Consider the following 72,089-nt stretch of genomic DNA (forward strand, 5'->3'; position numbering starts at 1 on the left):
AAAATAAAAAGAAAGTTAAGTGTATACTGTATTTAGAGGGAGATGTCAGGAGCAGTGAGACAGTCTATATAGAACTATGCAGATTTAGACCTGTGGATAGAACAATCAACATAAGATTCAGTTGTCCTCAATCATTTCCACGTAAGTGAAGAGTTTGCTAAATAATTATGATATTAATGATTATGAGTAAGTGAACGTACTCCTCCAAAATTAAATACACTACCATTTATTGACTATTATATACCAGGTTCAGAGCTGTATTTGTGGTAAACAAAGCTGGATAAAACGTATCTGTCCCTGGAGACTCTTGGTTTAGATAGGATGAAAGGTAGACTAAATAAATCATAGTACAATGAGATGGGGACAAAAATAAAGGTGAGGGCCAGTTGTGAAAGTGGCACCAAAGAGGCTGTGATGGGCTCTGCTTGGAGGAGTCAGGGCAGAGGGGCATAAATGGGGTCTTGAACACTGAGGGGGAGTTACGGAAACTTTAAACAAAGGTGAAGGGAAATGGAAACTGCTTCCAAGCAGTAGGATTCATTTTAAAGTGTAATGAAGTCTTTCTAAAATTGGTACTATCCTGCAAAAATCATTGTGTTTAAGGTTTATTAGGGCTGCACTCATTTGCAGCTTGCAGGAAGCCCAATTAATAGTGCTTTCAAAAGGTAAATATTTCTTTGTTTCAGGCAACAAGAATTGTGATAGTAGGCCAGCTCAGTCTGGGATGACGGTTTAGTGGTGCATTTGTAAAGTAGGCTCTTTTCATATTTGCCCTCCACACAGAGTAGAGTCCAGCTTTAGCCCTCACATTTGTGCTTCGTGGTCAAAGATTGCTGCTGAGGCTTCAGGCTCATGACCTCATCACAATCAGGAAGATGGAAGAAGAAATGAAAGGGAGAAGAGGTGTCACACTGCAGTCTGTTCTTTTTAAAAAGCTTTCTTGAAAGTTTCTTCAAGAGATTTTAACTAATGTCACTGGCCAGAAATAACTTGGCCATCCCACTTCAGTACAAGGGAGTCTGAAAACCAAGAATGTTAGCTTTCCAGCCCATCACTGAGGAAGGAAAGAGAGAGAGAAAGTGGGGCAGAGGTGTGGGCTGTGGCTTGTTTGTGAATAGCTAGTTCACTAAGTATAGCACAAAGGTCTTGTGAGAGTTCTAGGCCAAAATCATGTAGTTTTAGCACTAAATGTTTAGGTCATATATAGTTAAGGTTCTCCAGAGGGACAGAGCTAATAGGATATATGTATATGTGAAAGGGAGTTTATTAAGGAGAGTTGGCTCACATGATCACAAGGTGAAGTCCCACAATAGGCCTTCTGCAAGCTCAGGAAGAAAGAAGCCAGTAGTGGCTCCTTCTGAGTCCAAAAGCCTCAAAAGCAGGGAAGCCAACAGTGCAGCCTTCAGTCTGTGGCCAAAGGCACGAGAGCCCCCAGCAAACTGCTGATGTAAGTCTGAGAGTCCAGAGGCCAAAGAACTTGTAGTCTGATGTCCAAGGGCAGGAGGAATGGGAGGAAGCATCCAGCATGGGAGAAAGGTGAAAGCCAGAACTCAGCAAGCCAGCTCATCCCACCTTCTTCTGCCTGCTTTGTTTTTAGCCTCGCTGGCAAACAGCTGGATGGTGCCCACCCATATTGAGGGTGGAGTTTCCTCTCCCAGTCCACTGAATCAAATGTTAATCTCCTCTGGCAACACCCACACAGACATACCCAGAAACAAGACTTTACTAGCTGTCTATGCATCCTTCAGTCCAATCAAGTTGACTCCTAATATTAATCATCACAGGTCTAAACATCCAAAGGAAGTAAAAACATCTTCTGAGTTCTTCATATGGTAGATTAAATAACTCACCTGCTCAGGACCACACAGATAGCTAGTGAAACAGTTGAAACTTGAATTCAGGTCATCTGTTTTCCAGTCTTGGTTGTTTTCTCCTTGTATTAGTCTGTTCTCACACTGCTAGAAAGAACTACCTGAGACTGGGTAATTTGTGAAGAAAAGAGGTTTAATTGATGCATAGTTCCACAGGCTTAACAGGAGGCATGATTGGAAGATCTTAGGAAACTTACAGTCATGGTGGAAGGCAAGGAAGAAGCAAGTACCTTCTTCTAATGTAAGCCACACACAGGGAAGCCACATAGGGAAGTGACACACACATTTAAACCATCAGATCTCATGAGAACACACTCACTGTCAGGAGAACAGCATAGGAGAAACTGCCCCTGTGATCCAGTAACCTCCCACCAGGTCCCTCCCCCAACATTGGGGATTACAATTCAACATGAGATTTGAGTGGGGACACAGAGTAAAATCATATCACTCCTGTACACTAAACAGACGTGCTGAACTTAGATTATGGTTTACATTGATCTCAGATCAATTTATTAGTTATAAAATATTAAAAGTTTCTGTAATTATTATAACCTGCATAGAAAAACAATAGCTGTAAGAAATAAAAAAAAAATTCTGGAAGAACCTGAGAAGACACCTGAGCAAATATTGGTAAAATAGCTCAATGCACTGTAGGTTAGCTGGTGCCTTATTTATCCCTGGAAGGGAGACAAAAAAAATACCAGGCAAGAATAAAGCGTCCCATCTTTTGAGGCACAAAGACTGAAAACAAAGTTGGTTCTTTTAAGTAGAATTCAAATAGCCTAGAAAGTGATTGTCAACTCTTTCTCCTAACCCTTCTTCAGATCTTTAAAAACAAAATAATACTCCTCCACAAGAAAGCGGAGCCTGTTTCTGAGGAAGCACTCCTGTTTATCACAGAAAGTCTAAGTGTTTGTCAAATGATAGTTTGCAGAAAGGAAGACAAGAGGTAGGAAAAAAAAATCAGCCAGGCGTGGTGGCTCATACCTGTAATCCCAGCACTTTGGGAGGCTGAGGCAGGTGGATCATGAGGTCAGGAGTTCAAGACCAGCCTGACCAACAGGGTGAAACCTCATGTCTACTAAAAATACAAAAATTAGCCAGGCATGGTGGCACACACTTGTAATTCCAGCTACTCGGGAGGCTGAGGCAGGAGAATTGCTTGAACCCAGGAGGCGGAGGTTGCAGTGAGGTGAGATCACACCACTGCACTCAAGCCTGGGCGACAGAACGAGACTTGGTCTCAAAAAAAAGAAAAATCCACAAAGACATTTTTCTTCCCTTTGCTGTAACAAAACCTGTTGCTAAATTATTGCCTCTTATAATAATAAGGGAAGGCCATTGAACATTCACACTACAATTTAAACTATGGAGAACACACAGGTTATTTTATTAAATGCATGCAAATATTGATTTGGAAAGAAAATTATATGAAAATGTTGCAATGATTCAGTAAAGAAGTATGCCAAATATAACCTTCCACTTCTAAGCATTTTGAGAGAGAAACATAGTAGAAACAGATACACAATTCCTGTATACATTTCTGTACATTCTATCCATCATCACACATTCATGCAAATGGTTAACCAGATAGTCGCTAAAGTCTGTCATCTTCATGAGTCAAGTGTGTTGGTGGCTTATTCTTAAATTTAATGTCTTTGTACCCCAGTAGCATTTTATACTTTCAAGTAATATTTTAAAATTTGTTTAAGTTACTGTAATGCTCACTCTGAATTCTACCATTTTGAATCTCTGCTCTTGCACTGATCTCTGCATACCACCGATGCAGAACTTTATTATAATTCCATAGTAAAATAGTTATATTTTGTTTACTTGTGCTTAGCATATTGTAAGCACCCAGAGATTGATAGATTGAATCAATTTATATGTCTTTTCAGCATTCCAATGGTGTGCCTTGCAGTGAAACACAGTGATTCATTTCACTGAAATACTATATGGAACTCTAGGTAGACTTTGAGTGTGGCTGTATTCCTCTCATCTCATTGAGGTGAAGCCACTAAATAAATTTGAAGTGTAAATAAATTGCATATATTATATGTATTATATGCACGACAGCAAGCATGAATCACTGCATTGATCACAGTCATGGGATTTTTACACCTATTGTCAGTTCTTATGCTTTAAGTCTCTGGTTTCTGGTACAGTCCTTATTGCGTTGAATGAGATGAAATGCTTGTTTTGAGTCTCTTCATCAGGTTGGAAGGGGACGGAGTTGAGGATGTGATAGAACAGAGGCTGCTAAGTGACAGGGTCCGCACTACCTGCAAAAAAGACTGGGGTGTCTATGGCTTTTGGAAAATGAAAATTTCCAAACATACACATATAGAAACATAATAATAAAATCCCAGATCCCCTTCTCCAGCTGTGACTAATATCCACTCATGGCCTATGTTTTTGTATTGATATTTCTCCTCACCTCATGTTTGGATGCAAATCTGTATTTACATTCATAGCTTTTCAGAAAGTAATTCTAAAAGATAAAGACCCTTCATGAACATAATCATAGTACCAATATAAAATCTGTCAAAATCAACAGTTCCTTTCTGTAACTAAATGATTATCCAATCTGTGTCTCAATTTTCCTGATTTCTCAAATTTTTTTTGGTGGTTTGTTAAAATCAGGATATGTGTAGTATTGCAATCCATGGCTGTACCTCTTAAGAGTCATCTAATCTAGTTTCTTCTCTTCTGTTTTTTTCCTGCAACGCATTTGTTGAAGAAGATGGTCTGTCTGTTCTGTCCTGCAGTCCATATTTTGCGGAGTGCACCTGTGGCGTTGTTCCCCTCTCCTCCATATTTACTATAATCTACTAGTGAGATCCGATGCTTTGGTCAATTTCAGGTTTGATTTTTGCTTGGCAAGACCATTGTGCAGGTGCCGCTGTGTTCTTCCATCAGGGGGCACAGAAGATCTGGTGGTCTGTCTTTTTATGATGGTGCCATGACTCTTTTTGACAAGTGCCCATGGCACATCATGGGGATGCAGGGTCTGATGGACAATTAGTAGCTATTAGTAAGTTATAATATGCCTGAATATCACAGGTTGTGTGTGAGTTTCAGTCTTGCAAATAATTGGTATGCATTTTTTAAAAAGCTTAGACTATTAATCAGTGTCACATCTTTATTATTTTTTCTGTGTGATTTTGAAGGTGTCCCCACCAGGCCTGCTTAGCAGAAAGCACAGTTTCTCTGTGTCAAAGCCTCTTCCACGTTGCTGTGCAGAAGCCATCTCTATCTTGCAGCCTCTAAGCCAGCCCAGACTCCCCTCTGCTGTCCATGGTCCTTGGCTGGGACTGTATCAGGCCTTTTGAACTTCTAAATGGAAAGTCAGGGCTCTGTTTCTTACTGTTTCAGGAGGTTTCTTGTCACTCAGACAAAGAGAGGCACTTTCCTGGCAAACCAGCTCTGCACGCACAGCTCTGCACCCTGGAGAGAATCAGCCCTTCAGGCTAGAAGTCTTGAACTCTTTTCTCCCAATAGGGGGCCTCAGCTCTTTGTGTTTACACACAGATAAGAGGCTCCTCAAGTGCTCAAAGTTGCCAAATGAATGTGTGTTCCAAGGTGACTTTCTGTACTTCTAGCCTGAGAAGCTGTTGCCAGCTTTCTTTTCTTTTCTTTCTTTCTTTCTTTTTTTTTTTTATTAACAAAAACCTTTTTAATGAAGAAAAATACTTTACACTGAGTCCCATTTTAACTACCTGACTACACACACACACACACACACACACACCCTGAAATGAAGTATCACTAAATGAAACTTATTCTATTTTCTTTTCCTTTCTTTCTTTTTTTATTTTTTAAGATGCTCTTATTTTGTTGCCCAGGCTGAAGTGCAGTAGCATGAGCAGAGCTCACTGCAGCCTCGACCAGTCCTGGGTGCGAGCAATCCTCTTGCCTCAGCCTTCCTCCTGAGTAGCTGGGACCACAGGCACAAGCCACTATGCCTGGCTAATTTTTTAATTTTTTTGTGGAGACAGAGTCCCACTATATTGCCCAGACTGGTCTTAAATTCCTGGGCTCAAGCATTCCTCCTGCCCTGGGCTCCCAAAGTATTGGGATTACAGGCATGAGCCACAGCACCCAGCCAAAACTTATTCTCAATATGCCAGAAGCTTGCTGCTATTTGCTTTTCCTTCCTATTTGCTTGCGTCTTATACTATATCATTAACAAAAAAGGTGGTTAGGCCACTAAGTTGATTTTACTACTGAATGATAACTTGTAAACTACAAATTGAATAATACAGCTATAGGAAAACTTTCTGGGCTAATATAGATCCAGGCACATAGCAGGTGCTCAATAAATATTCATTGATATACATGCTCCCTTCTTTTACAGGTCTTTGTGAGATAAGACACATATACATTAAAAATAAAGATACTGTATGAGAATGAATTATATAAAGAAGTTACATGCATGAGATCTTAAGGCAGTAGTATAAGATTAAAAAAGTGAAAAAGGTGGCCGGGCGCGGTGGCTCACGCCTGGAATCCCAGCACTTTGGGAGGCCGAGGCGGGCAGATCACCAGGTCAAGAGATCGAGACCATCCTGTTCAACATGGTGAAACCTTGTCTCTACTAAAAAAATACAAAAATTAGCTGGGCATGGTGGCACATACCTGTAGTCCCAGCTACTCAGGAGGCTGAGGCAGGAGAATTGCTTGAACCCAGGAGGTAGAGGTTGCAGTGAGCCAAGATCATGCCACTGCATTCCAGCCTGGCGCCTGGTGACAGAGCAAGACTCTGTCTCAAAAAAAAAAAAAAAAAAAAAAAGTGAAAAAGTGCTGTAGATGGTAATTTTGTGAGTTAAACTAATAAGTGTTTGTCCTTTACAATCGAAATCTAAGCCATTTATTTTTCATGATTAAAAATCTGGTATTTGGTATCAATTCTTATTTAATTTTTAGTTGTGAAACATTTATGCCATAACTAGACAAATCAGCTAACTACGGTAAAGGGAGAGAAAGGAGTCCACTTATAAAGTATACTTTTGTTTAGGCTCCAAGTCCAAAGGGTAATAATTCACTGAAAAATTTATTGAAGAATATGTTCTGATGTGTTCTGTTTTAATTTTAAAATTTAACAAATAAGGAGACATTTAGATTTCTCAAGTGCCTTACTGTATAACACGGCCTAGTCCAGCAAATAAACTTTTATTTGCAAATATCTCAAATCTGAGTAGATATTTTTTTCTTAAAACAGCTTAGGGATGTAGAAAATTTATTCTGCTAACAGATCTGTAAAGATTTAGCAATAAAGAGTTAAGACAGTAGTTTCTAAACTTTGTGGTACGTAGGCATTGCCTGGGAAACTTTTACAAATTCTATAAAATTCACAAATGCCTGACTTTTACCTCTGGTGATTCTGATTAAACTATATGAGGTGCAACCTGGTGAAGGAAATTTTATTAGCTCCCCAGGTAATCTCTATGTGTGATAAAATATGGGAACTGTGTTAAGGGAACTGCCTCTACCCCTGGAAGTCTTGAATATCTTACTGTGATGGTCTGTCCTTGCCTTGGCTAAGACGTACAGATGAAAATGTTTCAGTTAAAAATACCTCCCTTTTAAAAAAAGGAATGCTTATATACTGTTGGTGGGAGTATAAATTAGTTCAGCCATTGTGGAAGACAGTGTGGTGATTCGTCAAAGACCTAAAGACAGAAATTCCATTCAACTCAGCAATCCCATTACTAGGTATATACCCAAAGGGATGTAAATCATTCTGTTGTAAAGACACATGCATGTGTATGTTCATTGCAGCACTATTCAAAATAGCAAAGACACGGAGTCAACCTAAATGCCTGTCGATGACAGACTGGATATAGAAAACGTGGCACATATAGACCATGGAATACTATGCAGCCATAAAAAGAATGGGATTATGTGCTTTGCACAGACATGGATGGAGCTGGAGGCTATTAGCACACTAACACAGGAACAGAAAACCAAATACCACATACTGTCACTTATAAGTGGGAGCTTAATGATGTGAACACATGGATACATCGATGGAAACAGCACACATTGGGGCCTTTCAGAGGGTAGAGGGTGGGAGGTGGGAGAGGATCAGGAAAATAACTAATGGGTACTAGGTTTAATACCTCGGTGAGGAGATAATCTGTACAACGAACTCCCATGACACACATTTACCTATGTAAAACACCTGCATGTGTACCCCTGATTGAAAATAAAAGTTAAAAAAATCTTGATGTTTTTATGTACAATTTCAAGATAATTTAAAAGATATGAACAACAATAATAACAGTAGTAGCAGTAACAAAACAATAATCAAACCTTTTTTCACATTAAAAAACCTCCCTTTTAGGACAGATGTGATATTTGAAAGAGGAGTGGCATTTTGATTTTTAGAATATCGAGCTAATCTAAAAATTCCTAGCTATTAACCTAGGAAAGTAAGTGTTTACTATGTAAGTATGAGAAGGCTATTTACTGAAAAACCATAATAAACTCCCAGATCAGCAGAATTTTATGTTTGCTTCAGGGCGATCTTATGTTTCTGTGGAACTGGGATGAATTATAGAGAGATATGAACACTGTGTGAAGCAGAGGTAGTTTTGGAGGTGCTTCTGAAAAGTGTGTGTCAAAGTCTCATAAATGTGCAAATAATTGGTCTTTTATTGAATCAGATGGGTTGGTTCATTTAATAGAGATGGGAAAAACTACTGAGGAAGGGCACTCCAAAGTCGAATTGAGACTGACATTTTGAAAAAGAGCAGTAAGTGTTGAATACAGCCTGGGGATTCATCACTCTCTAAGTTCTATTAATATGCTCATTTAACCAATTACAAGGTGGCAGAGTTTAATGAATGCACAGAGAGTCACTTTTTTGGCAATGGAAATGAAGTGCTAAATCAGTTGTTCTCAGACTGGCTGAACATTAGAATTACCTGTGGAGCCTTGAAAAGTCCCTGGGCCTCATATCAGTTACATCAGAGTTCCCGGGTTGGGGACCAGGCCTCAGCACTGGGGATTCCAATGTGCACCTGTGGGTGACAGCCACTGTATCAAGTAAAGAAAACAGCAGATGCTACCCGCAGGCCTCTCTTCCTGGCATTAGAGGAGTAAATGACATTACTGGGTTGAGGCGAGAGTGCATAATTACAGTGGAGTTCTGGAATTTAGAAGACCTTCTAAACGTTAGAACATGAGGTATCCTAAAGCATTGTCCTTTTTTAGAGAATTTTTGGGAGAGGGCTTTATTATTACAAATGTTTTATACAGTGTCTCGGAGGTGATCCATAAGATTAGGGGCTCTAAGAGAGTGAAACCTAACGTACCTGTAAGTTTCTCTCTATAGCCATGGTATGGTCAGGAATGCACTAAATTTCCACTTGTGTGCCAACTCCATCTGATGGGTGGCAACTTCCTGGGGGATGGTGCAAGAGAGGTTCTGAGGCCACGTCCGGCTGCAGCAGAATGAGTTCTGGGGTTGTCGTGACATCTGCTGTGGAGGTGGAGGTGAATTGTGGAAGTAGTGATGCCACATTTTTCCTACCTTTGATATCCAGAAAAGAGCTGGAGTTCTAAGTTAGAAAGGGATAAATGAGAATTCCAGTTTTGCCTCTGTCGTGATTCAAAAATATGTCGTAAATTCTCTGATGTACTTCCCCTAAAAAAATGGAGTCTACTTCTTCCATTGAAAGTGGGCTGGACTTGGTGATTTGTGCCCAAACAACAGAATGTGATGGAGATGACACTATGTGGCTTTCGAGGCTAAATACTAAAATGAATAAACTTTAACTCTCTGAATTTTAGATTGCTCACTCTGAGGGAAGCCAGCTGCCACGACATGAAGTTACTCAAGCAGCCTGTGGTGTGGCCCACATGGGGCGTGGCTGAGACCTCCTATCAACAGCGAGTGCCGGCACGCCAGCCATGTGAGTGAGCCACCTTGGAAGCACATCCTCCATCCCCAGTCAAGCTTTGCAATGACTGTGGTCCCAGTCGACATCCTGACCGCAACCTCATGATAAATCCTAAGCTAGAACCACCCATCCAAGGCATTTTCAAACTCCTGATCCACAGAGACTGTGTGAGGCAATACATGTTTATTATTGATTTAAGCTACAAAGTTTTGGAGTAATTTGTAATACAGCAATACATAACGAATACAACTATTTAGTAGCTTTGTTCTCTAAGTTTTGGGTTCCTCTTCTATAAAATGGAGATAAGTATCTCATAATGTATTTTGAGGAGAAAATGAGTTAATAGTAAGGCCTATCATTGACTGAGTACATGTGAGTATCATTACACAATCTTGTACTGTGCTAGCTTGTGCATTAACTGAGGGTGCTATAGACAAAAGCCTTTGGAATGCAGGCTGACCTACACAAGGAACCCCAAAGCATTGGGAAAGGATGATGTTCTCAGTGATGGTTGTGGTCTTCTTGCCTTGTATAGTCTGTTTCTACCAATGTGGTCTTTCTTAATATCATAGGTGGAGAGAAGTCAGACCTAGGCATTAAATTTAAATGTTATCTTCCACATGTATAGAAATTCCTTCATTGTGAGAATTCAGAGGGGTGGTGAGGGCAGGCTGATCCCCATCATTATAAGGACTGGGAACCATCATGGGACGACTCGGGATTTGGGAAGGAGTGTTGTCTATAGCCTTGGTTTATTTTTTATTTGGGAAGACCAGGATTCAAATACCAACCTTTCCCTTTGCCTATGTTATTTTGGTCAAATTACTGTCCTCTCTGAGCTTCTAGTATTTTGTGTATGAAATGTGACTAGTAATGTCTACTTTGTAAGGTTGTTGTGAGTTGTATTGAATCTAAGTATGAAAGAGTATCTAGTATAGTCTTGGTATTTAATAAATCATCAATAGATGTGATTAATTTTTCTTTCTGAGCCTCGAGTTGAGTTCATTTCACACAGCAATCCTATGAGGTAGGTGCTATTATTATCCTTATTTTATAAATGAGGAAACTGAGGCCAGAGGCATTAACCCAAGGCTACGCAGTTGATTTATGGGGAGAAGAGAATGTGAACTCAGGCTGTCTTGCTCCTAAATCAAATATCTTTCCTTCTCACTATTCCTTCTAAGGAAAAGTTATGCATATGTATATGCCTTAAGTCTCTTTATTGGAAGAGGTGAGATCTAAATATATAGGCAAATAGTGTACACACACACACACACACACACACACACACACACACGTATTTTGAGTCAAGGTCTTGCTCTCTTGCCCAGGCTGGAATGCAGTGGCACAATCATGGCTCACTGCAGCCTCGACTTCCTGGGCCCAAGCGATCCACCCCACTCAGCCTCCCAAATGGGACCACAGGTGTGTGCCACCACGCCTGGCTCATTTTTCCATTTTTGTAGAGATAGGGTCTCCCTATGTTGCCCATGCTGGTCTCAAACTCTTCGGCTCAAGCAGTCCTCCCACCTCAACTTCCCAAACTGTTGGATTACAATAGTTATTATTTTTTGTTGTGAGCCACTGTGCCCAGCCAAAAAGTATTATTTCTAATATTTGTAGTTTCTGGGTAGTTGGTCCCTGACCATGCTTTGGATTTACTCATGCTTGACTCTTTTCTTCATTCTGTCCACTCAAAACTTCTAAGGGAATCTGCTTTGAAATTAGACCAGTGCATGAAGGCTTGGGAACTATTTCACAGCAGTTAGAGCGAACTAGGTGTAAGAAGAAATGCATCCATCAGTCACATTCCATGAATGCTCTCCAGACCTTGAACTTGTACCTGTGACAAGGCACTAGGCAGGAGTTCAGTGAGCTAACAGCTTGGCCACATGCTTTGGCTTTTGTGAAATACTCTTCTCTTAGACATTTCCCTGTGGGGCTAAGTGGACAATTGGAGGTCACAGGGCCTTTTGTTCAGATTTCCAGTTTTTTCTCTGAGGGGTGGGTCGTGGGTCTATATTTCTTGTGCGGGTGCAGAAATGGCTTCCTGGTTAGGGGAAAGCTGTGTTGTTAAAACTGGTCTTGTTGGTTGTTAACAAAGAGGCAGAGGTGTCATCCTGGGCTGCTGCTGGCCTCTCAGGTGGACCTCCTCCCACTAAGGTGCGGTCAAGGTGTATAAATCTGGAAACTTCAATCTCTGGACACACTAAAAAAGATTTGTGTACACTTGTTCTCACTCATAAGTGGGAGTTGAACAATGAGAACACATGGACACACAGAGGGGAACATCACACACCAGGGCCTGTTGATGGGTTGTGGGAAAAGGGAGGGAGAGCATTAGGACAAATTCCTAATGCATATGGGGCTTAAAACCTAGATGACAGGTTGATAGGTGCAGCAAACAACTACACCACATGCATACCTATGTAACAAACCTGTACTTTCTGCACATGTATCCCAGAACTTAAAAAAAAAAAAATGCCGGGCATGGTGGCTCACACCTGTAATCCCAGCACTTCGGGAGGCTGAGGCAGGTGGATCTCCTGAGGTCAGGAGTTCAAGGCCAGCCTGGTTAACATGGTGAAACCCTTTCTCTACTAATCATCCAAAAAATTAGCCAGGTGTGGTGGTGAGTACCTGTAATCCCAGATACTCAGGAGCCTGAGGCAGGAGAATCACTTGAACCTGGGTGACAGAGCTTGCAGTGAGCCGAGATTGAATCACTGTACTCCAGCCTGGGCAACAAGAGTGAAACTCCATCTCAAAAACAAAAAAAAGCTTTGCGTATTTATATACTTCAACAAATATTTACTGAGAGCCTACCACGTGCCAGGCATAGTGCTAAGCACTGTGTAGAAACCAGCACTGCAAATTAATAATTTAGAGAGTGGAAAATGTGATATCAGCAGATTTAGAGTGTGTCAGTGCTGGACTCCTTTACACTAGCTGGAACTCCTCACCCCTCACTTTCCTCCTCCTCTTCTCCATTGTCTTTCCTCTGTTTTCTCTTAAAGGGATCAATGCAGATGCAGTATGGATTTGGAAGGGGTACCCTACTCCAGATAATGTGGGTAGGGTGGGCAATCAGTGTCTACCATGTGGTAAATGCCCAGTGACATAAAGAAGATTCAGTTGCAAAGTCCTTGGATTTTCTACAACAAAACCAATGCCTACAGAAATAAGGAGTTGACTGTGTTTCAACTGCGTCCCCCCTTCTCTGGACAAAGTGACTGTTTTTTTTTTTTTTTCCTCTCTCTCTTTTTCTCATTTTCATTCTCTTAAACAATGTTTAACACTTTCTTTCAGATCTTTTCAAATACACCCTTTAATTCAAATCTAAACCAGTCCCAGCACCTCTCATGTTGGGTCACAAGTCCCAGCAAGGAAAGGGGGTCAAGGAAAGGGATATGTGACCCTGAGCAAGAGGACGCCCTGCCACTCCCCAGGTTACAGGAACAGACACTATTGATCCTGTTGCTGTTGTCGAAGAGGCCTGCTTCCTCCAGGGAGTGCCTGGTGATCACCATGGCTGGGCTCTCGCTCAGATGCACCGCCTCTGGGAATTGGCTGATTCATTCCGGTATCTCTGTCTTCTGCCTTTCAGCAGCATCACAAGCTAGCCTGAGTCTAGCAAGTGAGGACAAAATGAAATCAGGGTAACCTAGGGACCTCTATGTCAACTTCTAAAGATATTGCTCTTAAACATTTTGGCTGTGTCCCCACCCAAATCTCACCTTGAATTGTAATAATCCCCAAGTATCAAGGGCAGAGCCAAGTGGAGATAATTGAATCAAAGGGGCGGTTTCCCCCATAGTGTTCTTGTGGTTGTGAATATGTCTCAAGAGATCTGATGGTTTTATACGTGGGAGTTCCCCTGCACAAGCTCTTTTGCCTGCCGTCATATGAGACGTGACTTCTCATTCACCTTCAGCCATGATTGTGAAGCCCCCCCAGCCATGTGGAACTGTGTGTCAATTAAACCTCTATCCTTTATAATTTGCCCAGTCTCAGGTATGTCTTTATTAGCAGCATGAGAACAGACTAATACATGCTCATTACGATTACAGGATGAGATGGAAAAGTCAACACCACCGTTTTATTGTCCAAAGGGGCTACTTTTCTAATCTGCAAGCAGAAAAATAATGATATTTTTGAACAAATAAAGAGAGAAAATAAAGGCCGGGCGTGGTGGCTCACGCCTGTAATCCCAGCACTTTGGGAGGCTGAGGCGGGTGGATCACAAGGTCAAGAGATCGAGACCATCCTGGTCAACATGGTGAAACCTTGTCTCTACTAAAACCACAAAAAATTAGCTGGGCATGGTGGCGCGTGCCTGTAATCCCAGCTACTCAGGAGGCTGAGGCAGGAGAATTGCCTGAACCCAGGAGGCGGAGGTTGCGGTGAGCCGAGATCGCCCCATTGCACTCCAGCCTGGGTAACAAGAGCGAAACTCCATCTCAAAAAAAAAAAAAAAAAAAAAAAAAAAGAGAGAGAGAAAATAAGAGGCACTGGCATTCTACAGTCTGTCTGTTCTTTGGCCATCCGGCAAAAAAGGGGTATCTTAAATTAATCAGCAGAGCAGGGGGTCCTGGAAACAGCATGGGCATGGTAAACTGCCAGGCTGAGTCTGTACCCAGCTCTGTGGTTTGCCATCTGTGTGTCTGTAGCAGGCCACCCAGCCTCTCCAAGCTTTTCCTCCTCATCTGCAATAGAATGAGGGTGACATCTTTCCTTCCTGGGCTACTGCAAGAAGGCAGGAGAGGAACGTGAACATGCTCAGCTTTGTGTCTGATACACGGTTGTTGTTCAAGTGCCAGTTTCTGTTCCCTAAACCCAGTCGGAACCCATATTTCTTCTTTCCAGACACCATGCCAGCATAGATTTAGAAAACAAAATCACTGGCTTGACTTTCTGAAAATATTTACTTTTTCCAGACTCAGCCAGGCTAACCAAGGGAGGATGTTTAGCTAAGCGGGGGGAATTCAACATGAATTCTCCAATCCTGCTCAGCAGGCTCTGGAACTGCTCTTCTCTGATCACTTCTGGGGTAAGTCAAAACACAGCAGCCCACGTTGCTTCCCACAACCCGCCGAGGGTGCCTGGCTATTTCTGGAATGAAGGACAAGGAAAGCAAGACATGTTCTGTTTCTGCAGGTGGGTGGGGGGCCAGAGCATCCTTCCTCTTAAGGCTCTGCTGTGCACTGTGGTGTCCCTGGCCAATGCCCGAACCCCCTGGGGTGGGCCCCTGGTGTCACTGGGACTTTCTAGGCTGCAGTGGGAGGCAGTGGCATGGCTAGCAATCACTTCTCTCATTCTCATTTTGTGGGTTTCAGGATCATCATGATGGGAGCAGTAATAATAATCCTTTATATTTTACATGACATTTTCATTTCCAGAATATGTTAGTCTGCATGGTCTTGTGATCATCTTGCCAAATCCTCACAATTTCTGCTGGTTGGAAAGTGTTAGTTCCATTTTTCAAATAAGCAAACAGGGTCTCAGCAGTGGGAGGTTTGCCTTAAGTGAGGTTTCACTGCAGGTGATTGCCAGTGCTCCCGTCATGTTTGCATATGAACACGGTGCGTAAGCAAGGAGCTGGGCCCCTGACAGAGCCTGGTGGACCCGCGTTCCCACCTAGCCCTGCTGCTCCTTGGTGTGTGCCCTGGACTGGGTGGTTAGTTTCTGTTTACTTGCAAGACTCAGTATTTAGAACACACCTACCCAGGCTGTGTCCTCCAGTATCAGGGTGTTTTTTGTTGTTTTGAGATGGAGTCTTGCTGTCTCCCAGGCTGGAGTGTAATGGCGCGATCTCAGTTCACTGCAACCTCCACCTCCCAGGTTCAAGTGATCCTCCCATCTCAGCCTCCCAAGTAGCTGGGATTATGAGTGTGTGCCACTATGCCCAGCTAAGTTTTGTATTTTTATTAGAGATGGGGTTTTACCAAGTTGGCCAGGGTGGTCTCAAACTCCTGACCTCAAGTGATCCACCCACCTCAGCCTCCCAAAGTGCTGGGATTATAGGCATGACCCCCTTGCCTAGGCTGCAGTATCATCTTTACCAGAAATAAAGCAATATTATACCCTTTATAGGAAGTAATTTTATTTTTCAATTGTTTCATAACTCAGGACAGGAAAGGTGTGTTTTTATGGGTTTCCTCCCACCTCAGCAGGACCCAGGGACAGGGATGAGAAGATCTGAACAGAGGAAGTGGAAGCTCTGCATTGTTAGCTGAGGTCTCAGTGAGCAGCAGCAGCCTGGAGGCTGTTCTCAGAACAAGGCCCTGCAGGGCATTAAACCACAGCCCAAACAGAGCAGACCCCAGAGTCCAGCCAGGACACTGCATCTTATGTTAGCTCAACAGGGAGGAGTGGTCATTCCTTATTCAACAAAAGCCATTTACGTTATCAATTCATATGGGTGCTTCCTTAAAACAAATACATGCACCTACCAGCAAACTGGAACAAAAGGGGTATAATATCTGCCCTTGTGGAACTTCTAGTTTTTGCGTGTTTGCTGAGGGATAAAGACGTTGCTATAGGCTGTGTGTGTCTTCCCGCCCCATTTGTATGTTAAAACCTAACCCTCAGTGTGATGGTATTTGAAGGTGAGGTCTTTGGGAGGTGATCAGATATGAGGGAGAGCTCTCATGAAGTGGTTGAGTCCTGTCTAAAGAGGCCCTAGGGAGCTCCTTAGCCTCATAGGCCTGGTGAGGACAGTGTCTATGAACCTCCAAGTGAGCCCTCATCAGACACCGGATTTGCCAGAACCTCGATCTCGAACTTCTCAGCTTCCAGATCTGTGTGAAATAAATTTCAGTTTATAAGTCACCCAGCTTATGGTATTTTGTTATAGAAGCACAGGCAGACTAAGACATCCTACAAACATTTTTTATTTTTTATGAGACCGGGTCTCACGTTGTCACCCAGTCTGGAGTGCAGCCTGACACAGTCATAGCTCACTGCAGCCTCAACCTTCCAAGTTCAAGCAATCCTCCCATCCCGGCCTGCTGAGTAGCAGAGTTATAGGTACACAGCACCATGCCCAGGTAATTTTTTTGATTTTTAGTAGGGACAAGGTCTTTCTCATAGCCAAGCCTGGCTATGTTGCCCAGGCTGATCTCAAACTCCTAGGCTCAAGGGATCCTCGTGCCTCAGCCTCCCAAAGTGTAAGAGCCACCCTGCCCGGCCTATTTCATTCTATGTCTTCTTCTTTGCAATGTTAGTACCAGGCTATGCTTTAAATCTTTGTAGCTTTCAAATATGGTGATGTTTCTTTTTTTTTTTTCTCCCAACTTCTAACAAGCAGCACAAGTGGAGGTTCACTTTAGAAGCCAGTTAAAGTTGCTTGGGGTCAGTTCCTGCTGCAGTTCGGACTTCAGGCCTGGCATTCGAACCCCTGGGCCCTCTCCCCTCTGAGGCTGCTTTCCCCTGCTCCTCTCTGTACCTGACGTGGATCTCCAAGCCAGCGGTCGTCAAGCTTTTTGGATGGCAACGCCTTACTGATCAGATATTTGGACACCTCTGATAGGTGCATATTTATTTATTTGCAAATTAAATACAGGTACTCTTGCACTGACACCTTATTTACATTAGAAAACATACAAAGAAGAGAAATACATGAGGTAAAAAATAAAGACAAGCACATGATGCCTCATTTATGATTCTAAAACCCCTAAATCTCTGAAAACAGAAAATTTGATTGCAAATCATTTGGTGGCTGTCAGGCCAAGAGGAGAAGGAGTTCCTGAAGCCTCTTTGCTGCCCTTTCATAAACTCTGTAGTAAGGAAGCAGTGAGTGTGCATGGGTTTAGGTAGTTAATTACTCACAGTAGTTAATTACTATTCTTACTGATTCCCATTGCACACTCCACCCACTGAAATTCTGTAGTGGGTATGTGGAGTGGGACCAGATGATGCTGTGCTCACAGTGGACCTATGTCACAGCCGAGGAACTGTGAGCTTAAGTCCTGGCCTTATCAGAAAACTGCCAGCGAATGTGCCTAACCCTTGCCTTTGGGGAAGACATTATCCTTACCACCTTAGGACATCCGTAAGATGTCAGTTACAGTTATGGAATAGCTTTGGGGAGGAAGACATTGTCTGTTTTTGTTCTACACACTCCAGCTCCCAAGACATATTTGCTAGCCAACCATTTGTGAAGAGAGCTTCTCAGTGCTCTTTGGTTGAGGACAAGACTGTGCAGAAATGCCAAAAAATCTGGGAAGAATTGTTTCCCAACAGCGGAACACCCAGCCCACACAGACAAAAGACTATTTAGAGCCTTTATGCTCTTTGAGGATCCATCACAAGTTTTGCTGCAGTTCCTAAAGAAGAGCTTCTAAGACCCTTGGAATCTCTAGAGTGATGAGTGCCTTTGGTAAGCTAATGAGATAACTGGTGGCTGTGGTCTGTATCTAGCTTCAGTGGGAGGCTGCCCACCAGAGGGACCAAGGCATGATTGGTGGGATGGTACTTACAGCCTTACTCCTGACCTCCAGGGAAGGAAAAGGGGCTAGAGATGGACTTAATCACCAATGGCCAATAATTTGATTGATCCTGCCTATGTAATGACTTTTCACAAAATCCTATAGGATGGGGTTTGGAGAGCTTCTGGGTTGGTGAATGCATCTATGTACTGGCAGGTGGTGCACCCCAATTCCATCAGGACAGAAGATCCTCTACTTGGGGCTGTACTGGACCTCACCCTATGTATTAATATTATTATTGATTATGTTGATATTAATAATTATGATAATAATTATATGATAATTGATTATATTAACATAATTATTCTTCTGACTGTTCATTTGTATATTTTATAGTATCTTTTGTAATAAACTGGTAAATGTAAGTACAGTGTTTACCTGAGTTATGTGAGTCATTATAACAAATTTGGAGGCTGAGGAGGTATTGTGGGATCTCCTGATTTGTAGCTGGTTAGTCAGAAGTACTGGAGGCCCAGGACTTGTAATTGGCACCTGAAGCAGGGGTAGTCTTGTGAGACCGAGCCCCTAACTTATGGGGTCTGATACTAACTCAGGTAGATAATGCCTCAGGTAGATAACTCAGGTAGATAATTGAAGCGTAGGACACTTCTGGCTGGTGTTGGAAAATTGGTTGATGTGGGTAGAAAACCCTACACATTTGGTGTCAAAAGTGTTCTGTGGGTAAAAACGGTTTCCACTTCCTGGTTCCTTCTGGGCATGGTGTGTAAAAAATGCGTGGTGTGTGCACCATTTTGCCTTTCTAGCATCAGGGAAACAAAGTTGATAAGCCAAAGAACATCTAGCTTCATTGATTTCAGGCCCTGTGTAAGAAGAAATTTTACTATTTTCTTTCTGTGCCTGAATAGGTCTTCTTGCATGCACTCATTCTGGAGGCCGTTGCTCTGCAGAAGTATGGCTCCAAGCATGGCGTGCACACCAGCTGCTGGTCTGTGATGGGGTAAGCATGGGCCAAAATGAAAATCAGTTCTGTTGCTAGGTCAGTTCACTTATTTCTTTTCTTTTTTTTTTCGAGACTGAGTCTCGCACTGTCACCAGGCTGCAGTGCAGTGGCGTGATCTCGGCTCACTACAACCTCCACCTCCCAGGTTCAAGTAATTCCCCTGCCTCAGCCTCCCAAGTAGCTGGGATTACAGGCATGCACCACCCAGCTAATTGTATTTTAGTAGAGACTGGGTTTCACCATGCTGGCCAAGATGGTCTTGATCGCCTGAGCTCGTGATCCACCTGCCTCAGCCTCCCATAGTGCTGGGATTACAGGCGTGAGCCACCGCGCCTGGCCCAGTTCACTTGTTTCTTAGCCAGATTATACTAAAAGGAGGATCAGCAGGTTGCTTTTCATTTTGGTGCATGCTCCTTATCATGGATGGGCGCAGTGAGAAGCACTGCTCTAAAGCTTGAGCCCCTCAAGGCCAGGAGCCTTGTCCTCATCATCTTTACCTCCTCATTGTAACCCAGGGCTTGGAACATTACAAATGCTGGACACTCTCTTCTCTACACTTGCTGTGTGGCTTCCTGCCTAGTGATGGACTGTCCCTTGCTTTTCACTCTGCCTGCCTTTGGAACTCCACCCCTTACCCTTTGGTCCCCAAATCCTTCCTTTATGTCAAGTTTAAATGTCCCCTCCTCTGAGAGTCTCCCTGTGTCTCTTGTGCAGAAGAAATTGCTCCAAAGCTCTAAGACAGAATGTTCATGGTTCCTTTCTTACAGTGGCATTGCTTACCTCTCAGCTCACAACTCCTCTCCCCTGCCAGCTGTACATTTCTTGCAGACAGAGACTGTTCTCCTTGGTGTCTTTAGGACCCAGCCTACCCTCTTTCTCATGATGCATGTTTAAGACGTATTCATCCCATAATTAATACAATGTAATACACTCATTGCCAAGTTCTCAGTGATCTCTATTGCCAGGACACACATTTCAATGTGAGATTTACAGAAATAACACTGCCTACAAGGAACTTCCCTGTCTGTACAAACCAGCATCCTCAAAATGCTGCACTAATTGGCTTAACTCTGATGTACCCTAAGCTTTACAAGTTATCTAACGTATTAAACACTGAATCCAATGTGTGGCATGGGAGAAGTACTCCATAAATATTGCTGTTATTTTTGTTGTTGTCAATGCTACCAGACATATACTTTTGTGTGTGTTCTTTGGGACTGAGAAATGTCATTCTCTCTCTCTCTCTCTTTTTTTTTTTTTTTTTTTTTGAGACGAGTCTTGCTCTGTCGCCAGGCTGGAGTATAGTGGTGCAATCTCAGCTCACCGCAACCTCCACCTCCCGGGTTCAACTGATTCTCCTGCCTCAGCCTCCCAAGTAGCTGGGACTACAGGCATGGGCCACCATGCTCAGCTAATTTTAGTATTTTTAGTAGAGATGGGGTTTCACCATGATGGCCAGGATAGTCTCCATCTCTTGACCTCGTGATCTGCCCGCTTTGGCTTCCCAAAGTGCTGGGATTACAGGCATGAGCCACCAAGCCCGGCCAAATGTCATTCTTTGTTGAGTGGATCAGCAATGATCCTAAGCCGTAGGATAGCAGGTTCAGTGGTAAGAATTTGCTCATTCTCCAGCCTGGCTGTTTTCTAAACTATCCTTAGGCTGAATGGTGTTGCGTGGTATTCCTCCGTTCCACAACTCACAGCTGGTGGCTAGCTGGGGATGGGCAGCCCTGGTGCAGCTGGTGTGCCTGCTGGCATACCTAGTGCATGCTTGAACATTGGCATGAAGAAAATTTTCAAAAACTCTGGGGGCAAGTGTAGAGGACAGACCCGAACCGTAAACCCAAGTTCCACAGTCGCTAAGTTCCACTCTTTGGTCTTGGGCAAATCATTTCAATTTCACTGCAGCTATAATCTTGTGGGGAAGGAGAAGTTTGTCTTTTGCTCCCACTTGTCCTTTCCTCAGGACTTCCTCTATTTCTTTACAGTGAACCTCCTACCAGGCATTCAGTGAACAAATGTGCTCTCAGGAAAGCAGGCACCATCGGGAATTCATACTTCAGTGTGACATTGATTCTGAGAGTCCCTTCCTAAGGTGCTACTGTTGATTCTTATTATTTACAGTAGTGATGTCCTACAAAGTTGTCACAAACACTGAATTAGGGAATACTTGCTCCCAGCAGAAATACAGCATGAGGTTCTCTTGAGTCTCTGCTCACAACATTTTTACCAGCAGATCAATACATAACCTTGTTTTATGTAAGTTTCAGTCTGAAGACACTTTTAAAAAGACGTATTTCTTACAAACAAGTAATTAAATGCAATGTTTTAAATAATAATATTTCAATTATGATAATGTGATCATAAATGTCTTTGGCTTTTAGCCTCACAGCAATGCTGTCTGTCCACTACACTTTTTTGTGGTTGGTTATCATCTCGTGAATCCACAGACTTTGTGCTTTTCATGTTTTCCATAGCTTCAGCATGCATTGTAGATGTTACTTTAGCACTTCCCAGAGAGGACTCACACACCGTTTGGTGTGTTTCCTCTTCCTTTTCTGGATGTACTGCATTTTTGACTGATTAATATTGAACTCACGGCCAACAGCACTATAACTCATGCCTGAATGACCCTCATCCAACACAAGTACTTTCAGCCTTCCTGCATGTAGGAATGCTAGACAGCACTTCAGCACCGTGAGGAGGGCCCTCTCAAACAGCGAGGTCACCAACAGAAAGCACAAAAATGTGAAAAACTGGCACCAAATAGATCGTGAAAAGGACACTTGTTTATAGCACGGGAGCTGAAACAGGAAGGCAGAGGGTTGTCTTGTTCCACCTCAGCCGGGAGCACAAGTGTCCTTAACTCAAATTTTGTTGTCACCCTGTGCATGTCTGTGAATGGCTTTGAAAGTGCTCAAGTTTTCGGAGTTACAAATCAATTTCAGTGAGTAGTCAATTTCACAATGAGGATATATAGTGCTTGCATTTTAAGCTCTCTCACTCTGCAAGAAAATGTGCATTCCCTGTAGGAGGAATTTTCAGTGCCAGTGAATGGGTGGGAAAAATTTGGGGGATGAGGAGATTTCTTTCTGGATGAGGATGTTACCTCTAGGGAGGCCCACTCAAACCATGACCTTTGGCTCCTGTTCCGGGACTCATGAGCGACACTTGCAGGGACACTTGCAACCACTCCACTGGACATGAGACCCCAACTTCATATTGGGTACTATTAAAGCAGACTTCTCTGTTTAGGGCTTTGAAAACTTCCCACTCACCACTTTCTTCCTACCCCTATTCTGTAATGACTTTGAGATGGAAAAACATCTGTTGCCCTCAGAGGTGGAATGAATGCTTCCAAATAAGACAGAATAATATTTACGTCTTCTGGTCTCCCAGGAGACCAGCAGAATGCCGAGACACGGTGCATGATGTGCCAGGCACTTTGCGTGTGCCTTCTCATTCAGTCCTAATAGCTCTGAGGTAGCCTTCATGATCTCATTTTACAGCTGAGAACTCTGTGACTCAGCAAGGTTAGGTAAATCACCCAAGGTTGCATGGTTATTAATTAAGAAGGAGGCTCAGGACTTGAATTTGGGTCTGCTACCTCCAGTGGTCCTTAATCAAAGTAGACTAAAAGGCTGGCAGTCCCTATTTCCTCCAATCCCAAGCCTCAGTCTTGGATCTTACTGCTCTGATCTGAGGAAAGTCCATGTACATGAAGGTGCACAGAACACACACGCATACGCACGCATATGCATACGCACACACACATGCGTATGCACACACACATGCGTATGCACACACACGTGAAGGTGCACAGAACACACATGCATACGCACACACATGCCATGAAGGTGCACAGAACACACACACATACGCACACACATGCCATGAAGGTGCACAGAACACACACGCATACGCACACACACGCCAGTGTGCCACAGAAAGAGGCAGAGACAGGAGTGCTCCCAGTGCCAAAAGGAGAACTGGCTTCTGCTTCTGCTTCTGCCACAGATCTCAGACCACAGCAATAGTCTGACTTCAACTTGCCAGAGATGAGAATATCAAAAAGGGAGAAAAAGATGGGCTGCTCAGGTATCCCAGAAACATTCGTAATTCTGACTTCTAAACAAAAAGAGAGAGAAAAGGGAGACAGCAAGAGATCGCTGAACCTGCTCTGAGGGCGTAGACTCTGGGCCACCTCACTTCTTTATACATTTGGCAGGAAGAGCCTCAAGAAGAAGAGAACTCAAGGGACAAATCCAATGTGCAGCGATGTTGAACTTGGTACAGCGACTCCACCTGCCTCCCAATTGCTCACAACACTTTCCTGACCCAAGCATCTGTTCTTTTCCTTGGAGAAGAAGAAACTGGCATATAATTGGCTCCAGGGGGGAAAGTGGAGTAAAAAGGGGAAATTTGACATAGGGTCTTTAGTTCATTGGAGGCCCAGATGCATATACAGAAGCAAGAACCTAGAACTAGGCCATGAAACTGAGTAAAAGCAGGGCTTGATGGCAGAACACTGGGTCTGGAGGTGGGGGTGGCTTTAAACATTAGCTATTTTTGTGGCCTCTAGTATCTTTGGAGCATCTTTCCTGTGTTTGGGGAGTTTTCTAGACAATCTGTTTTGCCTCTTCAAGGCAGACACTACGCTCACTCACCTGTCCTCTTGCACCTGGGCCACAGGCATATTACCTAGCCTTCTCCACCCATCAGATCCAACTGTGTGAGACTCCAGTTCAGAAGTAGGCAATGAGAGGAGCAGGGGCTGGGTGGACTTAATCTTTTAGGTGGGGAGGTGGAAGGGCACCATCAGTGCCTACATGGTATCAGCTGGATTGCGGTTTTGCTATTGCTCCAGCTGCTTCACTTCAATGTAAACTCTCTGCCTCCCTGGAAATTCTATGAGCTACTTGACATCCTTTCATGGATTTATTTTCTGTTTAAATTAGGTGGAATGAATTCAGTGCTATACAAGTGAGAACTGACAAGTGGAGAGTCAGGGAAGCTGCTGTCATTTCAGAACTGCGTGCTTGTTTTCTCTGGTGGAAGAGCTGTGAGGTGGAGAGAGACCAGGCTGGTCAAACGTAGAACCAGGTGATGAAGGAAAAAGGATCAATGTCGTGATGCTCAATTTGGGCAGTACCGACATTTTGGATGGAATAATTCTTTGCTGGGAGGGACTGTACTGTGCATTTGAGGGTGTTGAGTAGCATCTCTGGCATCTACCCACTAGATGCTGGTAACACCCCATCTCCAAGCTGTGACAATAAAAAATCTCTCCAAACATTGCCGCATGTCCCACATGATGCACTAGTTGATAACCTATTCGATCTAATCACACTGGGCAAAGTTCCCTAGTGAGAAGATTCTAGAAGCACAATGTTGTTGACTTGTATTTGTAATTTGGGAATGTATGTATTTATGCTTAAGTTAACCTTAAATATATTAGATAGACACAGACACACACACACACACACACCCCACATTGCATAGTATATATTTGTGGTTTCTTAATCAAGTTGAAAGAAGCTTTAGAGGTGATATCTGAACAAGCAGACAAATTACAAGTCAGGCCTTAGCACCCTGGGCCCTTTGGGCATTAAATACGACAAGAACTTACATATTTACTGCCTTCACATGGAATAGCCATATTTACTTATTTACAAAATGGTACAGACGAGGGACCAGCTGTTTGGGTATGTTTGTGTCCAGTGGTTCCTGGGCGTATTTCTTTAAGTGGTCTGCCTATCTTGATTCTCATCAGGAACACTGTGATTTTCTAAGTTTTAAATGGGTAGAAAGGGCCTGCAGTTAAAGTCTCCCTTTTAAGCGTGAGCACTCAATTAACTCATCTTGCATCTTCGGGAAACTCAGTTACAGCTAATACGTGTATCGGGCTATTGCTTTAGGGTTACATATTTCCTGTCTAGATTTTTTTTTTTTGACATTTTCAGATAAAAGTTCGCTCGGAAGGAGAGATTTATTGGTTTGCGTCGGCTGTCCCTTCCTTATCGCCTCTCTGTCCTAAATTGGAGCTAACTGCTGGCCAGCCACCCGCAGCAGCTTCTGCTGGGGGAAGAGACTGATCCTTCCATCCTCTTATTCCTACCTCTTCCCACATTCAGGCTTGAACTGAACATTTTCCAGAAACCAAAACCACTGCCTTTTGGGGTGTTTATCCCATGATGGTGGGAACTCATTTCCCCGTGGCTATTTAATTTTTATTGTGTTATTCCTGGGGAGGCCAAAGACACAAAAATTTGGAGAGACCAGAGATTGATGTGAGCACACAGGGGCTAGCTGAGCATGAGCCTGAAGCCAGCAGGCAGGACTGAGCGTATGAGAGCAGCTCAATAGTCGCCAGTCTTCTTTCCTCATTCTGCCGTTTGACATCTCCCTCTAACAGAACTGCCTTCGGCTATGCTGATATGTCCTCCAGACCTTTGACCTGAGCTCACAGAACTGGCAGGCTTTTGGTCATAGACAAAATTTATACCATCTGGAAACTATAATAATCACTCCTGAGACATCTTACTAATGGGTGTTTTCCTCTAGATTCTGGTTCCTGACCAATCTCTACTCCGGCTTCTGGCAATGCCCCTATTGTCTTTGATGGGGACAAAACACTGCCATCAGGAGGGACTAAGCTGAATTGTATTAAGCAATGTCTACCGGCTTGGAGGAAAATTCTCCTCCAGTCCAGAGAAGAGGTTCTTTTGTAAATGATGTAAAGTCCAATACTGAAATTTCACTGTGTTAAAGAACATGCCTTAATTATGCCTGTGCACACAAGATTTTTTTTATCACAGGCCTCTGTCATCTGAGAAAAACAACGCTTGAGGTTTCTCAGTCAAGAGAAAGAGAGGCAGGGGAACAGAGATAACTGTTTTACATCTATAGTTAACTCTTAATTGATTATATAATTATATAAAACAGTTAACTCTATATATCGGATATTTTCACTACATTAGATTTCACACCAGTAGGACATATTGTAAAAATACTGTCTTTCTCTGCTATGCATTTTGATGTTCTCTGTCTGTGGAAAATGGTGGCTTATAGCACACACAACAATAAAGATACATGTTTTTGGATAATTTATGTCCATGGTTCCTCTTGCAATATTCTCCTCTTCATTATCAGTTGAGGTATGTGTGTAGTGAGAGGCAGCTGTATGCCAGGATTTGTTTTGGGAGCTCTATGTGCATGATTGATAGTGTTCTCTCCAGCTCCCAGTGTGTCAGTATCATTACCCCAGCTTTAGAGATGAGGAAGTGAGGGCTTTGATAAAAACAGGCCACCCTGGAACATGCTCAGAGATGAAAGATACCATCCTTGCCCTTGCGGAGCTCCATATCTCCCCGACGATAACATGAGAAAATCCTTGTTTAAAACCAAAGTGGAGGCATTTAGGCCAACTAATGGTGGTGTCCTCTATGTCCAGACACTTCTGAGGCTGAGTCTTGATGCGCACGAGCCTTCTTTGGTCCCAGTAGTAAAGAGCTTCCTTTGCTATCCAGGGCTATCCTGTAGGGCCAGATAAGCAGGGCATTGAAGGTAATAGAGTTAGCTCATTTACAGCAGCCTTCTTGCCTAAAATAAGCTATTTAATTGCCTGCTCTTGGAACTGAATCTACTTAGGGTAGATAATGACTCCAAACAGCCTACTGGAGTATACTCAGTGTTATCTGAATGCTCCTAAATTAGGATTGTAGCAAGTTTTTAACCAAACTCTGCCTTGCAAGGCTTTGAGAAGCTCAGTCTTGATAGATTTTCACTCTTTCTTCCTGAGACAGGAAGAAAATTTGCTGTTTAATAATTTGGCTGTAGGATAAAGCCCATTCCTAATTCATGAGTCTATAAAATGTCTCTAGCTCAAAAGATAACTGTAGCTCACTCTGCCCACCCTATTCCCAATATAATTACAAGTAGAAAGAGAAATTGTAAAGTGCTTTTAATGGAAAATTTTGCTCCAGAGGGCTTGATATCTCAATAAGTGTGCTTGACACCCCCGTAACTGTCCACTGGCAGCTGCTACTCTCCTGAAAGACAGATTGGTCTATCCCAAGCTGAAGCCTAGACACTGGGATTTGTGCACATCCACAGAGCAGCCCACACTCATTGCCCAAACTCACCGTCAGTGTTGGCAGTGTCAAACCTTCACCCCAAGTGAGCATTCACCCACTTTCCTGTACCCCACTGTCTAAGGCAAACACTGTCTTTGCCATCCCTTATCATTGGCCTTGTTAGAGCCATAAGAAGCAGAACTGAGAAAGGACCCTTTTGATTTGTATCAAACATGGCCAAGGTTTGCATGCCAGAGAGAAGACATGATAGACTTTGAAGAAAAGGGAGAGTGGACAGCAAGATGAAGACTGTGAGAGCTGGATTCTGGTGGGGAGTTTTCAGCAGGCAGGTGGGAGAGAGGGATGAAGAGAGAAGCTTTGGTGCAGACATGGGATGTGAGAGAGAACAGGTGTAGAGCAATGGGAAAAGGGAATTTTGGTTGTGGCAGTGGGTTGTAAAATTGTATTTGCTCAGGCTTCCTTCACAAAACACAGCAAAGCTTAGAATTGAATTAAATTACCTTTGATTTCTGGCCTCTGTTTACTCAAATGAGAAAGTGGGCAGAGCCTAGATAAGTTGTTTATTTTATTAACAAGATAAACAACTGTTTGCTTGTCAAAACCCAGCTTGGATGTCATCCCAGCAAAGCCTTTCCTGCAGTCTCCCTGAAAAGTCAACTATTGCCCACTCAGCAGCATGCCATCGCAGACATGCACTTTTACACATGCTCACCTATGGCATTGTACTGTCTTATTGGTTTACACATCTGCCTTTCTCCCAAGACTGTGAAATGCTTGTGTTTTTCGTCTTGATATCTCTGGTAACCATCATGATGTCTTATAAGGGGTATTTGCCTAATAAAAGTGTATTGGCATCAACTTAATGTATATGCCTTATTGTGTTTTCCCTATAAGGACTTCTATATTCAGAGTAATACAGTTATATGGTAAGATTTGCTGTCATATGTTGGGTTACGTGTGTGGGATCCACTTATTGTGATGAATGATACAGGGGGGCATCTTTAGTCTGAGGCTTGGATCAAGCCCTGAAGAGAAGCCCAGAGCCTGAAGTCCTGTCTGGCACATTTCAGACTCCTAGTAAATTCTTTCTGAATGAATGAATTGCTCTGGGTCTTAGCTTTCTCCAGAATAAAAAGAGGGATAAGACCAGATTGTATCCGAGCCTTCTTTTTCATGATTTTATGATTCTGCCTTAATTCCAATCACAGATCAACTCAGAAGGAATGGTACAAGTGCTTATCGTCAGAAAGACGGCTCTATTCATGAATGGACATTCTCTGCTGGGGCTTCTTTTTTTTTAAAACTTTATTATTATTATATTTTGCTTACAAAAGTAATGTATGCTCCGAGGTACCCTTCATAGTTTGATGTATAATCATTCAGCTGTTTTCCTCTGCACTCACCAATTCACAATACTTGATTTTTTTTTTTTTTGCCATAGATTGTTTTTTAAAAAATCAATGTATCCTGACATCTTTCAAAGACAACTTCTGTTTTTTATGGAAAAAGGCAGTGAAACTCTTTGGTGGCTCTTGTCAGTGACTTCAGCTAAAAATAGAAATAATATTCCCTTCTTTCTGCCATGCCTTTGGCCAGAAAATAGGTCTAGTTTTTGAGGGAGGGAGAGACCCTAACCTGGAATTTTGTTTCAAATACAGATTCTCATCTCACACCCCATGCAGTTCCTGGCAATGTCTTGGAAGCTCTGATCACTTTTAGGCCCTGGAATGCCTCCATTAGCGTCTGTCAGCTGCTGCCACATGAGCAAACAAACTTTTGGCACCCACAGGAGATGCCATGAGGGGCCACCAGGGAGCCCGTGTTCTTAAGACTCATGTGTCCCCCCTTGCATGGGAGATGGAGCTCTCCCAGGGGCAGCCCCGTCAAGTAGCCTGAAACCCCCTCCTCTCTGAGCCCCCAAATCTCCCTTCAGGAGCTGCTTGATATGCAGCCAGCATCCACTCAACATAATGTGCCTTACCTGCCAATGTGCTTTGAGGGGTATTGTTAGCATTAAATCTGCCATTTACATTTTCATGTTTGACATAATTGAGGAATGAATGCTCTTATGAAAATTAAACTTGTGGTTCTCCTGGGCTGCTGTAACCCTGTTAAAATGTAATGTGATTTTTGATGCTTCTTCTTGAGGTTTTTTATTAAATAGAATATCAGGATGACTAATTCCCCGGGCCTAAATGCAGGCTGGGAAGCAGCATTATTGATAGGGTTGTGTCCAAATGGTTCTCCGTGCTCAGCCTCTAATGGCCTAATAATGCATTAGACTTGAATCAGAAATACTTTGGGTTGTAGTGCTTATTGCCATTAGTGAAAACACCTGGATGCTCCATTCATCAAGGTTACATCCAACAGGGCCCATTTGTTTATTAGACTGTCAGTAAACATCTTTATCCAGTCCCAGTTCAGCCACATTTGGCCATGCCTGAGAGGGCTCAAATCCCGCCTGGGGATCTCTTGTGGTTTCTCATTATTAGTTTTCTTGTTTTTTTTTTTTTCAACCCAGCAAAGCAAGCTAATGAAAAGTTAGGGGCGGCTTTATAAAGAACACATTTTACCTCACATAATCTGTGGTGATGGTCAGCAAAGATCAGGAAGGCAGGCTCTTGGGCTGGCCCCCTGCGGCTCTTCTTTCAGCAGCTCCCACAGGGCCGCCCTGCCACCCCCGCCAGTGCCAACACTTCCTGGGTCCCTCCCGAAGCCATCTGCAGCCCAGCTCTGCAGCCCTCAGGATGTGGAGACATGGCCCACACGCCCTGGAAAGTTTAGATCTCCCCTGGACGTTGCCTCCCACAGAGCAAAATGAAATTCCTCTCCCCTTTGGTGGACAGAGAGCTTGCCATTTCCCTCCCACAGACATTTCCTGACATACACACTCCATCTCTTTCAGGGTGCCTTGTCTTTTTCTTAAAGCCATGTTTTTTTAAAAAATTATGAAATACAAGAAATGTCCCACATTAGGCAATTAGGCATAAGACATAAACGTACAGGTTTTTTTTTTTTTTTTTTTTTTTTGAGACAGAGTTTTGCTCTTGTCACCCAAGCTGGAGTGCAATAGCGCCATCTCGGCTCACCCCAACTTCTGCCTCCTGGGTTCAAGTGATTCTCCTGCCTCAGCCTCCTGAGTAGCTGGGATTACAGGTATGTGCCACCACGCCCAGCTAATTTTATATTTTTAGTAGAGACGGGGCTTCTCCATGTTGGTCAGGCTGATCTCCCAACCTCAGGTGATCTGCCCACCTCAGCCTCCCAAAGTGCTGGGATTACGGGCCTGAGCCACTGCTCCTAGCTATAAATGTACAGCTTAATAAATTTCAGTTATGTAAAACAGCACCTGTGTAACCCCACCCAGGTTGAGATGGAGAACGTGCCAGTACCTGGGAGTCCTCCCCTGAAGCCCCATGGATCCTCTCTGCTCAGAAGTAGCTGTCTGGAAGCCTCAACTCCCAAATCATGTGACTCCCACAGGCGACTTGAATCTGTAGACCACCCAGGACTCACCACTAGATCCGTCCAACTTTCCCTTTCAGAAACATCTTTGAGCTGACTCCTAGCCTTGGCTTTCCAGTCCTGATGGGAGTGCGCTGTGCGATGGATGAGGGAGGGGACAGGTCACACCAATGGCACAAGCGGAGGTATCCAAAGTCTACCCAGTTGCAGCAGCCTGAGCCTGCAGACCGAGAGCTTCCCCAAATTGCTCACATTCATGGCGCCCAATGCCCTCCTGGGGCACTGGTGTTGTGGCCTGCATTCAAGCTCTGGGTTGGTGGGCAATTCTGATCATAATGCAAATGTTTCTACATTCTGAAAGTTGCATTGTGTATCTCCTGGATCAATGCAGGGAAGGCTGAGTTTGCATCAGTGAAAAATTAGTCAAAGTGTATTTCATAATTGCCACCCTAGAAGTGGTATAAAATGCCAGAGGTGGCTCACATGTGGGCCTTCCAGAAAAGCCAGTGCCCCTGGCTTGGGAAATGTTGATGCCATCTTGCTGTCTGCCAAAGCTGTCCAGTTGGTGGCCCTGTTATGGAGGTGTCCAAGCAGGGTGAGTGCCCTGGGGCCCTCCTCCGTTGCTCAAGAGGCTTCAAGTTCTCAGTCAAAGAAGCTGTGACTGTGCCGGGCTTAGCGCACAGGCAACTGAGCTCATCGTCAGATTCGCACTCACTGCAATAGCATTTGAGAGTAACCCCAGAGAAGCAGAGTGTGGCTGACAAGATGGCAGGTGGGGAATGTGAGACATGCTTTCCGAGGAGGCGTGGCTTGCTCACAGCCTGTTCCTCATGGCAGCAGGGGCCTGCTTATTTTTAGAGCTAAACACCATTGCTGGAGTACTCGCACCTAAGACATGGTGGGTGTGTTGGATATAAGCTCTGGATCAGAGTGTGTGCATGGCTGAGTTTTACTCCCTTATAAACATGCAGCCAAAACAGAGTCCTGGTGAGGGAATGGCCTGGGCTTCAGAAAACACGCACCCTGTGAAATATTTCCTCCACCGGTCCTAGTTCTAGATTGATTTATTTCTAAACAGGACTAGACCCAAGATTGTTTGTGTTGGATGTTGGGCCAGGAGCTTGCACCCCTAATCCAGGGGGTGATGGAGATAACGGGTGAAGGTCATAGTCACACCTGCAGTTTAGGCAGACCACTCTGGCGGCTACAGGGAGGCAGATAGGAGGGGGAGTAGAGGTACAGGGGAGTCACTGGGAGGCCTGCAATGGCCCAGGTGAGAGACCACAGGGGCCTGAACCACCTGAACTCGATGACAAGTGATAGAGGGAATGCAGGGAGGGGTGGTTGTTGTTGCTTAGCTGCAAAGAACAGAGACCGTTCAAGGTCTTCCAGGGAGAGGGTTGTTCTGAGGACAGCAGAAAGCTATGAAGAACCAGGCTCCCAGTCCTCTGGCCATTGGAGAATGTCACATGTGTTAACTTCTTGGAGACAGGAAAAGGACAGATTGCCAGAGAGACAATCCATCAGTCAGGACAGGCTAGGTGACAAACACCCCAAATCTCCGTAGCCTCGTGCAAGAGGAGTTTAGTTCTGCCTTGTGCTACCTGTCCAATGCAAGTTGGCAGGGCGCTGCTGTGTGTGTCATGGCTGAGGTTCCATCTCAAGTTGTGCTCCATGACTGTGGCAGCAGGAGAAGGACGAGGCTAATTACGCCTGCTCTTTAAGCTTCGAGCAGAAGCGTGCGCGCACAGCTGCTCCTCATTCATCGTGAGCATTGTGAGTTTGGGAAAGGAAGGGAGGAGAATGAGAAGAAAGACCTGCTCGAGGAGATATTAGAAATATTTCAGAGTTTCATCAGCTGGGACGTGCCTGAAGCAGGAGCATCACCCAGGAGACAGACCCATGCCAGAGGAGTAGGCAGTCCGCTGGCTTCCCTCCCCACAGGTACCCAAGGAGCCTCTTATTCCTCTTGTCATCTCCTTACCCCAAACTCTGCTCTGCTCACTGGTTCTGGATTTTGCTGCTGTTTAATTTCACCCCTATGGCCCAGACAGTTAGGCATCCTGATTCCTGCTCTGCCATCCTTTCCATGGACAATCCCTGACCAGGAAAGTCAGGGCCTGCCCTGTGCAATGGCTAAGATCACAGTTTTACAACAACATATCACTATCCTAAAAACACATGTACACGCCCGAGCAGCAGAGGACACATGTGTTGTAAGGTGCCACAGCATCTTGTTAAGGGCTCAGGCTCTGAGTCAGAGGAATCCAGACTTTTCTGTTGTTGCCACTTCCGACCTGCTTGACCCTGAGACATTGCATACATTCACTGAGTCTCAGTTTCCTCATCTTTAATAGGGGATAAAGATGTTCTCTAATTCACAGGCCTAATGTGAATATTAAATGAGACTGTTTTGCACAGTGACTGGGGCATAGAATGTGCTCACCAAATGTGGACTTATTATTACCATTGAGCAGGGCAGGGCCCTTAGCCTCACTCCACTCTGATTTGTAGAAACTGCAGAGCATCTGGTGCTCAGCAAATGTGTGTTGAATGAATGAAAGTGTCTTTTGTGGGGAGGGTGCCTTGCAGTCTGGTAGGGAAACAAGATGCTTGTTGAAAAACCTTTCCTCACCTTGAACAGATTGGATGCTGCTGCAGTCTACCCCACCCATTCTCCATTCAGCCCAGGCCAGCTGTTTTAGAGAATCAAGGAATGAGCCAGGATTTTCCCCACCTTTCGGCTCTCAGGATCCCGCTTAGCAGCAGTGAAGTCCTGGAGCTCAGGGCGGGGAGCATGCAGAGAGGCAGGGGCTTTGGCAGTGGGTAGATGTGGTTTGATACCCAGCTCTGTTGCCGGTTAGCTGAGATCTTGACAAAGTGACTTGACTCTTCACACCTGACTTTTCATTTTCAAACGGAGACAAGTTTTCTAGGGATGTTGTAAGGCTTCAAAGTGAGCCACTCCATAGATGTGGGTTGCCCTCTCTGCATAGATAATTAAATCACAGCCTAGGGTAGGGCTTAAAGACACAGGATATTTTTTCCAGAATGTGGGCTTTTAGGCTATTAAAATAATTTAAAGTCCTATGCAACAATTTTGCATGTTCTTCACATGTACCCCAAAATGTAAAATGCAATAAAATAAATAAATGGGAAAAAAAAAAGACATAAGTGATATAAGAAAAAAATAGAGCAAATAAATCTGCAAAATATTTAAAAATAATAATAATAATAATAATTTAAAGCAGTCATATTATAGTTGTTAAAACACTGACTACTGCCCCCACTCCCGCTGCAGTTTCTGATTCAACAGGGCTGAGGTGAGACCAAGAGCCTGCATTTTAAACAAGTTCCCCAATGTCACTGCTGCTGGTCCTGGGACCACACTTTGAGAACCATTAATACAAGGCTGAGATGCCAGGAAAGTGGGCATCTAGAAAGCCTAAAAGAGAACAACTAAACAGAATACTTGTCTTCAGGATGCCCATCTCTAAAGCCACATCCAAGAGACAAGAACACAGCAAATGCTTTAAAAGGAAAATACATAATCCCAGCACTTTGGAAGACCAAGGCAGGTGGATCACAAGGTCAAAAGATCAAGACCATCCTGGCCAACATGGTGAAACCCTGTCTCTACTAAAAATACAAAAAAATTAGCCAAGTGTTTGGCACTCACCTGTAGTCCCAGCTACTCAGGAGGCTGAGGCGATAGAATCACTTGAACCCGGGAGGCGGAGGTTGCAGTGAGCCAAAACTGCACCACTGTGCTCCAGCCTGGCGACAGAGCAAGACTCCGTCTCAAAAAAAAAAAAGAAACAAAATACAAATTTATGGTATGGAGAGCTGACAGGACTGATTGGAAGTAAAGCCATTCCCAAACCAATCCATTTATTTAGGAAATCAATGAAAGGGAGATCCTGTTTCTAGCTTTCGATGGAGTGAGTGTGGACTCCTGGAGACAGGAAGCTACTTCTGTTTAATGGCCCAGCTCTGATGAAGACAGAAAGACACCACTTTCTGCGTCTTCCTCATCCTTCCCATGAAAGAGCCTCTGCTTCTTGTGGTCAGAGCTGTTGAAGGCGAGCTTCCCTGCCAGAAACCTGAAGCCCATAGAAGATGTCTTCTGCAGATGATATTATATATCTTTAAAAAATTACCATATTAGTACATATTCTTTGAAGAAAAAGTATAAAAAAATCAGTTCTAGTCCTATAATCTAGTGATAATAAGCACTAATTTTTTGGTTTATATTCTTCTAGACTTTGCTTTAAGGATGTGTATATTATTCCTGGGCACTGTCTCTGGCCTTACGGGAAACTGTCTGAGGGATACTAGCTATTACACAATGTGTCTGAGTGCGATGTAATTAGCACGTGGTGTAAATAGTGTGTGGTGTAATTAGCCCCGCCTCTGTGGTTCTCACCGCCTGCATACTCTCCTCACCTGGGGAGATGGACTCCGTGGTATGCCTGGGCCCTCCCTGTACTCAAGGTCTCTGAGGGTGGAGGGTGGTTTCTGTGTAGTTTTTCTAAGCTCTGCAGGGGAGTCTGATGTGCATCCAGGGCTGAGGACCCCTGTGGGAGGCCCTGGTCAGGACACTATCTGGAGTTACCCTGCAGCTCCCTTTGCCTCTAATGCTGCAGTTTTTTCTGCATGTTCTTTCTCCTGTTGTTTCTTTCTGAAGCAGCATCTTTCATCTGGGGTAATACCCTAGGTTCGCAGCCTCAAGCCAAGGAAATTAAGGATGGAGACACAAGGAGTGAGTTTAAGAGTGGAGGTTTGATAGGTGAGAGAAAGATCAAAAGTTGTCTCTCCTGCAGAGAGCGAGGTTAAGCAGGTATACAGTGTTCCAGGGTTAAGCAGGTCTTGTGGTTTTGTGGTGAAATGCACGAGGTTTTATAAGATGAGCTTGAGGAGGCAGCGTCTGATTTAAGTGGGGCTCAAAGATTAATTAATTGGACCAGGTGTGCCATTTACATAGTACATGAAGAAGCTGGTCACCCTACCCTAATGTTTTATTATGCACATGCGTTCTCTACCTGACCAGAGCCATGTTGCCTGTTCCTTTACTGCTCCTGTGATTGACGTAGAAAAGGGGAGATAGAGCCTCCATGCTGAACACCCCTGGGCCACAGGTAGCCTTTTCCCATTGGCACAGCTGCGGACATTCACCCGTGCAAGCTTCTAGCTTGCTTTTCTATGCTTGCACCTTGATTTTTCAGGCTGCTCTTTGTTAGAAAATAAATGATTTGGGGACTGCTTTTTATTAAAAGGGAAACGTTACTGAGGACCAACCAACTGCCAACTGCCTAAATAATTTCTTTCTAACTCCTGTATAATTTCCCCTCAGCTGGTGGTTTGCTCAGCAGAGAGGCATCTCTGGCTTGATGGTTTACCTTTGAATGTAGCAATTTCCACACTGTATTCCCAGAAACACTAGAGTCTCCTGAGATGTTAAGAGAAGTTCTAAGAGAGAGAAAGAAGAAAACTTTTTAAAGTTTGCTTTAGGTACCTTGCAGAATCAGCAGTCAGACTAGAGATCAGAGCCTGCCCAGAAAATAGACAGGAACCAAGGACACCAGAGTGGTAGAAACAACAGCAAGGCCACTACCTGGCTAAGAAGCATCACCACACGGGGCCTGGGACATTTGATGCCACCACCATGACAGACAGGAAGACATTTAAACCACCCCTGAATCTTATTTTCACTTGCTTCAAAGTCCAGGGGAAGTGCACTGGACTGGCTGAGCTTTGAACACATGTTGGTGCCTCATCTATTGGTAAGAGCTGTGGTGTAGCTCTAAAATTTCCTCCAGTGTCCTTATTTTTGTATTCTTTGTTGTCTTTGGGGTTCCCTAGAGAATTCTCCTTGGATAAGATCTGAGACATGCAGCTCTTTCTGTTGCAGTTCTTTGCTATGATGCAAGAGCTCAGGTGATATAGGGGTGAGGTGTGGGGAGGGGAGCGTACTGTAGACAATTAGGTCTGGGTCTTTCAGTGAGCCTGTGGCCTGGGCTGTGACCTTCACAAGTGCTCCTCCCTGCACACTTCTACAGCCCCCACAGATGATGCAGACAGGCTAGAGGGGGCTCGAGTTGGGTATTTCTCATTCCCCAGGTTGATTGGGCTTTGGTAAAAAATTCATTAATTATTCTGTGGTAAGATAGTTTCTCTTACCAGACCTTGATAAGAAGAGAATGATCTGGTGTATTTCCAAGTAGCTCCTCTATCCCTCTCCCCGTTGGGAGCATGAGGGGATTTCCCCTCATCTTCACTGTCAGAACCTGGTAGGGTTCCCAGAGGTAAAACAAAGCATGGGAACCTCCCTGAGGCTGGTCCCCTTGAGTTTTTAATCTCTCAGTCTCATCCATCCTGAGCCTCCAGCAATTCATCAACTACAGTTTAGGTTTTCCTGCCCTGGCACTGGTTCTCTCCCCATGATCATCTGTAGAGTTTTCTCCCCATGATCATCTGTATCCCCTTGTCTGTTTCTGCAGTTCTGGGGGTAGCAGTTTGCCCTGTGACCTCAGTTCTCTGATGGATCTAAGAAGAGTTGTTGATTTTCAGTTTGTTTAGCTTTTTTCTTGTGTGGAAAGAGGCGATGACTGCTAAACTCCTGACATACTGAAAGTCATGTGGGGATTTCGTAAGATGTTTAGCTTCAGGATATTTTCTGTCATTTCAATCACTTCCTAGGATACTGTATTAAAAATTCTGTTAAGATGGATGGGTGAGATTTGTGTATTTGATCAAGCAGATATTTCCAGGAGGGCTGAAATGGGATATGTTAAGCAAAGATAGTATTTCTAAAGTCTGGTGACCTGTGTGCTGCCTAGAATGAGGTGGTGAAAACCTTTGCCAAATACTTGGAGGCAAGTTTGTCTTGGATAGGGGTGAGAGGGAGGTGGGGCGGGGATAGAGTTTGTGGAGAGCAGATCGATGTCTCCTGGGTTGGAGGCAGAAGTCATCCATTCTAACTCTTCCCCTTCTTTTCTCTATCTCTTCCTCCCTTTCTTTCAATTGCCACATTCAGAGATGTTCTGAAAAATAGCTCTGGGGTGTGGTGTGGTATAAGTGTTAGAAATGAGGAAATCTTACTGGCTGTCTTGCTTTTCAACTGGATCTCCTAAGACAATGGTGTAGACTCCAAGAGTAGAACACTTTTTGTAGAATATAGCTCACATATGTACTGAAAAAGGCCCGAGGAAAAAAGTTACTTAAAAATATATATGTGTTTTACTTTTTTTTGAGAAGGTAATGTATTCACATAGTTCAAAGCTCAAAAATTATAACACTGAAAGCTCTTCTTTCTTTCTCTGAAAGTCTGCTTTCTTTTTACTCTCTTAAACAAGTTACCACCATTGTTTGTTTCTGGTATACCCTTCCGAGGGTGTTTTCGAAATGCATCTCTAAGCCAATGCAGGTAGTATTTTCCTCCCTTTTCACAAGTGGCTGTTGATGATTACTTCTATTCTGTACTTTGCTTTTTCACTCAACAATATCATCTCTTCAGAGCTAACAATGCAGTTTTTCCCACAGTTTTGGCTTGAATTATATATATATGATTGGCTTGAATCATATATATCTTTTAAAATATATACCTTTTAAAAATTACCATATTAGTACATGTTTGTTGAAGAAAAAAATATAAAAAATAAAATTAGTTCTAATCCAATTATCTAGTGATAAGCAGAATTAATTTTTTGGTTTATAGTCTTCTAGACTTTGTCTTAAGGATGTGTGTATATTTTTTTTATAAAAATGAAATCATATGGGTCATATTGCTTATTGCTAATTTTAGGAAATATCCTTGTTTATTTCTTTAGCGTAAATTATTTGAAGTAAACTATTTTAATGAGTGGGTATGCACTTTGCAAAGGTGTTTCATGCATATTTCCAAGTTTTCTATGAGAAAGTTGTACCACCAGCGAAAAATGGGAGGTTCTTTCCCCAGGAGTCTGTGCAAATACTACCACCTTACAAGAACATAAACAAACTCAAACATTGTCAATGTAGTGGTCCAATGAATCTCATTTTAACTGATGTCTTGGTGATTCTCAGGCAACTTTAGCAGTCTGTATATGTTTAGGGCCATTTATGTTTATTTTTTTGTGGATTGCCTTTTCATCTTTCATGTTTTTCTGTTGAGCTGTTCTTCTTTTTCTGATTAATTTGAATTGATCAGCCAGATTATCTATTAATTTGAATTTATTAGGTGATTACTTTTACTCCCTGGTTAATTCAGGCCGGGCAGATAGATGTTATGTCCTTTCCTTCCACTTTGCTCCCAGGGCCCTGGCTGTGAGGGTGTTAAGCAGAGCTAACCTGTGCTCCTTTGGCCAATTTGCTTGTATTTGGCTTGTTTTCAAGGTTCCTGAGATAGCCCATGATCTATTGAAATGAACACTGCATAGTATGGTAGGAATCAGGAATCAGAAAGTGTAAACTCTGTTAAGAAATATTTCTTTGGTAGAAAATCAAATTCTCAAAATAAAACTCCTCTCCCTAAAGTCTTAATGTTTGAGATACAAAAGAGGCTTGCTTATTAAATGCCATTACATCCCTGTAATGGATGCTGTAATTATACTGTAACTGTGTGACTTCCTGCCACATGTCAGCACAGCTCTGTCATTGCATAGGCTTTTGCTGACGTGGCTCTGGATAAGACAGGCCTGGCTTGGAGTCACGTCCTACCACTTGCCAGTTGTGTGACCTGAAATTAGTTATCTCATGTCTCCAAGCCTCCGTTTCTTCCTCTGGAAAATGGAGATGACCATCATAGCTAACTTATAACAGTATTTCAGGGATTGAATGAGAAATGGATTTTCAAGGTACATAGTAAGGACTCAATCACTATTTCTACTATCTCTTACTATTATATTGTACTATAACCATGATCAGTCTGAGATTTCCTCCGGGAAATACATCCTGAATTCCAAACAATTCATTCACAAACCCTCTTTGAGAACACAATTGATTTGTTGGCTTTTCATTCCCCAATATATCATTGACGTTCCTTTTTTTTTTTTTTGGACAGGGTCTTGCTCTATAGCCCAGGCTGGAGTGCAGTGGTGCAATCTTAGCTCACTGCAGCCTCCACCTTCTGGGCTCTAGTGACTCTCTCATCTCAGCCTCCCAAGTAGTAGAGGGAACTACAGGCGTGCGCCACCATGACTGGCGAGTTTTGTATTTTTTTGTAGACACGGGGTTTCACTTTGTTGCCCAGGCTGCTTTTGAACTCCTGGACTCAAGCGATCCTCCTGCCTCGGCCTCCCAAAGTGCTGGGATTACAGGCGTGAGTCATTGTGCCGGCAATGTTCTCTATATTCTTTAAATTGTACTGATTTCTCTTAAACTCTTAAAACCAAAGACATGAAAAACAGACGCACCAGATCTTGCACACAGAATACTTAAAATGTCTGCTAAAAGAGAGAAAAATAGGGTGCAAACCCTAACAATATGCAAGTTGTCATTCGTTCACTAAATGCATGTTGAGTGAAAGAATTTATTCTGTCTGAGTCCTGTCTCGGATTCTTCCCGCAGAGGGAAGCCTGGGCAACAGAGCAAGACTCCATCTTGGAAAAAACAAAAACAAAAAACAAAACCCCAAAAACCAGATATCATCTTGGTATCTCCTCCCTGCGTTTCATTTAAGCAGCCTCTCTGTTCTCCTTACTTTCCAGTGAGGCGTGTACGGCCATAGTCATTGGGAAAAGAGGCCCATGGGGACTTCTGCATCACTAATGTGGATCCATAGACCAAGAAAGTGGAGGGCCATGCCACGAAGGGTAGCAGCAGAAGCAGCTGCTGGGCTACTTCTGGCTGAATAAACCAGACTTAAAAGCTGGGAAATGTTGATAGCGTCCCTGTACTTGAGTGTTATTGAATATTCAATTATTTATCAGATTAACCATTGCCAGGCATGGGACCAGTGCCATCCTGAAGATGTCAGAGCCACCCTGACTTCACAAAGTGAGGGGGAGAGTGGTGCCGTGGGTTAGTTTCTGTGGGACTCTAGTCTGGTGCTCTGCTCTCTGAAAAGGAGGTGCTGGCACCAGGGTTGTTTGAGGAAAAGGCGCCTACCCCAAACCCCTCAGAGGGTCTCTGAATACACATTAGTTTTGAAAGACAGGAATCCCCACCATCAGGGCCCCTGTGGATGTCTGTTTACTGTGGTACCTCCTCACCTTTATCTGCTGATAGAAGCCCACATTTGATGCACATTTATTAACATCCCAAGACGGTGCTGGTCCCAGAGTGACTTTGGCAAATGATGTTTTGGGACATTGTCTATTTATCTGTGTAGAAAGAACCTTGCTTTCATATTATCAGGCCTGGTTTCAACAAACATTTAATGAATCTCTACTATGTCAGCCGCTGAGTTATGTGCAGGGTGTGGGGGATGGGACAGAAGGTGTGAGGGCCTCCATCTGGTGGGAGCTCCCTGGAGAGAGGTGTCATAAGCACAGTGTACTGGTGGGGGAGGCGCTATAATGGACAGGCAGGGTATATAGAGTAGTGGCTAGGAGTACAGGCTTTGTCATCAGAAATCCCTGGGTTCAAATCCCAGCCCCACTACTTCACAGCTGTGAGCAGCCGGCTCACCCTCGTTGTCTTCATCTGTGAAATGTGGGTGCTCTCCCTTATACAGTTGCTCTGAGATGAGGGGGAGGACTTGGTTAAAGTACTTCCACAAGGTTCAGCTCAGAGTAGGTACCCAATAAACATGGCCATTGTCACTGGGATTCTTGTGGAATGCCACAGCAACTGTGGGACAGAAAATGAATAAAATCCAACCTGAAGCATTCAACCCTGGCTGATGTTGGCTAAATAAGAACATGAATGTGTGCCTTAAGGTGCTCAAAGAACCTCTAAAAGGGTGATCTGGCCCTTTAAGGAGGTTGGAGAGGGCTTCCCCAAGGAGATGTGACCAGGTGCAGAGAGGAAGGAAAAGCATTCCAGAACGAGGGGTCAGAGTGTGCTAGACTCTTTGGAGGTGAAACCGAGGGGCAGAGTGGAGGTGGGTGGACTGGAGAGCAGAAGCGAAGAGGCTGTGGAGTGAGGGAGGGGCTGGGAGGCAAGAGAGCACCGGAGCAGGCAGGGCCGTGGGGGTGTCTTTGGTTTCTGTCCTCAGAGCAACGAAAGCCATGCGAAGGTTTGAGCAGGAGGCATTGTTTGTTTGAATTTTGTTACAAGGTGCTGTGGGAGGAAGGGGCCCTGGGGGGTGGCCACCTTGCTGGGCAGGGTCGAGCCAGGGAAGAGGTCTTGGAAGAGCAGGCCTTGAAGATTAAGGATAAATCTAGGGAAAGAGCGTTCCAGTCTCTCTAGCCTCAACAGTGAACCACAACATAGCAAAACTTGTTCCTCTGCCTGGTTTCAAGGTGTCTGTTCCCACGGAGGGAGCATGTGCTGAACGGTTGGAATCACAGTTCACTTTCCTATGGAAAGGATGGGTGTATCAGGGCATGGCTTCTAAGGCAAGTCCTGAGAGCCTAGGCTTGGCTGGATGGTTCTCTGATGGTCCTCATTGTTGGGGAGGGACACATGGCATGGAGCAGGGAGCTTCCACCTTCCAGAACACCAGCTCATGATGTGTTGGCCCATTGGGAATTGATCATTAGTAATTGCTAAAGGACAAACGTTTGTGGATAATTCACTTGTCTTATAAATGAGCACATATGCAAAGATTCCTGTATCATAATTGCACGCATGCACGCGTGTTTCCCCTTCATCGTTCCAGAATAAGGGATAAAGAGGGTGACATGAGAAATTCAGGGATTGTGCATGATTTGCAGACCGTTAAACTTGCAGAGGGCTCAGGGAGCGATCTCACTGCTGAAACCTTAGTTAGTTGTGTCAACTGCAATTAGGGCTTGTGGTTTCTGATAGTGCAGGAAGTTTTCTTTTCAATTGTAACCTAGGGATACATTTTTCATAAGGTGAAAGGAGGGAGGAAGCAGACCGTCTGCCTGCAACTGCGGCTCTTGTCTGGGAGGGTCCTGCCTTTTGTGTTGCAGCCCACACACAGTGGAGAACCAAGGTGCTCCGGAGGGGGCTTAGGACTGGCGATTAGGAGGCTGAGCTCCTGGCCATTTCTGTCCTATCCTCAGACAAACCACTTCTGCTCTCCATGGCTCACGGACTCCGCAGAGGTTGCCTGAGAGCGCGAACTTAGAGACGCACGTGTAGGTGAAAGGACCGTTGCCGCGCTGCCGGCACTAGGTGGCGCCAGTGCCCACGTGATCCGCATTGGTGGCGTGTGGGACCGCCCAGCGCCCCGGGCTGACACCCGATCAGTAAAACCCGCAGCCCTTAGTGTGAAGGTCGCCCAGTGTCTGTCTCGGTGGTCTCAGCCTTCGGTCTGCCCCCTCCCCAGGCCCCCCGTGTGCTCCCATTCCCCTACGCTCCCACGTCTCATACGTTCCAGGAAGGGATGCGGCTCACCTGGCAGTGCTCTGCCCTGGGGGGTGCCCAGGTCCTACTCACACCCTGCCGTGGGCCCAGAGTCAGCCTGGGCGGTCCTGAAAGCAGCTCCCCAATCCGCCCTTCTTTCTTCACAGGGGTTTGTGTTGTGTCTGTGGGCTTTGTTTTCTCGGCCCTCCAGTTCAGAAGGCAGTGGCCTGGGGGGAAATGAGGGTTCACTTGGCCCAGGGTCCTTAACATATCCTGCAGGTCCTCGGCCAACATGTGCCCCTTATCGGCGTGACCTGGGCGAGCTGGCTAGCCTCGCTGGGCCTTGTTTGGGGCAAGACTACATCTACTTTGCGGTGAGGATTTGCTGAGGCAACGTGTAAAAGGCCCCTTCCCAGTGCCAGGTTCAGAGCAGAGATCAATGAGTATCATTCATTCACTCACTCACTCATGCCAGAATATGAGCGGTTCCCACCCTTACTCCAGGGCGTGCAGGGAAGGTGTCACCCACTAGACTTCCCTTGGGTGACCTGGGAGGGTCTGACACCTCCCGGCAGAGAGGGGCTCTGCTTCTTTCTCCACAATTTGGGTTTCACAGAAGGTGCTGCCGAGGCCTTAGCTGCCACGACGTCGTGTTTGGCTTGAATACAGGGAGGCTTCCTTGTTCTGGACTTGGCTTATTTTCTGATTTCAGTCATGGGTTGGGCCGTGCAGCCTGGACAACATGATGAAACCCCGTCTCTACTAAAGATACAAAAAATTAGCCGGGCGTGGTGGCGTGTGCCTGTAATCCTGGCTGCTTGGGAGGCTCACATAGGATAATCACTTGAACCCAGGAAGTGGAGGTTGCAGTGAGTTGAGATCCCGCCATTGCACTCCAGCCTGGGCAACACAGCCAGACTCTGTCTCAAGAAACAAACAAACAAACAAACAAAAAAAAAACAAAAAAAAAAAAAAAAAAGGAAAATCACTCTCAGCTCTGCTGAGCTTCAGTTCTCACAGGCAGGGTAAAGAGAGAGCCCATCAAGAAGGCCCCCTGCATCTCAGCTCGCCAGTTTGGAACACACAGGTGAGAATCAATGCGGGGCACCCATTGTTAACCCCAGGTTTACATTAGAGTTATCTAGAAATGTGTTTTAAAAAGTTCCATGCTCAGGCGCATGAGACCTGTTGAATCATAATCACTGGAGTGGTGCCATAATTTTTAACCTACCCTGGAGGATTTTAATGAATAGCCATTGGTGAGACCCACTTGGAGTCCCATCTCTGTTGCAAATGCTGTGTATTTAATGCCACAGGCCCCCTTGCTTTCCACACCCCCTGGGGAGGGCTCTTCGCCCTTTCTCACCATTCAGCACAGCCTAGCCTCCCCTAGTGTATTATACTCAATAGATCTGATCTGTTGGAGCACGCTCACACTTTTTCGTACTGTAGCACTTTAGGCTTTAAAAAAAAGTTATTTTTCATTAAAAATAAAAATTGTGTATATGATATACAACTTGGTGTTTTAAAATATGTACACATTGTCCACTACAGGGTACTACACGGCTATAAAAAAGAACAAAATCATGTCCTTTGCATTAACATGGACGCAGCTAGAGGCTATTGCCCTAAGTGAACTAATACAGAAACAGAAAACGAAATACCACATGTTCTTGCTCAGAAGTGGGAGCCAGACATTGGGCATTGGGCACATATGGGGTATTAATCTGTTCTCACACTGCTATAAAGAACTACCTGAGATTAGTCATTTATGGAGAAAAGAGTTTTTTGTTTTGTTTTGTTTTGAGGTGGAGTTTTGCTTTTGTTGCCCAGGCTGGAGTGCAATGGCAAGATCTCGGCCCCCTGCAACATCTACCTCCTGGGTTCAAGTGATTCTCCTGCCTCAGCCTCCTGAGTAGCTGAGATTATAGGCACCCACCACCACGCCCAGGTAATTTTTTTGTATTTTTATTAGGGACGAGGTTTCACCATGTTGGCCAGGCTAGTCTTGAACTCCTGACCTCAGGTGATCTGCCAGCCTTGTCCTCCCAAAGTGCTAGAAGCCACCACGCCTGGCCAGAAAAGAGGTTTAATTGATTCACAGTTCTACAGGCTTAACAGGAAGCAGGACTGGGAGGCCTCAGGAAACTTACAGTCATGGCGGAGGATGAAGGTGAAGCAAGCACATCTTCACGTGGCAGCAGGGGAGAGAGAGCAAAGGGGGAACTGCCACACACTTTCAAACAACCAGATCTTGTGAAAACTCATTCACTATCATGAGAACAGCAAGGGGAATGTCTGCCACCATGATTCAGTCGCCTCCCTCCAGGCCCCTCCTCTGACACATGAGAATTACAATTAGAGATGGGATTTGGGTGGGGACACAGAGCCAAACCATGTCACATGGACATAAAGATGAGAACAACAGACACTGGAGTACAAAACAGGGGCATGGGGGCAGTCAAGGGTTGAAAAACAACATATGGTAGTGAGCTACTCTGCTCACTATCTGGGTAATGGGATCAATCATACTCCAAACCTCTGCATTACACAGATATACCTTTGTAACAAACCTGCACAAGTACCTCCTGAATCTAGAATGAAAGCTGAAAAAGAAAACATGTATATTGTGAAATGGTTAAATCAAGCTAATTGACATAGGCATTGCTTCACATTATTCCTTTTTTAGTGGTGAGAACACTTACTATCTACTCTCTCAGCAATTTTTAAGTATACAACGTGATGTTATTAACCGTAGTCACCATGCTGCCTTTGGCCTTGCTCCTTGCAGCATGCTGCTGCTGGACTGACTGGGTGTGACCTGGGAGCTGGCTCTTCCATGCCTTTTCCCCGAGTCAGCATCAGTGTTTTACCAAGATCACCAGGTTATTCTTAGGCATCGTAAAGCCTAGGAAGCAGTGGTTTAAAAAACAGACCTTTCATCTCTGTCTCTCTCTCTCTCACTTTTTTTTTTGTGTGTGAAAATTTCAAACCTACAGTGGAGCTGAAAGCATTTTACAGTGAATATCCCTGAGCAATTCCTTTAGCCACAGCCCAAACTTTGTAGCGGACAGACCTCTGGAGGAGGCTCCTCGGAGGGAGCTGCATACAGTGCTTCTCTGCAATGCCTATTGCCGGTCCCAGTTCAGGAATTCTGGGCTCTGGGTGACTATGTGTGTATTAGGGTGACTCCTGCTAAACGCGTGTTTTTATGATCTACGCAACTCACTTCCATTGCAGAAGGTGTCCTATGAGGGTCTCTTTTTTGCAACTCCAGTAGTTTGATGAGTGTACTTTTCATCTTTGAATCTCCAGGGCTCTAACAATGCCTGGCACATAGTAGGTAATCAAAATATATTTCTTGAATTGACTCTCCATCCCCCAGCATGAACAACATGGCATGAGTAATTGATTCAGGGAGTAAAGAAGTTAATTAGTCTCTTCCAAAACAGTTAATATGAATTTGGTGAACTGGAGAGAAATGGAAATTGACTAAGTCAACATAATTTCATCTTCCTAATGAGCTATGTCTTCATTTTCTAAGGGCAGCTGGCAGGTGTCATCCCTCCTGGCAGATTCAATCTTTATCAGAACATCAAAGGCAAATGGAGGCGTTGTGCTTCAACTCTGGGTTTGCAGATGAAGAAAATGGTTCCTTTTTCCAGAACTGTCCTCATGTTATATTTTGCTGGGGTCATATTAGGGAAGGATGGAGAATGAAGAATCCTGTGAAGGACTCTTCTCCACAATCCACCTCCTTTCCATTCCTCCTTCGATCCAGCATGGGGGAGATGAATGGACTGTGGTTATTCTGAGAGTTGTCTTTGGTGCAATGGCTGTCCCTCTGCCCCCAGACATGAAGAAATGTCCTCTGCTTGGTGAAGCCTTTTTTATCCTCTAGAACCCATAGCACGTGTCATCTTCTCCAGAAATCTTTCTCCAAATCCCCACTCCCTCCTGCCAAATCCCATTGACTCCCCTCTCCCTGGGGCTGCCATGACACCCTCTACTTTCCTCTTGAGTCTTCCCAGTCTGCATGCAATCAGCGCTCATCATCTGTGCTGCTGTTCCAGAGTCAGAGCTGCTGAAGGCTGGGGGACATCTTTTTTTCTCTCCAAGTTTGGAAAAGGGCAAATGTGGTCCTACCACCTTCCCACATTCTGTAAGTGTCCGATGTGCTCCTTCCTCACCCACCTGAATCTCAGACACCTTGGAACTTGCTGGATTGCTTCCCCCACCTGTGGCAGCATCTGAGGACTCATCTCATTCTTCCTCAAACCCATCATCCACGCTTGGCACTTCCTCTACAGACAAGAGCCTCTGAGATCCAGTTTATGGGAGGGCACTCCCTTTTCACCACACAAAGCACCCAGGCTGACCACTCACCCTCTTCTGTGCATAATAGTCTAGATGTGGCTGGATCATTGGGGATATATTTCCTAACATAGGTATCAGCCTGCTCTGTTTTGTTTTATTATATATATAGCTTCTATAAATGATAGGCGTGCATTTCTCTCCATCCCCTGTATAAATACACTAAGGCTAGATAAAGACAATTACAAATCTGCCATCTAGAACTGTGCAGGCAGGAAGCACACTAAGAGTGGGCGGCTGAGATCAGCCCGCTGGCTACCGTGGCTGCAGGTGTACAGTGGTGGAGGGAGCTGCGGAACAACGCGGTGAAAGGGCGCACTGGCCAGAAACCCTACGAAAGTTGACTGGATTTTCCTTCCTTTAAATTTAAAATTTTTGCAGATATATAGTAGGTGCATATATTTATGGGGTATATGAAAGATTTTGATACAGGTAGGTAATGCATAATAATCACATCAGGGTAAACAGGGCGTCCATTCCCTCAGTCATTTATTCTTTCTGTTATGAACAATCCAGTTATACTCTTTTACTTAAAATGTACAATTAAATTATTTTTGGCTATCATCATTTCATTGTGTTAGCACATACTCGGTCTTATTCCTTCTTTGTACCCATTAATCTCCACTTTCTTCTCCCCATCCCCCACTGCCCTCGCAGCCTCTGGTCGCCATCCTTCTACTGTCTATCTCCATGCGTTCAACTGTGTTAATTTTTTGCTCCCACAAATAAGTGAGAACACGTGAAGAACATTTGTCTTTCTGTGCCAGGCTTATTTCACTTCCCATAATGGCCTTGACTTGGCCTTCTTGATCCCCCATCTCCTAGCAGATGAAGCCTCTGGTTTACCCCCTAATTATAATGAAACACTAGTAGGACCTAGCAAAGAAAAGAGCAGAGCGGGGCAGGGTGTGATGTGGAGAGAGCAGAGGCTGGGGAGGAGGAAGGCAGTGGAGGGAAGGAGGGAACCCCGAACTTCTTCACTGATGTGAGCAAGTCGTCCCCTCAAGTCTTTGAGTCCTGGCCAAAGTGCTGCTGCTTTTAGGGTCCCCGTAGAGTCAGGGGTCTCAGAATAAAGTGAAGAGAGTCCCTGCTGCAGGACTCAGCTAGGGAGTGGGGAGTGGGGCTGGGAATGGTCCTGCTGGTAGGGTTGGGGAGGCCCTGCATGCTGGTTGGTCTCTGAATCCTGGCCGGGGTTCGGGGAAGCAGAGAGCCAATGACATTCACTTACATTTTCCTTATCTCTCTGTATGTTCTCATTTCTCTTCCTCCTAGTCCAACAAGTGGCTGTGTCTGTGTCCATTGTTTCAGGGAGATTCGTGGCAGGGAGGAAAGTGATCAGCAATTCTTTTAGACTTCTGTATTCCAAAAGTCCCTGTCCTTAGGGAACAGCAGAGGGCCTGAAAGATGATGGTGAAGATTCTTGTGGGAAAGCTTCTTGCGACATTGGTGGTGGTGGTCAGGGCACAGACCTCCTGGGCATCTCCCCTGGGCTCTTGTGGAAGCCCCAAGGATAATGTCTGCCTTCTACGCTCCTTGACCCAAATGCCTATAGGACCCTGACACCAGTGAGCAGAGGGGCCTGCAGTACCCCTGCTGGTCTGCTGATTCTTCCCACATGGGTGCTATAGGAGATGCTGTTATACACCATCCAGATCCCCCTTCCCACTGAAGGATGGATTCCTCTGCTTCTGGGGGTGCTGCCAGACACTGCCCTTGGCTAAAGAGATCTTTCTGGCTTAAGATCACACTCCTTTCCAGGGACAGCTGCATCCAGTGACTGGTGGGTACAAGAGAGTGAATCCCAGGATCCTTTCACCACAATTAAAGGGCCATGTAGCTTTCCAGCTCTCTGTGGGTGGGCTGCCGTTGAGACTGCATAGTAGCCCAGCGTCTCTCTCTGCCCAGTTCTGCACCTTTCCTTCTCCTTTCCCAAGGGTTGACGCAATGAGCACTTCCTACGTAGCTTCCTGCATGTAATCTTGCTTAAGGTCAGCTTCAGGGGAACCCAATCTATGACAGGTAAAGGAACTATTTCTCTCCTATGAGAAAAACAAAAGTGCAGGGCAATGACGCAGGGGTGACCGTGGCTGTTGACGTCCGTGGGCATCCGAGGAACAGGACAGCCTGGGGAGCGCAGCCTTTTCTGACAGGGACACCTGATGCTTGGCCCCCACTGGCCAGTGTCCTAAGAATATGTGGGTCCAGGGTTGGCACATCTTACAGGTCTTACGAGAAGCTGGACATCTGGATTTTTTTAAGATGTGAAATCTGTTGATTAAAAAAATATCATCATATGGGCCAAAAAAGAACAAATGCCTCTGCAGGCTGCATCAGAGGTATGGGATTTTAGTTTATGACCCTGAGTCCAGGCAGCCAGGGCCAAAGGCAGTCTCAGAGGAAATTCCACACCCAAATGCCGCAAGGACCAGGCTCTGAGGACGGTGGTCATAGACCACATGGGCGCCCTGTCCCAGTGAGACTCCTGTGGCTCACACTTGTGGGGCGCAGGCCGAACCCCCAGAAAGACTGAGCCTCAGTGTCCCACCAACCTGGAGGAATGGGACTGTGAGTCAGAAGTCAAGAGGAGTGATGGGAAACAGAAAGCAATATTCTTGTTCACCTGAGTGTGTGATTCAAGACTCCCTCTACGTAGATTGATGCTACCGGAAGATTTTAAAAAGCTGAGAGCTGCTCCCATTAGGGAAGTTTCCACTCCAGAGAGGCTAAGTCACTACGTATAAAATATCAGGGTCTATGAAATCTTATTCAGTTAGATTTAATTGCATTAATACTACTATTCAATTCTGCCAAAGGTATGTCTGAGATTGTTTTTTCTAATAACACAAAGAGCTCAAGTCTGGATGAGTTTAAAATAATAACCCTTTAAAAAATATGATTGAATGTGGCCCTGCATGACACCAAGATCTGGGACAGGGAAACTCAAAGCTGATGTTGACGGCATGAAAAAAAATAGAAATACATGATTTCTTTCTTCTTCCCCCACAATTTGTTACAGCATCTGGATATTTTTGTGAATGATTAGAAGTCAACTGTTGTCTGATCCTTCAACTTCAGACCTTCACCTCAAACGGCATGTATGTGTCAGGCTGGAAGGTACACATGGGACCTCACCATCCTGCACTTCTCCAGCAAGTGGAACCCCACGTAAGGGGATCTGGTCATGGGCCCATCCAAGGGTACGTCAGCTGAATCAGGTAAGAACTTAGGCTTAATTCTTCTTTGCGCCCTTGCGCCTAGCATAGCACTTAGCACAGGTCAAGGTCATTATTAACAGAATCTCCTGGGTTGCTGAACCCAGGACCCTGGCCTAGGGCTCTCATTGATTCCTTTTTCTCCCTTGTCTCTGACATCCATCCATTCTGTGAAGCTCAGTGATGCCACTTAGGACAGATTTCTTGGGTCTCCCTCCCTAAGCCTCTCTGCCTGGACTGTCTCAGAAGCACCCACCCTGTTGTAGGGCACTGCCCAGTGCCACCCCCATGGCTGCCAGCAGGATCTTCCTGGAACACAAAACAGGCCTTGTTACTTTCATGCTTAAGAATCCTGGAAGGCACTTTATTGGCTTCCAGCTGAAGCATCAACTTCTCAACAAAGCGTCAATGTTTTCTCTATCCAGCCTCAGTTCCTGCCCTAACCATCCTACTTCTCTCTCCTCAAGCTCCTCCAGGGCACCTGGAGCCGCAGCTAGAGCAAGGAATAGGACGTGCCCTCTGAGAAGGCTGAGTGGGGCTCTGCAGTCACACAGTCCCGGTAGTATGTCCTGCCATTTCCCAGCTGGGCGACTGGGCAAGATAATGACCCTTCTTAAACACCCCCTGTCTCCTTGCTTGGAAAACCGGGTTCACACTCCTGCCAATGCCCATATCAATATCACTCTTTCTAATACTACTTACCTCCCAAGTTTGTTGTGAGGATACCGTGAGATTAAAAAGCCTTAGCAGAGTGCCAGGCACAGGGTCAATGGTAAATGAATGCAGGCTGAGCAGGGAGGTCTGGAAGGGGTAAACAAGAAAGAGGTGAACAGTGACTGTCCCTGGTGGCAGAACTTTTGAGAAGTTTTTTCTTTAAACTGCCTTTATCATATTTTATGTTAGAATATGTTAGGATGTCCTAAAACATGCAGGTCTTATCAAGCAAGAGCTGAAAATGATTTCCTCTCTAGGAAATCCTAACTATCCTGGACAAAATGTGCCCCCTGCCTTACACCTCTGTTAGCACTTTGCAGCTACTGTAACCTGGCCAGCACAATAGGTGATCATTCAATTGCCCTGCCTGCAGTCCACACTGGGCAGTACCCAGAAACTGTGTTTTTATGGATCTCAGTTTTTCCAGGACTTGGCGTAGCCCAAGGCATCAAGGGCATGCTTGTTAAAATGACTTGAAGCCTCTCTTGCTGCTGTCAGGTTTTACTTTTCACGGTTTCAGTTACTCATGAATCTCAGTCTGAAAATACTAAAGGAAAATTCCCTAAGTAAACAATTTATAACTTTCAAATTTCATGTCATTCTGGATAGTGTGGTGAAGTCTCGTACTGTCCTGCTTCATCCCACCTGGGACACAAATCCTCCTTTGTCCGTGGGGTCCATCCACGCTGTAGATGCCTCCCACCTGGCAGTCACTCAGGGGTAGCCTCTCTCAGGCTGACTGTCGAGGTGTTACAGTGCTGTGTTCAAGTAATCCTTACTTCATTTAATAATGCCTCAAAGCGCAGGAATAATGCTCTTCTCTCCCTCTAAGCCCTCTGGTCCTTTGTGTGTGTGTGGGAGTTCCAAGAGCAAGAAGGACTTCCCTGATGCTGGCAATCCAGATATGCCAAAAAGAAGTTGCAAAGTGCTTTATTCGAGTAAAAAGGTGAAAGTTCTCAATAAGGAAAGAGAGAAATTCTATGCTGAGATTACTAAGATCTACGATAAGAACAAATCTATCCATGAAATTGTGGGGAGGGAAAAAGAAATTTGTGCTAATTTTTTTCTGTGGCACCTCAGACTGCCAACGTTATGGCCACAGTGCATGATAAGTGCTTAGTTAAGATGAGGAAGGCATTCCATTTGTGGGTGGAAAACTTGAGGAGACATATACTGCAATCAATGGGAACATGTTGCAGCAGAAGGCAGTGAGCCAATACCAAGACTTGAGCAAGGGATTCCCTGAAACAGGTGACACCAAGCCATTTACTGCAAGTAAGAGATGATCACACAGGTTCAGGAATAGGTTTGGACTGAAAAATATAAAAATTGCTGGAGTTGCTGCGTTTGCTGATAAAGAAGATGTGGCCACATTTCTGGCAGAGTTGAAGTTAATTAAGGAGAAAGGATATCATCCAAAGCAAGTCTTCAATTGAAATGAAACTAGGCTTTTCTGGAAGAATATGCCACATGAAACCTACATTCATAAAAGTGCAAGGGAGGCACCAAGGCCATAAAACATAGAAGGACAGACTGACTCTGGTATTAGGGGGCAATGCTGCAGCGCATATGATAAAGCTAGATGTAGTGTACAGAATGAAGAATACACACACTGTCAAAAACAAAGCCAGGAAAGGCATGGTAGCTCTTGCCTGTAATCCCGGCACTTTGAGAGGCTGAGGCAGGTGAATTACCTGAGGTCAGGAGTTCGAAACCAGCCTGGCCAACATGACAAAACTGTCTCTACTAAAAAGACAAAAATTAGCTGGGTGTGGTGGCATGCACCTGTAGTCCCAGCTACTTGGGAGGCTGAGGCAGGATAATTGCTTGAACCTGGAAGGTGGAGGTTGCAGTAGGCTGAGATTGTGCCACTATGCTCCAGCTTGGGCAACAGAATGAGACTCCATCTCAAAAAAAAAAAAAAAAAACCTCAAAATTATTTGCCCATGTTATGGCAACATGATCAGAAAGTGTGGGTGATGGCCATCTTGTTTATGGAATGGTTCCATCAATGCTTCGTCCCAGAAGTGAAAAAATACTTGGAAGAGGCAGGGTTGGAATTCAAAGTCTTACTAAGTATAGATAATGCACCCGGCCATCCTGAATCTGATTGCTATGAAAAAGAAAATGTCGATGTTGCATTTTACCTCCAAATACAACTGCATTGCTTCAGCCCCCTGACCAAGGCATCATGTATTGTGTCAAAGTCACGTATACCTGCCTGGTACAGTCATGTACCATGTGATGATATTCAGATGAACAATAAAGCAAATACATGACGGTGGTCCCATAAAATTATAATGGAGCTGAAAAGTTCCTATTGCTTGGTGACGCTGTAGCCTTGGTTACGTCATGGTGCAATGCATTACTCACATTCATCAAGCTGTAATGCTGTTGGCGTTAACAGACCTGTGCTGCCAGTCGCAAAAGTCTAGCACATGCAGTCATGCATAGTGCGTAGTACTTGACAATGACAACAAATGTCTATGTTACTGGTTTATGTCTTTATTAGAACTTTTATTATTTTAGAGTGTGCTTCTTCTACCTATTAAACAAAGTTAAGTACAAAACAGCCTCAGACAGGTCCTTCAGGAGGTATTCCAGAAGGTATTGTCATCCTAGGAGATGCTGGCTCCATGTGTGCTATTGCCCCTGAAGACCATCCAGCTGGACAAGACATGGAGGTGGAAGGCAGCCATGTTGATAATCTTGGCCTTGTGTCGGCCCACCTAGGCTAATGCAGGTGTTTGTGTGTTAGTTCCTAACCAAAAAGATTTAAAAGTAAAAAAAAAAAAAAAAAAAAAAAAAAAAAGGCTTATAAAATATTTTTGTACAGCTTTGCAATGTGTTTGTGTTTTATGCTAAGTGTTATTGCAAGAGTAAAAAATTTAGAAAAATTAAAAGTTTATAAAGTCAGAAAGTTATAGTAAGGTGAGGTCGATTTATTATTGAAGAAATAGAAGTAATTTTAAAATAAATTTCGTGTGACATAAGTGTACAGTGTTTATAAAGTCTGAAGTAGTGCACAGTAATGTCCTAGGGCTCACATTCACCCACCACTCATTCACTGACTCACTTAGAGCAGATTCCAGATCTGCATCCTCCACTCATCATAATTGCCCTCTTCAGGTTTACAGGTTTGTATCTTGTATGCCCTACTTTTTACTGCACCTTTTCTGTGTTTAGGTGCACAAATACTTACCATTGTGTGACATTTGCCGACAGTATCTAGTACAGCAACATGTGGTACAGGTTTGTAGCCTAGGAGCAATAGGCTATAGCATACACCCCAGGTGTGTAGCAGGCTCTACCATCTAGGTCTGTGTAAATGCACTCTAAGATGTTCATGCAATGATGAAATCATCTTGTGACACATTTCTCAGAACATATCTATATCATGAATCGGTGCATGACTGTATTTGATCACATTTGATCAGCAATGGATACAGACCCTAATCTGGACATAATGCAGTGCCACCACTCACCATTGCTAATGCAATAACATTCATCAGAGCTGCAACAGATGAATTCAAACCAGAAATCGTAAATGCCTGCTGGAAGAGCTTATAGAATAAAGTCATGAATGATTTTAAAGCCTTCTCTGGGATCAATGGAGAAGTTAGGAAAATCATTTGTGCAGCAGGACAGGTTGGTAGAGAAGGGTGACCGACATGCTTGTCGGAAATGGAAAAAGATACTGAAGGCCATCAAGAAGTGTTAACAAATGAGGAATTGGATGAATTTGTGGAGTCATCCGCGGAGAAAGATGAATAAAAAACTGAAGCAGAACCAGCAACGTGGTTATAATTAAAATTTGCTGAAGTGTTTCTAATCGCACAGACATTACAGGACAAAACTATGGAATATGATCCTAGGATGGAATGCCGTGTTAAAATGACTCATATTCTCACTGAAAGATTGCAACCTCTGCAGCAACACTTTGGTGAATTGAAAAGAAGAAGAAGAACTGATCGCGATGTTCTTCCAGCAGGTTGTGGCAAAAAACAAAACAAAACCAAACCCTTCAACTCTCAAGGATCCCCAAACATCAGCATTGTCTGCTCCTGACACCCCGCAATTGACATCGTCATGGCTCCATGCTCTGGGATCACCTGAAGCATATGATCCTTCTTCTGATATATCGTCAGTAGGGCAGTGGTCGCCTAACGATATGTCACAATGCCTGCGTCATTTGCCTCACTTCATGTCATCCCGTAGGCACCGAATCATCTCACATCACCACAGAAGGGTGAGTGTACAGTAAGAAATCGAGAGAGAGAAAGGGAGGCCACATTCACATGACCTATCACAGCGTATTGTCACAACTGTTCTATTTTATTAGTAGTTATGGTTGTTAATCTCATATTGTTCCCAATTTATAAATTAAACTTTATCTCATGTATGTGTGTATAGTAAAAATACATAGTGTATATGGGGTTGGGTACTGCCTGCAGTTTCCAGCATTCACCAGGGTTCTTGGAACTATTCCCTGCAGATAAGGGTGTACTACTATATGTATTTTAAAAATATATTACATATATATATTATTATACTTTAAGTTCGGCAGTACAGGTGCAGATCTTGCATGATTGTGACATAGGTATACACATGCCATGGTGGTTTGCTGCCTCCATCCCCCCCTCATTTACATTAGATATTTCTCCTAATGTTATCTCTCCCCTAGCCACCCACCCCCAACAGACCCCAGTGTGTGATGTTCCCCTCCCTGTGTCCATGTGCTCTCATTGTTCAACATCCACTTATGCGTGAGAACATGTGGTGTTTGGTTTTCTGTTCTTGTGTCAGTTTACTGAGAATGATGGTTTCCAGATTTATTCATGTCCCTGAAAAGGACATGAACTCATCCTTTTTTATGGCTGCATAGTATTCCATAGTGTACATGTGCCACATTTTCTTTATCTAGTCTATCCTCGATGGGCATTTGGGTTGGTTCCAAGTCTTTGCTATTGCTATATACATTTTCAAAAGTCACATATCTGTTAATTCACAGAAAATCAAGATGTTCATTGTTAAAATGCCTTAAGGGCTCATAGGACAGCAGTAAAGAACATATGGACATCCAGCTGTGCATTTTGGTGAGCCTTTGGAGGGGCTCTTCTCTCCCTCTAAACTGTCTTACCCTTTGTGGGAGTGTGTGTATGGGGGAAGATTTCCAAGTGCAACAAGGGCTTCCTGGAGTTTCTAAACACAAAGCTCTGTAGGGCTGTCAGGGAAACTGCTGCTCCTGTGGCTCCAGCTGCTCCCCCTCCTTTCTGAGAAGAGACCCTGATAGTCCAATTCTCTGCAGCTTAGAATCCAGCCCCAGGGGGCTGGTCTGGGAGCAGAGTCCTAGGCCATCTGTGAGTGGTCCTCACTTGGGGCAAGATGTGCTGATTCTTTCAAGCAGGACATGCTTTGGTTTTAATCCTTAGTCTCAATAGACACTTTTAAAAAGCATGTATTAATGTTCCTATTTTGGCAGAGTGCAGGTAGAATATAATGAATGAAATTTAATCCCTTTAAAAATTCTCTTTGGGTTATCTTATGATTCAATAAGATTCCTGAAATTAAAATCCTACACAAATATGTATTAATACATATTAAGGTATACCATAGTAAAGCACGTTTAATTCAATTAAGGTGTAACACAGTAAATTTAATTATTATAAATTTAATCAAGGTATAACTTAGTAAAGTATCTCAGGTGTGCCAGACTTAAGTCATGATTTTAAACTAAGTAATCACTCGTGCATCTACCACCCCGGTCGGGATATAGGACTGCAGAGCATTCCAGTTTTTCTCATGCCCCTTTGCAATCTATCACCCCAGCCCCAAGGTAACCACTTTCTGACTTCCATTTATGAATGGTAAAAGATATTTAGACTTGAATGTTTTTCTCCAGAAAGTGTCTTGTCTTCTGTAATTGTCTTGTTTTAGAGCCAGAGTCATCTTGTATGTTTTACGGCTTTCGACATTTAGAGCCATGTTGCTTTTCTACAACTACAGGAATAAGTGGTGCTTTGAGGTTTTGGGATTTGAATGTTCTTTCCAGCTTTTATTTGGCCATTCTCTGTGTTGCCGTTGATCTGGCCACATGAGAATGTTGGAATTCAAGCTTTTTCTGTAGATTCTTCAGCTAGATGATCCAAGTTAAAATAATACAAGTAAGCCCTGTTTTTGCACAATAGGTTTTAATATTAAAACATATTAGTTACTTATTTCATAAAGGATTTAAGATACCTTATACATAAAAATAAAATATGTCATAGTGGGAACAAAAAAATAGATGTAAAAGGAGAAAGAAAGCAAAACAAGGCATAGAATGGGCTAAGAGCCATCCAAATGATGAGCACCATTGTGGAGTTCTTCATATTTGGGTTTTCAGATTATATTGTAACCTTTATTAACTTATTTAATTATAAACTATCAATCAAGATAATTGAAGTTTGTCTTAAATGGACCAATGGCTTAGAGAAAATGTTCTTACAGAAATAGACTAAATATCTCTACAAATATTCTCCGATGGAAATTGTTCCGAAGGCGTTGATCCCACCTTCTGCTGAATTGTTGGAAAAGACAAATGATAACTACTTTGGGCAAAACTATCCTACATAACAGAAAGCAACAGACCCCTTTGCTTCTTGTTGGAAAATTTAACTTTAAATCTGGAAGGACCTCTGTTATGGATGTAATGTGTTCCCCCTCCAAAACTCACGTTGAAACTCAGTCCCCAATGTGGCAGTATTGAGAAGTGGGGTATTTAAGAGGCAACTGGGTCATGAGTGTATTAATCCATTCATGGGTTAATGGATTAATAAATTATCATGGGAGCAGAGCTGGTGGCTTTATAACAAGAAAAAGAGAGACCTGAGTTAGCACATTATCATGCTCAGGCCCTGCCATGTAATAGCTGGCACCATCCTGGGATTCTTCAGAGTCCCCATCAGTAAGAAGACTCACCAGATAAGGTGAGTCTCTCAATCTGAGAATTCTCAACTTCCATAACTGTAAGCAATACATTTTTTTCCTTATAAATTCCCCATTTCAGGCATTTGGTTATAAGCAACAGAAAGTAGACTAAGCCTCTTAATCAGAATTCCTCATAAGATGATGTTTGAGAATTTTCTTTTCTTTCTTTCTTTCTTTTTTTTTTTTTTAATTTTACTTTAGGTTCTGGGGTACATGTGCAGGTCATGCAGGGTTGTTGCATAGGTGCATACATAACCAGGTGGTTTGCTGCCTCTATTCCCCCTTTGACTATATCCAGCATTTCTCCCCATTTTATCCCTCCCCAACCTCCCCACCCCCAGCTGTCCGTCCCCTAGTTCCCCCCAACTGCCCCCAGCGTGTGATGCTCCTCTCCCTGAGTCCACGTGTTCTCATTGTTCAACACCCACCTATGAGTGAGAATATGTGGTGTTTCATACTTGGAAATGCCATTCCCACTCTCGTGAGTTGCTGGGAACAGGGCACAAGTCTGTCATCCTCACCATGCCATCCCTGGCATGTATCACAGTGTCTGGTGTGTCGCAGGCCTCTAGTGAATACTGCTGGATGTTGGGCGAAGACAGGCTTCTCATTCCTTGCAACAAGAGGAGCCGGGAGGGATCTGTCCCAGCACGTTGCTCTTCTCCCTAACCCCTGAGAGCTCTGTGAGAGACTTCTTATTAGTGTGAACACATCTGTTACTAAGCACATTAACATGCTTCTCATTTTTTTTTTTGAATCACAAAATGTGGTCCAACAGACTGAGTTCTTATAACATAAATGCTATTGCCCTAAGTTTTTTGGAGGAAGATCTATTGTTGCAAATACCACACAAAATACATATCCAGGAAACCATTGTGAAGTTTTAGTTGCTCTAATAAGGAACTTTCAAACTTTTTGTGTAGAATGTCCTGTAAACCATTGGGCACCCCTAGTTTTCCTTGTAAAAAAAAACCCCTTCAGCTAAATAAAATTGTTGCTGATAAAGAGACACTGAAAATGGGCTCACCTTTGTATATTGTTGAATGTCCATTCAAGCCTGCAGAGGAAACACTTTAAATCCCCTCTCTCCCTCATACATGTTGTTATAACGTAAATTGTGGGATCAAGATCATGTCTCTCCACCCACCCCTGTCAAACAAAAGTAGAAGGTCTGTTCATGAAAACCCTGCTCTCCTTGCTAAACCTCTGTTTTAAATAAAGAGAGCACGGGGCAATTTCTCCTAGGTGCTGTGATTTCGTTCCTTTGCTCATCTGCTCCTCGCAGCTCTTGTTGTGCAGTACCACACATCTCCTGTAGATGGCTCTACCTCCCTATTATCACCTTCTCTCTGGAAGTGGCTGCAAGTCTTTCAGCTTCAGTGGTAGTTCTACCGGAGGAGTTTGAGCCAGGGGCTGTGAAATGTAGCTCCAAACTTCACTGGCCTAAGTGTTAGTGAGGTGCTTTCTTTGCAGAAGGGAAAGCCATGGGATGTTTAAATAAGGGGAGGCTGGAAAGGTCCACTTGGATGTCCCGATGGGTGGCATGGTCTAGCCTCAGCAGAGATGCACCTAGCTGAACTAATTCAGGGTAAAGTTGTAGACTCTATGCTCTCTTTGGAGTACCACAAAACATTTTAGCATTTTGAAAAACTCTGAGAAGTGCTGTAGGAAAAAATCTGGTTAACTCTGCTTAGCTTGGAATTTTATGAACTCAGGACATGCTCAGAACAAATCAAACGGTGTTCTGTAGAATACACTCCTGGAGGTGATGTCTATAAGATTTCTGAGGGTGGGGACAAGAAGCTCAGCTTCTGTCCTTTCCTGGGGTGGAAGAAGGGTGCAGGAGAGGCTGCTTACCTTTAGCAACTCTGCCGAGTGGCCAGGGATCACAAGAGCTGTGTGTGTTTGTGGCTTGCCCAGCACAATTTTGAGGAAACTGCTCAATCCACCCAAAATTTGGGAAAAAGAGAATCCCACTTATTGGGTGCCTTATCTGTGCCAGGCACAGGGCTCGATTCTTTTATGTATTACTAATATATTCTTTATGTCATTTTTCTGCATAGATCCAATCTCCACTTCACAAATGAGAAGGCTGAGGAAGAAAGTGACAGGGTAACTTGCTTAAGTTCGCAAGATTTAAACCTGTCAGCCTCTGACGCCCTTACTTTGTATCTTGCTGTGTTTTCAACACATCCTACTAGAGAATTATTGAGAGCATTTTGGTGAGGAGGTAATTCAGATTTATTTAACTTCAGCAGCCTGTAGAGACACCCAGGGAAAAATCCCAGCAGTATCACTTGCTGGCTGTGTAACCTTAGCCAAGTTATTGAACATTTTTGAGTTCTGACCGCCTCTTCCATAAAATAAGAATTTCTTATGGAGGATTAATTAGAACTAACAGTATGGACTGAAAACATCATCAGTGCTCCAAATCATCTGTGTAGTTGGATGAGCCAGTTCGTAGCATCTCCACCAGCCACAGGTAAGTGTGGCCTCTTGCATTCTCTGTGGGGCTCTGGAGCATTAGGCTTGGAGACCAGTCCTGGGGTAACAGAACTCAGATGGTCTCTTTTCACAAACCCTGAGGGTGTCAGAGCCTTGGATGCTTGCCAGAACCAGGTCAGAGAATAAACCCAAAGTAGTGTTTCAGTTATCAGAAGTCAGAGCTAAATTTAGGATACAGCTGTGAAAGTGAATACTTAACAGGCTCTGTGGGGTAGGGCTAGCAATTATCTGGCAAATTTGATTAATGTGTACAGGCTGTGCAGATAATTTGTTCAGTTCTCAGCCAAATAGCCCCTCTTTCTCCTGAGTGTTTTTCTTCCCCAAACCATCATGATCCTCACCTCTGGGGTCCTTCTCATATTCTTTGTCTTCGGTTGCATGGGTGTTCTTTTGTGAGAATTATTAAATATTTGCTTTGATTGTGCTTTTTGCTGAGAATGAAGCTTATAAATTGGTGACCTGGGGGTGCCATTCAGCCCTTTGAATATTCCATTTGGTCTGCAGAGGTTAAAAAGAGTTGAGCTTTCAGTAGGAAATTTGGAGATTTCACACAAAAATTTATATTCCTGCTTCCCCTTGAAGAAATAGGAAGATGGAACCATGCAGGGCCACACACAGGTAGCTGCTGCCTCTTCTCAGCATCCCCGGGATCTTTCTGTCTCACCATGGGTACCCTCCCCCGCCATTCCTGCGCTCACGCATCCTGGCTTCTCTCATCTGTATTCTACTGTGCAGATTGACACCCCTGACTCCAAATGCATCCACATGAATGAGCCCAGATATGTTCTCCATGATCCTGAAACGAAAACCTACATTGATATAGGTCCTTGGCATTTATCTCTTATTTTCACATCAGTGGTTAGTGGTTCCCCAGTGAATGGAATTTATAGTTTCGGAGCGACTATCACATTGCTGCTGAGATTTTAGCCTTTGGACTCCAGTTTGTGCTGACCACCTCTCCTTCATGGCCACTCACCTTGGGAAAGAGCTCATCTCATCTACTCACCTATCCAGCTGGATGCAAGAGGGTTAGTTGGACCCTTCCCCTTTTGTAGCCTTTGCTCATATCAACCAGGGTACACCTTTCCTGTTGGGACTTTATTCCAGAAGCATCTGGATAAGGTAGAAATCAGGTGTTCCTAAGGGAAGGAACTGGTTCCTGTGGCCTTTACATCCTCACATCTGTATAGGGATGGATACTGGTGTTCACTGAAAGATGGGTGAATTCAGCTGGTTTGCTCTTAATCCATCTAATTGCAAATAAGAGTGGGGGAAGATTGTCAAATTTAAGACCAACTCTGCAAGTCTGCCTGGGCTTATGTGGGTAGATAAAAATATAGAATTTGAGGCAGCTTGATATAGAGTTATGGTTCTTAAAGTGCCATTGATTTATTGCAAAGATGATCATTATTTGCAGCATCTAATTATAGTTTGAGGAGGCCATGTTGAAGTTTGAGATAAAAATAAAGCAGGCTGTAGATGTCATTGTAGTTCTGGTAACTAGATGTTTCTTGTAGGCCAGTGGTTCTCAAAATATCCTTCCTGGACCAGCATCATTAGCATCACCTGGGAACTTGTCAGAAATGCAGATTTTGAGGCCCTACCCCAGACTTAAACAGAAACTCTAAGGAAGGGGCCTAGCAATCTGTGTTTTAACAAGTCCTCCATATGATTCTGATTCACACCCAAGTTTGAGAACCTTGTGAATAGAGAGATCCCTAAATGAGAAGCAGTGAACATGGGATTTTGCATTTGCTTTGGTATTAGACTTTAGGCAACCCTTAGCCTTATCCATTTAGTCAGGCATTTAATACACAGATGCATGAAGCACTTATGTGTAACAAGCACTGTGCTTGCTGCTGACATTATAGAAGTAAATGAGACAGACCCTGTCTCATTCTCACAGAGCATGTAGTCCAGTGAGGGATAGGCATGCCCTCAGCTTTGTCACCTGCATCTGGATCAGTGGTTTTGCAGAGCCCCAGGCAGTGAGGAAAGGTCTTGAGTTCTGCAGGGTTTTGGTGGTAGAGAAGGAGGCTAAGGGATGGGGCTGTGTTCCTACCTTTGGATTAACCAGAACACCTCTACTGTTATCTCTTTTATATTTTAGAGTTCCAACTAAGACTGAATTTGCGGGGTAGAAAAACAGTTCTGCTGTTAAAACAGTTTGAATACTACTAGGCTAGACAATCTCTTAAGCACCTTCAGGTCTAAAATGCTAAGAAACAAAATGGGGCCCTGGCAGATTCTTTTTTGTTTTAGGTCATGAAAAGTGGAGAGAAGCATCTTAAAAAACCCATTCAACATTACATTTATTAGATGGCTATTGTTAAAAAAAAATAAAGCAACAGAAAATTACAAGTGTGATGGTTAATTTTCTGTGTCAACTTCCCAGGGCCATGAGGTCCCCAGACACAAACATGATTCTGGGTGCGTCCATGAGGTGTTTCTGGATGTGATTAACATTGGAATCAGTAGAGTGAATAAAACAGATTGCCCTTCATAATGTGGCTGGATCTCCTCCAATCCACTGCAGACCTGAAGAGAACCAAAAGGCTCTTCATAAGAGAGAACTCCTCTTGCTGGATGGCCTTGAGCTGGGACATTGATCTTTTCTTGCCTTTGGACTTAAATTGAAACATAATCTCTTCTTGGGTCTTTATCCTGCTGGCTTTTAGACTGGAACTTACAAACAAAATGAGGCACTAGCAAATATTTTATTTTCTTTTAGGTCTTGAAAAGTAGAGAGGAGCATCTTTAAAATCCTATTCAACATCACACCCATTAGATGGCTATTAGTTTTTTAAAAAGCAACAGAAAATTACAAGGGTGATGGTTAATTTTCTGTGTTAACATGCCTGAGCCATGAGGTCCCCAGATGTTTGGGCAGATATTATTCTGGGTGTGTCTGCATAATGACTTCTATTATTATTATTATAATGGCTTTTATTATATGTCTGCTTGCTTTTGGAATGGAACTTACAAAATGTGGCACATTGCCTTTCCTGGGTTTCCAGCTTGCTGACTATAAATCTTGGGACTTCTCAGCCTTCATAACCATGTGAGGCAATTCCCTATAATACATCTCTCTCTCTGTCTTTATCTATGTATATATTATCTATTTATCTACCTCTCTCTGTCTACAAATACATGCATACAGAAGGAGAATATGTAGATATATATTCTCTTTATATGTATATTGTCTCTCTACACACATGCAAACTCTCTCTCTCACTATATATATTTATATATATATATATATAAATGTGTGTGTGTATATATACGTGTGTGTGTGTGTATATATATAAATCAGAGCCCTGACTAATATAGGTGGAGATGTAAAATGGTGAAGCAACAGCTATAGTTCCTTAAAAAGTTAACGAATTACCATGTGATCTAGCAATTCCACTTCTGGGTACATTTAAATCCCCCAAAAATGAAAAGCAGGGACTTGAACAAATATTCGTACTTCCACATTATAACATCACTTTTCATAGTAGCCAAAGGGTGGCAACAACCAAATGTCCATTGATGGATGAATGGCTAAACAAAAATATGGTATGTATAACAGAATATTACACGGTCATCAAAAGGAAGGAAATTCTGACACATACTACAACATTGATGAACCTTGAGGACATGATGCTAAGTGAAACGAGCCAGTCACAGAAGGCAAACACTGCCTGATTCCACTCATATTAGATGTCTAAAGTAGTCAGACTCAGAGAAACAGAAGGTAGAATGCAGTTGCCAGGGGCTGGAAAAAGGGGACTGGGAAATTATTGTTTAATCGGTACAGTTTCAATTCTGCAAGTTAAAAAAGTTCTAGAGATGGATGGTGGTGATAGTTACACAACACCGTGTGTGTATTTAATGCCACTGAACTGGACCTTCAAATGGTTAAAACATTATACATGTTATATATATTTTACCACAATAAAATAAAAACCCATCCTACAATTTGCTTAAAAGAGCCAGTCTCTTCGTTCTTCCCCTACTTCTCTCTCCCCATTTCAGTTTGTCTGCCTCATCCAAGCTTTTTCTTGGGGATGTTTTTTTCCCTGTATTTTTAATAATTTATCACTGAGAAAGTCAATACAAATGAAATAACCTCAATCACTAGATGGGTGTGACAAAATACTCTAGGCAGTGGCTGAGGATGGCAGATCACACCAGGGGACCAGAAGAGGCCCAGGTCACTGCCTGAGTCTGTGCTGCTTAACTTGAGGAGGAGAGGGTAGGTATGACCTGGAAGACAAAATTCCAAGGAAAATCATTTTAAACATGGCCAGAAGATCCAGACAATTATACTTTTTTAGGATCTTAGATATTTTCTCATGCAAACCAGACAGAACTGCTTTGCAGTAGGTAATCTCAGATACATGGTGGTATGAATGCTTTAGCCCAGTGGTTCTCAAACTTTGGTACATGCCAAGCTTTTCTGCAGGGTTTTGTTAAAACGCAAATTGCTGGACTGCACCCCAGATTTCTGTTTCAGTAGGACTCTTGGATGGGTGTCTAATAATTTGTATTTCCAGATGATGCTAATGTTGATCTGGAGCCACACTTTGAGAACCACTGCTTTAGGTGGATTCATTTATAGCTGAGATGGTAGTTCCACTTATAGGTGAGAAGGAAAAAGTCAAGAAGGAGCAGGGCACATGCACAGTGCAACATGGAGGGTGACGGTGTGATCAGCGCAACCTGGATGCCAATGTCGTTTCTCTCACCACTGCTGTGGTTTAGGGATAAGTAACTTAATTTCTTCATCTTTAAAAATGCAGAATTTCTACATAAAATATGTAGAAACTTTGTGTGTATGTGAGACTCCTGGAACCATATTCAGTTAATGGCACTCCAAGAATGGTGTCTACCGTATTGTTATATTGTTAAATTACCCTTGTGGGGAGCTTTGAGAACAACATATGGGGATGACCCATGGAGGCCCAAGGGCAGGGCATCCAGAAGAAGAAGGGGAACAGTGAAAGGGGTTGGGAGAGGGGAGAAAAAATAAAATCCATAGTTTTTCAAGGGCCTGGCTTTGGTACAAGCTCCCTAGGTTTTGAAGCCCCAGAAAAGCTGGCAATTGGACTCTTAAAGAGGTCCCTGTAACCACAAATACATCCCACTAGCTCTAAATCATCTTTAATGTTTCAGCTGGCCAGAGCAAACCATGAGTCATTCATGAGGGTGCTGACATCCTGAGACTTTCCTAAAGGCCTGAGAGGTACAACCTCTTAGACACAAGGTGCTCTTGGATTGCACATGATGAGGGCTGGGTTACTGTGTGTGTCACCCTGGCTCCCTACCATGTACCCAACAACTAGCTCCTCAATCCCCACCAGTCAGTATCTCTGCATGGAGAATTAGCACATCTTATTGGTTGGTATGGATGCATCAAGGGGAACGCCATGGCCCATTCTCAGGTCTGGTTTGCAAAAAAAAGCCAAATGTCAGCCAATATCACTCATGTTGGTGCAGAATCTGGTGAAATACATTTTCATCAGGACTAGGCAACAGGCTACTGGATGGCATTTGGGGGCCCCCAGGCTTATTCTGCTCTGCTGCCATGGCAGCAGGGGCCATGCTGACGGATCACAACAATGCTGGTGAGTGACATGGCCAGACATATGTCGCCAACAAATTCCCAAGGAGAAGAAATGTCTACAGATATGAGATTCTTGTCATTGTACCAAAACTCATTTATTTTGAGCATATTGTCTAAGGAGAGAAAATATTGATGGTAACAAGAGCAATAGTTAAACAACTGTGTAGGATGGGAAGTGATGAAGCCAAGGTCAAATTCACCAGGGGAAGGAAAATAAACAGTTCTGCTTCTGGGGAAGGCCCCAGCCCAGATGCCTCCCTTCTGTGTGTTCAACCTGCAAGACGTCACTAGAAGCACCACATGAAAGTGATTTTAAAACTTTGAGAACTTTTTCTCTTTAGACCTGTGGTCAGCAAACTCCTATTGTACAGGTCAGGTCAGGGAAGAGAAACAATTCAGGTCCCATTAAAAAAAGAAAAAAATTAAATCAGCAATCTCAACATCCACAATTGTACTTGCATGTTCTTTCACCATACTTCTGCCTGAGATGAGGAGAGGAAACTTTTATCCTTTTCCATCGGGCCAGTGGCTGTTCTGTTCCCTCATCTATTTTGTTCCATTGGCCCAGCATTTGGAGTCTCATGGGCCCCTCCCCAGAGGCAGCCTCTGTTCAGAACCCGGCCCTGGGACAGCTACCCAGCTCTGGCTGGAGATGGCTGGGAGGAGGAGGCAGGGCTAGCCGGTGCTTGGCCAGGGAGGCCATTCTAGGACATTGCACCAGTGAGTGAATTAATTTCATTGATTTTAGTTTCTTGTTCCTGAAATTTCATCAGGAAACAGATCACAAAGTCAAGTGAACCATGGGTCACTTATCTCTCTACTAGACTGTAAATTCCTTGAGAGACTTGCTGTGCAGCCTGGTACATGATGTGACACATGCTATGTATGTTTTACGCATATCTGAAAATATATTCTCTGATCATTGACACGGTTTATACATATCTAGCTTGTCCACTGGGATGTTTAAATCTTCTGTGTACTTGCTGATTTTTTGTTCATGTGTTCTATATGTTTATTTAATAACTCTGTTAAAATCTTTTGCTCTGATTGTGGATTTGATATTTTCTTTCTGTAATTCTCTCAGTTTTTGCTTTGTATGAGCCAAGACTACATTATTATGATCATACAGTTCAGGATTGTCATATCTCGCTGGCAGGACTGCTCCCTTCATCATTAGGTAATGGCCACTTTTATCCTTAATGATGCTTTTTGCTGTAAGTTACCATTGACTCCTTTGTTGCCCAATGCACCTACTTTCTCAGAAGCATGGAGATGTAGCATGCTGCATTTAAGCTCAGCAGCACACTGACCTGCAGATTTAGAAAGCTCCACTTTTCTCTTGGCCACTGATACCACATTCTCCTGGTTTTATTTTTTAAGCTTTTCTATTTAGAAAAAAAAAAAAAAAACATGAAAGGCAGTAACAAAAATAAATGCTATCGTTTAAAAGCTGAACAAATTGTTTCTATTTCGTTTGAAAATCATTTCTCTTTGAATAAAATACAAGCCCCCTCATTGTTCTTCATCAGCTCACTTCTGCTCATCTTTCAATTCTTAGTGTAAACATCACCTCCTCCAGGAAGCCGTCTGTGAATACCTCCCCCCATCTCCATTACCACACACACACTAATTAGGAGGCCCACTTTTGTCATCTAAGATTTTTCACTTTATGAATGCTATCTATCCACCTGCCTTGTGACTGTACCTTCAGGGAGGGGACCACATCGGCTTTTTTGTTGCATCACATTCCTGGTCTGGCATGCAGCAAGCAGTTCATACATATAGTTGAGCTCATCAGAATAGGCTTCTCCTGGTATTGCTTTCCTAACGTTGGGTGCTTGTCAACGTTCAGTCCAGTTTTCTCCTGATTGTCCCTCCCATGGTTGCCTTATACCTCCTTGGCTTCAGCTCACACCTCTAGCCTGACAGCTTCCTATATCCTTGAGTCCTGTCTCTTCTCTAAGCTGGACAGTACATCTCAGAAGGTCCAATAGGATGACACTTGGTGGTCAGCACCCAAACACATACGATCTCAAACCACATACATACATCCTCATGCCTCACAAACCTCTTCTTTCTCCCAGTGTCATTATTTTTTTCTCCAAATGGCCCTACCATTTTAAGTCATTCAGTCTCATCTTGAAAAACTCCCTTATTTTAGCCCATTCCAGCCATGCAGTAAGCTCTGTTGATTTCTGCTCTTTCAATCTTGCTTTTGTCTGTCTCTACCTCTCTGGTCTTACTGCCCGGACCCTACTCTAGGAGTACATCCCTTGTGCCTGGAATGTGCACCCCACCTACCCGTACCGCTCACTCCAGACTGTTTTTATGACCCTAATCCCAACCACATCAACTCCTAACATCCCTCCTGGCTGCTTTCACCTCTTCCTGGTGCTGCCTTCTGCCCCATCAGCCTGCTTTTCCTACCAACTGGAACCCTCATTCCCTCCTCTGTGTTTGTTCCTTTATCTGAACTCCCTTGTCATATTTGTTCATCAAGGACCAAACTAAGCTACCCAATAGGCATGGCTCTGACCAATCACAATGGACACCAGCCAGTCAGAATCCTAACAATGTCAGGATTCACCCTGCTGCCTCCTGGACAAAATCTGCCCAGTCTTCAAGATCCTGTCTAGTCTTATCAGAGGTATGGACACACCCTGGCCACTTCAGCCTTCACTTTTTTCTCTCCTCTGGACCCCTCCTGCAGCCATTACCTGGGTCCCACCCATCAACCCATAATGAGAGAGAGGGCTTTGCTGTTTGCTAGAACATCTTGTGAGTTTTTCCTTATTTCTTCAATTAGACTAACAGCTCCTTGGGGCAGAGACTACACTTGACATCAGCAGTTCTCGAAATGTGGTACCTGAAACAGCAGCATCAGAACCACCTGGGAGGTTAGAAATGCAAATTTTCAGGTCCCACCTCAGATGTATTGAGCCAGAAGTTCTGGGAGTGGGCCTGGTAATCTGTGTTTTAATAATCGCCCTCTGGGCAATTGTGATCCACACTCAAGTTTGAGAACCATCATGTCGCGTAATGAGAAACTAAGGGCAAGTTCTCATGGTAAGATCTCAGCAAAGATTTACCTTACTGACTGTTTATTCCATTGTTGCATCCTCCACAGTGCATGGCATTAATGACGGTAGCAGGAGCACTGGATTTGGATTCTATATTTAATAATCACTGGTATGTGACAGATTCGGGGCTAGAAACATTTGTGTGGGGTTTGTGATTTTATTCTTACAACAGTCTTGTTTGGTAAATGTCATTATCCCCATAAAACAGATAAGGAAATTGAAACCCAAGGAATTTTCAAGGCTGGCTTAAGTTTGCACAGTAGGAAGTGACAGGGCTGGCATCTGATCAAGGCCTCCTAACTCCACATTCAGTGCTTTTTATTTCAGTTCTTGCTGGGTGACTTGGGGTAGGTGCCTTGCTGTGGTAATGGCGATAACTTCCATGTTCCTGTGAACGTTGATGACTAATAACAGTACTTATGGAAGATGTCGTTTGAGCTCTGTTCTGGAGGAAAATTTAAACAAAATACCGTATTACATCAACTGACATTTTAATGTCCTTGAAATTATGGTGCATTTTATAATCAATAGCATATCATAGTTTAATGCTATGTCTCATAATCAAGAGTGTCTTAGATGCAATGCAATTCAGTTCAAAACACACGGTCCTTTCTATTTGGATAAAACTGTGTGTGTGTGTTTGTATCTCTGTGCATGCATGTGTGTGTCCACTACCCTCTTGGTTTATTTACTTGTAACAAACGTAACTGCTTAACACTGAACTCTGAGTTCATAAGGGCAAAAATGTTGCTATGCGTGCTGAGGCTTTAAGATTCTCCTTGGATGTATAAGAAGCACTTTTAGAAGAGAAGAAAGTAATAATTTACATTCTCCATTTCCCAGAGGAATAATACAGATCCAACCTTCTCAACGCCATTGTCCACTCTCAGAAATGTCAAAATATACAAAGAAAGATGTGAAGCCAAGCCCACCTTTCCAAACAGTGGCCGGAACCACGCCATGCTTAGTCAATACTTAGAAAAATAAGAAGTTTATTTGGTTAGGATTTAAAACAGCCGTGACGATCTGTTATACATTTGCCACTTTGCTTGTTGCCCTTTGGAGGTGAGCACATCACTCTGCACTGTGTGTTTGTAGAAGCGGGAAGGAGAAAGGAATGAACTGAAGCCCAGTCACCCCCACCCCACAGCAGCCCCCACAGAGAAGTGCATGGCTTTCTGAGTGCTGGTCTTGGTTTTGGCAAACATGTTATTAGCCATACCGTGTCCAAGCTTTCTAGTACTTTGACCGACGTTAGAGAAGATGGTATCAATAAACGGGGTTTATTCTGAAATGCAGATTTGAGTTGGTATGCATAACACCAAGCATGTCATTCCCCTTGGCAGACTCCATCAGTAGCTCCCTTGCTTGCTGACTTATGTACAAACCCCAGAATTCAGGACTCTGCAAAGCAAGACCCCACCTTCAATTTCATTACTTTACGCTTCCCTTTCCCTGATCTTATTCTTCAACCAAGCTGGACAAGTTGGTATTTCTCATCTCTGCCCTGCCTTTTTTTGCCTCTAGGGTTTAGGAGAAAACGTCAAATCTCATGCTATTAAATTCTGTCCATTCTTCAATGTCCTTATCTCAGATATCATCTCTCTCAGGAAGCCTTCCTTGCTTTCTCCAGTTGATCCAGTCTGGCTGTTCATTGAACTTCTCTAACTTTTTTGTGCCTAATATTTATCACTTTCTTATTAATCTTTCCATAATCCTATAGTGCCTTTTTTTTTTTTTTGAGACAGAGTCTCACTGTCACCTGGGCTGGAATGCAATGGTGTGATACTGGCTCAGTGCAACCTCCACCTCCTGGGTTCAAGTGATTCTCCTGTCTCAGCCTCTAGAATAGCTGGGATTATAGGCGTGTGCCACCATACCTGGCTAATTTTTTGTATTTTTAGTAGAGATGGGGTTTCATCATGTTGGCCATGCTGCTCTCAAACTCCTGACCTCAGCTGATCCACCTGCCTTGGCCTCCCACGGTGCTGGGATTACAGGTGTGTACCACCACACCCGGCCAGTGCAGTGCTTCTTCAGGCATGGTCAGTGCCACTCAGAATCCCTAGGATCGCATTCCAAACCTGCTGAACCCAGATGCTCAGAACAAGACTCAGGAATCTGCATGTTTAACATGCTTCCTGGTAATTCTGTGTCCCCTGAAGTTTGAGGATCACTGGTGTGATGGAAAGAGTTCTCACCTTGTTGATAAATTATAAATCATTTTATGCATATTTAAGAGTGGAGGAGATAAACAATGTATCTTCATGAAGCTGCCACTCAGGCTAACAATGATCAAAATAGGGCTAACATGCTTCACCCACTCACTCTGACCCCCATCTTGGGGTTATTTTAAGCAAATCCCAGTTAATTTATTATTTCATCTCTAAATGTTTCTAATACCCACCCCCAAAAGATGTCCACAGCATATACCCTGAAAAC

The 72,089-nt window shown here is 43.8% G+C and overlaps 2 long non-coding RNA genes across 3 annotated transcripts; one reads left to right on the forward strand and one right to left on the reverse strand.

The window, feature by feature from the left end:
- Positions 1 to 13,618: 13,618 nt before the first annotated feature.
- Positions 13,619 to 35,237, reverse strand: LOC116557352. Its single transcript, XR_004271481.1, has 3 exons — positions 35,227 to 35,237; positions 22,919 to 22,922; positions 13,619 to 13,697 (listed from the first exon to the last, which is right to left on the reverse strand). It is a non-coding gene; the product is annotated as an uncharacterized LOC116557352 (long non-coding RNA).
- Positions 16,918 to 28,473, forward strand: LOC116557351. 2 transcript variants are annotated; one of them, XR_004271480.1, is made up of 3 exons: positions 16,918 to 18,158; positions 19,134 to 19,225; positions 24,187 to 28,473. It is a non-coding gene; the product is annotated as an uncharacterized LOC116557351 (long non-coding RNA). The 2 variants fall into 2 exon arrangements; XR_004271479.1 differs by having other exon boundaries at positions 16,919 to 19,225.
- Positions 35,238 to 72,089: the final 36,852 nt, after the last annotated feature.

Source organism: Sapajus apella, unplaced genomic scaffold (assembly GCF_009761245.1).
Source record: "Sapajus apella isolate SASKATOON/1434 unplaced genomic scaffold, GSC_monkey_1.0 scaffold19, whole genome shotgun sequence".
Taxonomy (NCBI): Eukaryota; Metazoa; Chordata; class Mammalia; order Primates; family Cebidae; genus Sapajus; species Sapajus apella.